The 72,089-nt window shown below is 45.2% G+C and overlaps 1 protein-coding gene across 1 annotated transcript; it reads right to left on the bottom strand.

Moving 5' to 3' along the window:
• Window positions 1-26,749: 26,749 nt before the first annotated feature.
• On the bottom strand, window positions 26,750-48,452 carry LOC148509487 (uncharacterized; the record flags this gene model as incomplete). The annotated part of the gene is made up of 18 exons (XM_088443037.1): window positions 26,750-26,832; window positions 32,583-32,653; window positions 33,292-33,349; window positions 34,319-34,402; window positions 35,555-35,791; window positions 35,984-36,248; window positions 36,505-36,574; window positions 36,885-36,972; window positions 37,705-37,788; window positions 38,661-38,851; window positions 39,942-40,029; window positions 40,383-40,505; window positions 42,236-42,379; window positions 43,000-43,164; window positions 43,567-43,626; window positions 47,151-47,287; window positions 47,729-47,816; window positions 48,342-48,452. Coding segments are annotated over 16 exons (1,986 nt in total), but the record flags the coding sequence as incomplete, so codon positions are not given.
• Between the last annotated feature and the right edge of the window lie 23,637 nt (window positions 48,453-72,089).

Below are 72,089 nucleotides of genomic sequence, written 5' to 3'. Positions count from 1 at the left end.
TGGCATATTAGGGAACTGTGACTTTGATAGAATGGAGTACTATTATATACTGGGCTATCTGTGGCTCGGTCTTGATTAATATATTCAATCTACACCTCTACATATTTCAATATGGCAGAATTACCAGCTCGTGATTTTTTATTTAATCCATCATTATTCCCAGTAGGGGACATATTTGGATACTCTGATATAGAAGCTGAAGTCATTCTACGCAAAGACTGTTTAAATGATGCTCCAGAACTTGCTTCCTATGATATCTTATACCGTGATCTCCTGAGATTAAAGAAAAAGGAGGTATATTTCCAAAACCATGCAATCTCCTATCTTTCCAAAAAAATACCGCGGGGCTTCAGGGTGAAGAACTGCCCGACTATTGGCAGGAATGACCCGAGCTTTTGCAAGAAATGGATCGCCATTTTAAACAAATGCTCATATGATTTAATTCTGCTAGTGATCGAACAGTCCAACAAAGAATTGGTGTTAATCAAAGATAAAATCACCTCTTTTTGAAACAGTGCATTTACCGAATTTGTTAGCTGATGCAGAAACTGATTGGATCGCCAAGCTTAATAATCAGATTGCTGTTTACAGATGTGACCTTGTTAAATTTAAGAAGGAAAAGTTACATAAGGTGGAACTTGATTACGAGTATCACAAGGTTTACCAATGTCTGTCTGGGAATAGAACTAATGAGAGGAGATTACCATTTTTCAGGAGGAATCGGTACCCTAAGACCATTGTTGATACAGAATCATCACAAGAAATGGTCAGCACTGCCAGTGATTCAGAAGTGATACCCACCAGTACACAACAAATTACTCGTGCCCCTTTAGGGGTTACCACCAGAAAACAAGGCCCCGCCGCAGGGGTACAACTAGAAGAGGTGGGCAGAATAAAAGGGAAGGGACTTGGAAGAAAGCCACCACTACCATGAAGGAGATAATTTTCAATCTCTCGTCCTATGAATTAACTGCGGCTGAACAGAATCTTTTGGAAAAAGGTTTATCCTTTATTCCAACTACCTCCTTTATTGATTTTACCTGACAGATTGAAAAACACAATCTCCAGAGAAAATTTAAACTTAAAGAGTTTTTTTACAAGCAGGAGAAAACCAAAGAAAAATTACCAGATACGGGCACTAAAGAAATCCCTGTACAACTAAGGAAATTACAGAAGAAATCAACATTTTAACCTGTATCTTCTAATGCGGCTATCAAGACGTATATGAGATTGGTGGACAAAGAGGTTTTTGAACTAGCCTCTAAAACTACCCCTGTACATCCGAACTTGACCTTACTAGAACGGAATGCATTGAGATCTTTATCTTCTAATGGTAACCTTATCATTCGTCCTGCTGACAAAGGGGGAGGTGATGTATCAGTGTATAAAGAAGAAATCTATCGCCAATTAGATGACACTATGGTGTATAAGGAATTACAAGGTGACCCCACTATAACATTTAGAAAGGAACTGTCTGAATGCCTTATTATGGCTCAGGATATGGGACTAATTGACGATAAGCTCAAAGCGATATTGCTTCCAAAATTTCCTGTTACCCCTTTAATTTACACATTGCCGAAGATGCATAAAGGAATTATTCCACCTCCTGGTCGACCGATTATTTCGGCCCGTGGATCGTTATCACAGCCTATTGCAATATTTTTGGATACAGTCCTGAAACCGCTAGTACAAGGTCATAACAATTTTCTATTGGACACTACAATGTTACTGAATAAACTGGCTAAAGTGGAGACATTACCATCCGATATTTGGCTTATATGTGCCGACATAACCAGCTTATATACGGTGATACCTCACCTATCTGGGATGGCAGCTGTGAGAAAACTTCTATCAGCTGATGGTTCATTTGATTCAGCATTCATTAACTTCTTATTGCAACTTCTGGAATTCATTTTAACAAAGAATTATTTTTTGTTCGATGGGAGGCATTATCTTCAACTGATGGGATGCGCTATGGGGTCCTCAGTGGCCCCCGCCTATGCCAATACATTCATGTTTGGCATTGAACAGGAATTATTTTTTGATTGTCCTGTCATTAATTCTATGATACTATTCTATACTCGTTTCATAGATGATATATTTTTAATTTGGAATGGTCCTAAAGAGATATATCAAAAACTCATCGAACAACATAATTTGTCATCTAATCCTGTTAAGATTACCTATAATATGCACCAGAAATGCATTCATTTTCTTGATGTATGTATCACTCATAATGATGGCGGTATTAGTACATCGGTTTTCTCAAAGGAGACTGATCGTAACACGTTATTACATATGAGTAGTTGCCATCCTTACAGTCTTAAAGCTGGTTTGCCTTACTCTCAATTGATTCGGGTAAGGCGGATAACAGCATGTCTGCAGATGGATGCTCTTATTGAAAAATTTGTTGCTAGGGGATACTCCTTACAAATGTTACTAGAAACTAAAGAAAAAGTTCTGTCTATGGATAGAAATCAATTATTGATCCCCAAGAGCAAGAGTCAGGATAATAAGAAATTCCCGTGGGTTAATAACTTTAACCCTTTATCAACCCAAATTAATAAAATTTCTAAAAAATTATGGCCCATCATTCAAACGGATGAGTCATTGGGTTTAACAGAAACATCTATTATGCCTTGTTATACCAGGGGCAAAAATCTGAGGGATTCCCTAGTTAAAACTGATGTTACTGGTATGGGGGTTTCTGCACCTAAACATGTTTTGTCCATTAAGCATTGGGGCTGTTTTAGGTGTTCATGTGTTACTTGTCATCATCTTATTATTGGTGACACCTTTTCTCATCCCCACTCTGGCAAGGAATTCCGTATCAGACACCATCTGACATGCAACAGTTCCTTTGTGGTTTACCAAATCATATGTCCTTGCGGATTGTCATATTTTGGAAAGACACAGAGGAAATTTAAGGAACGGATGGGAGCGCACCGTTTGGCCATTCGGGCTGCTATTGCTAATGGCACGAGTGAACAGCCGGTTGCCCGACACTATGCCAATGCAGGACATAATTTAGCCAGTCTTAAGTATCGTATGATCGATCACATTCCTCTTTCTAATAGAGGTGGTGATCGAATCTGGCATTATTAAAGTGCAAATCCCGATGGATCCACAGGTTGGATGTTGTTAGTCCACGGGGGCTTAATGAATGTCTACCTCTTTCATGTTTCTTGTAGAGTGTTCAGTACCTATTATTATTATCATTATTTTTATGATGTGTTTTGATATATAGTCATGTTTGTCCAGTTTGATAAGTACTGTGGCATAGCGTTTTTTAGTGATTTAAATTGAGAGCAATGTAATCGTGATTGCACTGTTGATTGCACTGTCTCCATAGCAACCATATGCCTGGTGATGGGTTTCACATGCGTCACGCGCTATGCGCGATGATGTCACTAGCCGGCGTCTGCTGATCGGGTGCTGGGTCCCGTTTTTGGCTGCACGGCGTTCATTTGGGTGGTGTTTATAAAGGTAAGATATTTGTACTTTCATGTTCTGAAGAAGGTGATAAACCGAAACGTTACATACTGATGGCCTGATGTGTATGAGAGTGGCGCACCTTGGACTTTGTATATATTTATATATATATATATATATATATATATATATAAATATAAAAAAATCATATATCAGACTGATGATGGGGCCTATTGAGCATTGAAACGTTGCTTATTTCTGTCCACATTAAATTATCTCAAACACAGCTGCTGGTTTAAAATAGATTTGTTTTTTACTCAAATTAAATCAATATTAAAAACACATAAGTAACATCGGTCCACAGGTGTCATATATTCAATCAACAAATGTGAATAATAACAGTATTACACATACAGTATCCAACTCTAAAATAAAATCAACACAAGTAAATAATGGTAAGTCAGCAAGCAATCAGTCATTTTAGCAGCAAAGCACAGGTACACCAGCTAACTGTAGCCTGTAATTCCGTGCAATTACCAACCATACATTTATTTATTTATTACCAGTTATTTATATAGCGCACACATATTCCGCGGCGCTTTACAAAGCATATCTTACCATTCACATCAGTCCCTGCCCCAGTGGAGCTTACAATCTATATTCCCTACCACATGCTCACACACATATACACTATGGTAAATTTTGAGGGAAGCCAATTAACCTACAAATATATTTTTGGAGTGTGGGAGGAAACCGGAGTACCCGGAGGAAACCCACGCAAGCACAGAGAGAATATACAAACTCCACACAGTTAGGGCCATGGTGGGAATCGAAACCATGACCTTAGTGCTGTGAGGCAGTAACGCTAACCATTACACCATCTGTGCTGCCCAATTTACAACGTTTGTTATTGGCCACCGGTCATTGTTAAATCTATATTGGCAACCCAGGTCTGCTGACATTAACACTTCTTTTACACCAAAGTTCCGGGTCTGACCCGGGGGTTGGAAAAGGGGGTCTGATTCAGAGGCGCTCGCAAAAAGCGAGCGCTCGCTCTGAATCAGGGCGGGTGCTTGTTTTTTTAGATGCAGTCTCTTGGCCACTCGCATAGCTGTGGGTTACCACCCACAGCTATTGCGAGCGGCTATGATGATGGCCTGCAATAACCCAGGTTATAGCTCTGGTGTAAAAGGGGTATTAATGATGAAATAAAAGGATTAAATTAAACCATGTTTAAATTGTTCCCATAAAAAATACGATATCATTGTAAAGGGGTGAAAGAAAGTCCCTATAGATGTACAGCATTGATTATAAATGATTGTAACGTGAATGTATCCGCACTGATTGCAGATGGACCGATGTAATGAGCGATGTATCGGTCACCAATAAGAAAAGCATTTTTGGGTCTAGCACTATCTGTGATCGGGCACAGCAACAAGCCCTTATAATGACCAGTAATTGCTATTGATTGCTCAGGAAGCAAGGCATGATGTGTGCAATAGGGATCAGCTAGCCCCTGCCCCCTCCCGTGTCCTTTGCCCCCTCCCTCCCTTGTGTCCTCTTCCCTCCCTGGATGGGACCTTTCGCGCTGCACTTGCAGAGTCTGCAGACAGTGTTCCCGGCACAATGCACCATGTACCCGCCCTGTGGTATCCAGTCAGATCGCCCCCCCCCTAAATCGCCCGGCCGATCCTTATCTCCCAGCACACTGTCCGCACAGCAGGTGAGTTGTGTAGTAACCCCTGCAGTGCCAGGCTACAGCAGCCTGATGTGTGCCTAGTGTTACTGTGCATACATGGGCTCCGATGTCACACATAAATCATCACCTGACAATCTATAGGGATGGGGGTCTCCCACATGTCCTATCAGTTCCCCTGCTCCCACCCTTGGCTATAGGAAGGGCGGCAAACAAACACTAGACAGTCAGGAGCTGCAGGAGAGGGAGATGAATGGTGGGGAGAGGGCTGCCACAAAGGGTACAAAAGTCACTTTTACATTCCCCCTTGGCCAAAACATCTGCACGGGCTGCAGCGGGAGATTTAAGGCTGATTTTACACGAAATGGGATTTGTGTGACCACCTGCCACAGATCCTAGTGCTAGACATTCGGGGGGGGGGGGGGGGGGGTCGGGGGTCTTGCACTAACTGTTTGTATCATGTATGTTAAAAACAGCATAGTGCATACTTTGTAAATAAATATGCAAGTATATATATATATATATATATATATATATTATAATTAATAATATTATTATTATATAGAGTTGCCAGCTGTCATTGATTTTTCCTGGAAATGTCTCTATCTGTATGTACAATGTGTCCTAAATCTGTAATGTGTACAGACAGTATTATTTATATAGGATGTGGTTAGATTCACAAGCTCTGCAACATATCTCTGGAAATCTCCTATTTTAAATTGCTGGCCCCTATAATGTGAATATAGTTATTTTGGGCTGAAGGAAAAGGCAATACGCCTCCCTCTTTATAAATCCTGCGCTCATCTCTGCATAATTATTTTCTGGGGGTTTTTTCTGGCAAAAAAAAAAATGTTTTTAGGTCAGAGATGCTGTTTTCCTTTATATAAATGTTACGGGAAACAGTCGAGAAGCCGGCGGACGCAATGCCGACTGCTGAATCCCGGCAAGGGTTAAATGACAGGCGTCATCTTATGTATGTCGGGAGACCGGCGCCCGGCATCCCGATCGAAGGGATGTCGGGCGCCTGGCGCGGACAGCCGAGCGGGGGAGGGGTGGTGGATTAGTTTTAGGGCTCCAAGGGGGGAGGTTAGGGTTAGGCACCCCCCCCAGGCGACTTAGATTTAGGCGGCAGGGAAGGGAGGTTAGGTTTAGGCGGCGGGGAAGGGGGGGATTAGGATTAGGCACTTGGGGGGGAGGTTAGGGTTAGGCACCCCTAAGGGAGGGTTAGGATTAGGGGGTAGAATAGGTTAGTTTATACTTACCTTCCGACGTTCGGGATTTCCACCTGTGTCGGGCTGCTGCTGCCGGTGGTAAATCATACTGATTCCAAATGTGACATAGCCACTAACCAATTATTATCATTATACACTATTCAATGACTTTATGACCGGCTCGGCCCCTCAAAAAACAGTTTCACTTTATGTCTGGATGGCATTGATTTAATCTAAAATAAGTTGCCAAACGAGACTATTTATTAGTTATATAGGGACAATAGGCAAAGTTAGTAAAAAATACACTTTCTGAAAGTTCCTCTTTTTGAAACATTTACACAGTTATGCAGGGCAGACACTTGTCGATATATCGTTCGTTCAATCAGCAAACAATATATCACGAGTACATCAGCGGGTGTACACCCGATATGTCTGTGAACGTCGTCGCTCACAGACATATCAGGTCAGCCCTGCAGCACAGAGCAGTGCATCTGCATGTGGGAAAGGGCGACCCTCCGACTCCCCGTCCACTGGTCGCAGGGAACGCCGGACTGGGAAATGGGCAGTTGTGATGTCAGACCAGACATATCAGGGGGCCGATTGGAAAGTGTGTATAGCGGATCGGGCTTCTGACCAGTCCGTTGTCTCAGTGTATACCAAGCATTAGAGCAAGGCCATTTCTTTAGTCCATATATAACCATTAAGCTCTCCTGAGTATAACAGTTCCTGATTTGTGAAGTTTATTTTCAATTTGAAGGAATAATAAGGCTGTGTGATGAATTGAAGGAAGGGAGGGCTGTGTTATTAATAAAAGGTAGGAGCACTGGGTACCACTCTATTAGTGAGACCAGTTGTGCAGTGGCCAGTTGTATGTATTATTATTATGAATTATTATAGTTGTATGTATTATTTATTATAGTTGTATGTATTATTATTATGTATTATTATAGTTGTATGTATTATTATTATGTATTATTATAGTTGTATGTATTATTAGCCATCTCTATTGTTTGTTATTATGTGGGAGATTTATCAAACCTTCTAAACAGGACAAGTAGAGATGTTGCCAATAAAAACCAATCAGAATAGATCATGCAATGCACTAGATAAATAGTAGCTAGGATCTGATTTGCTGCTATGGGCAACACTATTACTTGTCCTCTTTAAAAAGTTTGATAAATCTCCCCCCAAGTGTAAATGAAAAATATGTTTTTACATAAATCTCCCACAAATTTATTCCATCAAGATAGTTCATTGTACAGGGGGACCACCACCCCAGTCATAGCTAGAGATCCCATCTGGATGATTATCCTTTGGGGATACTGAGTAAGCTCAATCACCTACTGCACTAATGGATCGTGCACGCCAACTTGCTGAGGGCAGTTATTTGGAGTGTGCCCGGAAAAATCTGGTAGGCTCCAGCAGGGGGAAGTCATGGTAAAACTTTGTAAGGGCTGTCATTACATGATGTGGGTGTATCTATCACCCAAAACCACCCTGCTCATGTGACCCAAAACACCCCCCTAGAGAGAGCATTACAGGGGCTCCCTAGTTGGTTCACTGACAAATATTTATGGTTTGAGGAGGGGGTCTGTTTGACACTGTTGACCCTTGAAGTACACAGTACTGGTCCTCGACAGAACGATCCCCACCCTGTTATAATCCCAGGCTGTAAGTAAGATTTTTTTTTCATTCATATTTCATACTTTTTTTTGTTACTTTCTTTTACCCTGGAGCAATGCTGCTTGTTTGAGGGGAGAGTCCCATTACTGGCTCTGCTAGAGTTACTGCAGTGATGTCACAGGATTTCCTGTCCAGACGAGAAAGCCGCACCTAGCGACAGCATTCACTATGATTGTTATGTGCTTTGATCTGCGTGCCAGAAACCAAATGAATGGCTCCTGCCACCTTCTAGGGATTATTATTACTATTAGTGTTATTACCAGTTATTTATATAGCGCACATATTCCGCAGCGCTTTACAGAGATTATCATACCATTCACATCAGTCCCTGCCCCAGTGGAGCTTACAATCTATATTCCTTACCACATGCTCACACACACATACACACTAGGGTTCATTTTGAGTGGGGGACAATTAACCTACCAGAATATTTTTGGAGTGTGGGAGGAAACCAGAGTACCCGACGGAAATCCCACGCAAGCACAGGGAGAATAGGTATACGCTGTAAGGCTAGCTGCTCTTATAGCAGAGTGGGCACACCGTTTTATGTCTCCTATTTTCAAACAATAATGCTAGGGTAACCGTTGTACTATGACTATCAGCAAGTGGCTTATAGTAATAACAATAGTAATATTAATAATAATAACTATGTCATGAACAATGTCTTGTACCTCAGTTATTCATAATGATTCTGAAGTCTGCAGATAATGTTGTAATGGCGCAAAACAAATGCTTGCTAGGAAGTGCCCATTACCTTACATGTCTTTTTCACTGTTCAACTGTCAGAGGAAGTGACCGGATGCTGTGAAACGCGTCACAATATAAGTGAGATTTTTATCCTTTTCTTATGCTTTTTTTAGGTTTATTTAAATGACTATGTCCTATTTTATCATGTAATACTGTTTTCAATTTATTTGGTTTTAAATTTTATGTCAAATCATTTTTGTAAGTTTTTTTCATCAATTATTATCTGCACTAGAGAAAAACCTCATGCGATTCGTTTATCCAGGACAGTAGGTGTATGTTTTTTTTATTCCATTAATAAATAAAAATGTGCTAATTATTTACATTTATACGTGGTCTTTCTCTTTTGGTCATTCATAGCTCACTGTGGGTCATATTTATAATCACTTAATTTCTACAAATTTAGGTGAAAATGTTAATTTTCACCCACTTAAGTAGAAATTAAGGATTGGGGCCATTCATTATAAAGGTTACGCAGGAAATAGAACTGATATATTCTGCTTACATTTCACTCCCGGCCTTGCCCTCTGTCCCCATACACTGGTATGGGGAACCAAAATTTATCAAGCTCCGAAAATACAATATTTCCAGGACTTGACTTTGGGAACATTCACCATCTTCAGGTGGCGTTTGCTCCAGCACCCTGCTCTTTGCCTATAGGAAGTAGTCCCAGATTGCAAAGAGGTATCCTTTCGGATCCCTCTGCCCCTGTCCGCCTCCTTCTGCCGGGGTTTTATGCCCCTGTATAAACCCTAGTGCACACAGGAGTGCTAGCATTGCAGGGTCAGACTTAGCAGTGCTAATTTTCGTGGAAACGTTTGATTTTCGGATCAGCTGTCTTCTCACCGGAGCAATCATGAATTGTTCCGGTGCCTGCGACGAGTCATAATGTTAATTATTGTGGTCTGCCCGGCCCTCGATAATTAACATAATTAATATGTCACTGTGTGAGTAAAAGGCTGATCATTATATTGGTTGAAGCTGAGACAATTAGTGCCTGCTAAGCAATTGGGTCTGGCCCATTAACTGGCCTGAATGGAATGACACTCAGTGAGTTTTATAATGGCAACAGGGCACTGTAATGTGGCATAATCTGAACTGGGCACTGTAGTGTAATATGTATGTAATATGAACTGAAAGCACTGTGTAATGTTGCACTACAGTGTGGCACAATATTAGCTGGGTCCACTACAATGTAGTATATTATGAATTAATGCCACTACAATATGGCATATAATGAGTGGGGGGTATTACAATATGGCATATAATGAGTTGGGGCCACTACAATATGGCATATAATGAGTGGGGGGCACTACAATGTGGTATATTGTGAACTGGGGCCACTGCAATGCGGCATATTATGAAGTGGGGCACTTTGTGGTAAAATATATTCTGGGGACTCTGTATGGCATAATGTGTGCTGGCAGCACTAACATGTGGCATACAATGAACTGGGAGCACTACAATGTGGCACACAATGAACTGGGAGCACTGCAATGTGGCATAATAGGAACTAAGGGCACCACAATGTAGCTTAATATGAACTGGAAGTGCTACAATATGGCATGCAATGAACTGGGGGCACTACAGTGTGGCATAATAGGAACTTGGGGCACTACAATGTGGCATAATAGGAACTTGGGGCACTACAATGTGGCATAATAGGAACTTGGGGCACTACAATGTGACATATTATGAACTGGGGTAACATTAATGTGGCATATTATGAACTGGGGTCACTATAATGTGGCATATTATGAGTCAGGGCACTTCAGTGGCATAATATAATCTGGGGACAGTGTATGGCATAATGTGAATTGGGGGCACTGTGTGGTATAATGTGTACTGGCAGCACTACTGTATGTAGCTTATTGTGAACTACGATACTACTATGGGGCATAAAATGAACAACTGATGCAGAGAAACGTGTCTCTCTGGAAGTATTAGAGTGGGAGCCCCTTTAAAATGTTGCTATGGGGACAATGAAATTCTGGCCACACTCCTGTTAGTGCCACATAAAACACATTATTTTATGGTATACATCCCTACTTTTCTGGGATACTTCTGAATTTCGGAGAGCACTCCCTGACACCCCAGGAAAGTAGACCAGCCTCCTGGATCCCACTAACATCCTCAGTAAAGTTGGCAGGCCAGAGGCTTAATGACTGCACAATACCGTAAATCGTGGCACTGTACAGCAGCCGCCGGGACTGCGATAACGCGATTCGTGGCACCGGGCACCCCAGCATCTCAATCTTTGACATTACCCTCTGGGATCTCTTTGAGGGAACATGAAAAGAGTCAGCAATAGTTTTGTGGTAAAGCAGTTCACCCCCGGTGTCATTACCTAGCTCTTCTACTCAGGACAACTTGTAATAAAGAATATTTAAGGTGTGAAAGTAACTATTATTATTATCATTTTGCAATAAGCGAATGCAGGATTGGCTAGGGGTGTATGTTGGGGGGCTAACTAGAACAGACTACATTTTGATGTACGGCTTCAAATGGCCAGTGATGTTTAGATGGATTTCAATCGGCTCCGTGCATAGATGTAGTCCCCAGGCTAAAACAAGGCCAGTGAACAATCAGTAAACAGCCAGAACCACAGGAGGGAATAGTATGAATGGACAGTCAGAGGCACAAAGGAAATAAAGGTTTTATAGCTCTAACTGACCAAAACATCTGTACTGGCCGAGGCGGGAGATTTAAATCAGATTTTTTGCCCACTGAAAGAGAGAGGATTGTAACCAGCTGCCCCCGTATAGTTAGGGTTGTGATTTATCATTATATTGGAGACATTCTATTAGAATGATTTATTAATTACTTGTTACAATGTAAGTGTTAAAAACCGCTTTCTACAAATATATCACAACTTAAGTCTAACAGCTGTATTTAAGGACTGTAAATGATAATTACTTGTTAGGTGTAGACAGTATTTGCCTGAAGGTCTGTAACTTCTTGTCAGTTATTATTCCACCGTCTTATTATATCTGTACAATACAGATGAGCGCGCTGACGTCTCACAAACATCCCGCTCGGCTGTATTGTTTCTACGTAATGCTTATACTAATAATACTTTATTATAGTCATACTAAAGCAGAGCAGTTAATTATAAGGTGATTGTTATCATTATTACTATTATAAAAACTGACATCTCCCACAATGCACCTTTGTAACAGTTATGTGGTGACACAATATTTTTATTATAATTATCCTTTATTTATATGACGCCAATAGGATTCTGCAGCGCCTTACAAAGTAAATCGTACAGTGTGAATGGTAATGGTGGTACTGTGGTTAGTATTGTTGCCTTACAGTGCTTGGGCCCAGGGGTCAGATCAACACCGGGCCCCATGAGTGTGGAGTTTGTATGTTTTCCAGTGTTTGCATGGGTGTCCTGTGGGATGCTCTGGTTTCATCCTACAGTTTATAACCGTACGGATAGTTTAATTGTGCCCTGAGGATATTAATTGGATCTGTGTGGTAGGCATACTTACCGACTTTTAGCTGCCTCCTCCGGGTCAGCTCTCTACTTACAGCAGGTGGGCGGTGTGGGGGAGTGGCAGTTCAATCTCGTCATTGTGGCCCCACCCCCCGCTGCAGAGAGACGATAATACAGGCACTTTAAAGCGGGGGGCGGAGCTATGATGATGTGATTTAGCGCGAATCGCATCATCGCCCCCTGGGCTGCCCACTTATGCACAGTGAGCGGGTGGTCACGGGGGGGGGGAGTGTGGGCGGCAACGGGGGGCTGCGGCCCGGCAGAGGCTGCTTCCGGGAGAATTGCTTAGTCTACCAGGTGGTCGGGAACGCCACCCGATTTCCGAGGGGCTCCCAACCATTTCGGGAGAGTAGGTAAGTATGGTGGTAGGGAATATAGATTGTAAGCTCCACTGCGGCAGGGACTGAATGGTGAATCATTCTCTGCACTGTGCTACATAAAATGTTGGAGTTATATTGATAAAAGGTTAATAGCTTCTCATTGTAACATGCTAATCTGAGCCGGCCTGGGGTGTTTACAACTGTTAGGTTTAAGCAAATAAGTTGTACAGTACTTGTGTTCCTAAGTTACAACTTTACACACAGCCAACAAGTTTGTTTGCAAAGTAGACACATTTTATCCTGAAGGATATTACTATGTAATCAGTGAGTTATATGTTCCCAATAAATAGTGTAGACTCTACAGCTTACACTGGCCCTTCACTAACATGCACATTGCCATACATCCTTGTGTGTCTTCTACCGTGTCCCTTGGGGAGATGTATCAAACCTTCCAGTGACATAAAGTAGAGAATTGTCTCATAGCAGCCAATCAGCTCCTAACTGTCACGTTCTAACTATGCTATTCAAATGGCAGAAACTGATTGGCTGCTTCTCCACTTTATCTCTCTCAAAGGATTGATACATCTATGCATGTCTTATTGATACAGGATGACATATTTAGAAACAATCAATACTTTTACCGTCCGTCAGTTAATGTAAATAAGTGAAGTTGTTGCATATAAGTAACAAAATGAAAATGAACCCGTATTCCCTACACGGTCCCATATATAGTAGTATGGCGCCGATTGTCGTGGCGGGATCGGTATGATTTACCGCTGGCCACATGGCCGGCGGTTCAAATCCCGACAGCGACAGCCCAACAGAGGTGGAAATCCCGATCGTCCATTAAGGTAAGTATGCTAACCTAATTCCTCCAGTAACCCTAACCCTCCCTTAGGGGTGCCTAACCCTAACCTTCCCCCCAAGTGCCTAAACCTAACCCCCCCTTCCCCACCGCCTAAACCTAAGTCCCCCGGGGGGGTGCCTAACTCTAACCCCCCCTTCCCCTAGCCTAACCCTAACCGCCCGGGGGGGTGCCTAACCCTAAGTCCCCCCCGGGAGCCCTAAACCTAACCCCCCCCCCCACGGCTGTCCGCGCCCGGCACACAGTCGACCGGTAAGCCGGGTGTCGGGCACCCGGCATAGGTTTAATGACAGGCATTAGACACTTGCCGGGATTAGACAGTCGGGAAGCTGGTGTTCAGGATTCCGTCTGTTGGCTTCCCGACTGCTTCCCGTCGTGGCACGGTGGTCTGCTGATGGTTGAGGCAGACTGGGAGCTAAGCTTTAATGTTAAGGCCACATAGCCACTGGCATTTGATTTGCATTAAAAAAATGCGTTTGACATGATCGTGTTCATGGGCTCATTGGAAGTCACTCCACTAATTTCAGTTTAATACTTTGATTAGAGCAAGAAGAATTGGGAAAACAGTGACACAACCTAACACTATTTCAATGCACCCGCAAGTAAAAGTGCAACTAGTTATGTCAACATTGGAAAACAATGGGTTGTATATGTATTATAAGACCTAATTCCAGGCATTGTACTAGTAAATGCAAGCCATTTCATGCCAGTGGGTATTGGGCCTTGCAATAGCTTAGTAAAGTTTGTCATTATTTGTCATCTGTACTATGCTATGGTCATAATCATACTCAGAAATCACTGACCTTGTCCTCATTCAGCTGCTTATTGGGGCTCAGAAACGGCAGTTTTTGTCTTCTTTATATAGTCTTTTTTTATGGCATTTGGTACTAATGTTCCAATATCTGCATGTGTGTGGGATCATGGTACTGACTGGGCACCACATGATTCAGTTTTGCAGGCTGATCAGGAAATGTAGAGTACAAGCAATCTGGCCAAGAAGATGAATGTGGACAGATTCAACACAGATTATCTAGCAGTCAGCATGAACAACTGGATCTGCCCATCTGTCCACAGTTAGGGTCAATTACTATCGGTTATGTATTTTTACTCCTAAAAAGCATTGTGTAAATGTTCTTAGGTGTTTGGGGAGGATTAACAATGCTTCTATATATTTTGTGGTTAGCAAATGATCTTTTGAGAATGTCAAAAATAAAGCTGCAGAACCACTTATGAGCACCAGGTGGCGATGCAGAACACACTGTTCATACAGCATTATTTATTGTACAATGTAGTTTGTAGACTATACTACACCAGGGTTCAGAGAGAGAGAGAGAAAGAGATCCAACATCACCAAAGGTCCAGAGTAGGTCCACGTTTCGGCCCCGTAGGGTCTTTATCAAGACAGGTCACAAAAGGACAACCATTCAGCTAAAAACTTTTAACTTGCATGCAGAATGGGTGTCCTTTTGTGACCTGTCTTGATAAAAGACCCTACGGGGCCGAAACGTCGACCTACTCTGGATCTTTGGTGATGTTGGATTATTAAAATTAGGTGACTTTCTCTAAAAAATAGTGGTGAGTGACCTCTGTTTGGCTTGATTAGCCATATCTGTATTATTTTGGAATGCCTATAGTTTTTCATATAGTGGAGCACCCTGCTTGATTGTACACATATGCGATGTGAGTGAAGACTTCCTACATGAATTATATTTATATACTGTATATATATATATATATATATATATATATATATATATAATATATATTCTACTATGCGTATAAAATGTGATGTGGCATTTGTCAAAAAGTAAGAGCAGAAGACGGCCTGGGAACTGGGAGATATATCATGGCTCATCTTCTCTTCGCACCATTGAAGCTTGTAGGATTGATGGAGCTGTATGGTCACTAGACAAAGTGACATGACAAAGCCGGCTCCGTCGTGCACATGCGCGAGACCCAGATAGTGACGGGCAAGCCGTCGCTCCGGGTCTCGTACCAAAGGGGGCGTGCTGTCGATGTTGAGTGACAGCACGCCCCCTTTGGTGGGTGGGCCGGGGGCGTGGCTGGCCAGACAGAGGCGTTCCCATGGGAACGCCTACCGTCTGGGGCCGGCCCCACTGACATCACAAGTGATGTCAGTGGGAGTGCTTTCGGCTCTGTTAGAGCCGAAAGCACTCTAGGGCTTGCGGCAATGAGACCCTACCACAAGGGTCTCGTCGCAAGCCCGATGGTCTAGATGGTCTTGACCATCGCGACCATCTTCCTGGCCGCTCACTATAGCTGTGGGTGGTTACCCACAGCAATGCGAGCGGCCAGCAGGCCGCTCTAAAAAAACAGAAGGCCAGCCCTGATTCAGGGCGAGCTCTCTGCCCTGAGTCATTCAACTCTATGAGCTGTGATGCAAAAAAAACAGGGCCCGGGGTGGTGGGATCTGTCACTACAGCAGAGGTTCCCAAATGTGGTCCTCAAGGCACCCAACAGTTCAGGTTTAAAGCTGGCCGTTCACCAGACCAAATTTTCTCCAACCATCCAACTAGTCGGTTGGTTGGAATGAAAATCCGGTAATGTATGGGAGCAAATGACAATCTGTTTGATTTAAAAAACTTGTCTGAACAACAGTTGTTTTCCGGTGTTTGGGTGCAAATGGCTGATTGTCATTTGCTCCCATACATTACCGGATTTTCATTCTAACCAACCGACTCATTTTATAGTTAGAAGAAAGTTGGTCTGGTGTATGGCCAGCTTTAGAGCTATTCATGGTTGACCACAGGTGGTTAAATCAAATTAACTGAGGTACTAATTAAGCCACCTGTGGTCAAACATGGATATCCTTAAAACATGGACTGTTAGGGTGCCTTGAGGACTTAGTTTGGGAACCCCTGCACTACAGTGCCACAAAAGTAAAGAAAAAGCAAGCACAAAGGTCCTAGCTGCTGTAAAACTAAAAGTTCCAGCGTGACCTGCCGATCATAACATATTCTGAGTACTACTATATCTCTGCTAGTCCAGCGCAGTCAGTTACAGAAGAAAAACTACACAGTGGTATTACAGGTCTATCACAGTACACAACACACTAAAAATCAAAGTATATTCACACATGCTTAGTGCATACTGCTGCTTTGCTCTATGCCGTGCAGATACCATGGCCCCAAACTTGCAAGAGCAAATGCTATGGGGCTAGATTACTAAAACCAACACAAAAGAGACATAGGTGAGGCAGACATTACTATAACTGAAATCAGCTCCGCTATTTCCGTTCTTCATGCTCACAATGTCTGTACCTGGTCTCTGGCAAATACTGTAAGTTATTACAAAACAATTTATCACATACATTATTTGAACGGTTTAATGAAACACATAGGCAAACATCCAATTCCACTTAACCCTCCTTCAACAAAGCTTATACCACATTACTTCCCAAGCCAGAGAAAGATCCACAGTTAGTCACCTCATAACATTCTATTACATTACTTAACTTGGACTTTAAATTCCTAGACACCAATCCCTCCTCCAAACCTTAGGGTGTGTACACATGTGCAACACATTGGCCCGATTTGGGCAATTGGGAAAAATCGGAATGACGAAATGTGCATATAGTGCAGTGTGTATGCCCAACTGAGCGCTTCCGCTGGTCGCATGCGAGGTTGTGTGATTGGCCGTACTGCACGGCCAATCACACGATATCGCAATGCGAGGCTGTACATATTAATGAAGGACGGAACAGAGATCATTCCGCCGTTCATTACATTTTTTATGTGTGTACCAGCAATCTCCTTTGGAGCGGGGCGAAGGGTAATCGCCCCCTCCATCGGCATAATTGGCAGTCGTATAAGTGTGTAGCTGGCCTTACTCACTGTTCACCAAGCGGGCTTTGTGGGGGAAGGGGGGGTTTGAGACTTCCACTTCGCTGTCTTGAATAGAGATGAGCGGGTTCGGTTCTCAGAGAACCAAACCCACCCGAATTTAGAGATCCAGGGCGAGAACTGAACATTGCGCCTCTGTGGCAAAACCTCAGAGATAAAATCTCGCGACTCGCTAGCTTTCGTCTCTGCTATATGAGGAGTCCCCCCGGCGCCATTTCACTCCGGTTGTGGAGAGTGAACAGGGAGGGTGGGTAGTGTAGGGCTGGGCTGGTGCTGACTGCTGTGCCCATCTGGGCTGGTGCTGTCTGCTGTGTCCATCTGGGCTGGTGCTGTTTGCTGTGTCCATTTGGGCTGGTGCTGTGTGCTGTGTCCATCTGGGCTGGTGTGCTGTGTCCATCTGGGCTGCTGTACTGTGTCCATCTTGGCTGGTACTGTGCTGTGTCCATCTGGGCTGGTGCTGTCTGCTGTGTCCATCTGGGCTGGTGCTGTCTGCTGTGTCCATCTGGGCTGGTGCTGTCTGCTGTGTCCATCTGGGCTGCTGTGCTGTGTCCATCTGGGCTGGTAGCGTGCTGCCTGTGTCGTCAATCGCTGCTGCCTCGGTCAGGGCTCCAGGCCCCAAGTTCTGGACCAAAAAAATAAAAGTGTACTTTTTTTTCTATGTGTGCGTGTGCGTTAGCCGCACTTATTATCAGACAGCAGCAACCAAGTGCTGCCTGTGTCATCAATCACTGCTGCCTTGGTCAGGGGTGCTCCGGTCCCCAAGTTATGGACCAAAAAATAAATAAATAATAAACGCGTATTTTTTTTTCTGTGTGTGCGTGTGTGTTAGCCGCAACTTGGCAACACTATTGCTGCTTGCTTGGTGACTCTGCTGCAAGACCTCAGTGAATATGGGGGGCAGTCACATGACAGGAGAGCAAGAACCACATTTTGTAGCTGCCGGCAGCAGTCATGATGATGCATGGCCGTCAACGTCCTCGTCCTCTATGAAGGCCGATGCCCCAGGGCTTTAGTCAGGCCATGGACATGGAAAAGCAAATTCTTTTACTTTATTAAAGAAAAAAAAATCTAAAGCCAAGTTCACTTTAGATAAACAAAAAAATTCAATATGCCATTCACTACACGAAGTGGCAAGGAAAGGATAAGACCTTGGCCTTGATTTATGACTGGTGGTTCTAGATTGTTGTAGTAGCGGTGATACTATAAAAAAAATTTAAGTTGTTAAGAAAAGACGAGTAAGACAGCTTCGGAAAAACCATCTGTGTGCTCCAAGAAATCAAAATCACAAATCCCAGAGGAGAGTTCAAGTGTGTCCGCGGTTGCCATGTGTGAGCCAGACCTTTCAAATAGTGTACTTGAGGATCCTCCTTCCAACATTTGTGTGCCCTCTGTAAATGTGGGGAAGGGCAGTCAACATATTGCTGATGTAGTCATCGAGGATGCTTCTGTGGAATTGCACATGGAGGATGAGGAGGATATTTCGGTAGTTGCCACTAAGGATGATGAGGATGTTGATGATGAAGATGTTGATGATGAGGATGTTGTTTGTGTAAGTTAGGCAACAGTTGTTGTCCATGGTATGAAAAATCCCATTGATGTTGTCATGCCGGGGCAAAAGACAAGAAAATCCACTTCTCACGTCTGGAATTATTTCCACCCAAGTTGTCAAGCCATCTGTAACCGATGCCAAGCAAGGGTGACTTGGAGCACATTCATCAAATTCCAAAGTGTATGTTGCCAAGTTCCAAAACACAAAACATAACAAGTCCAGTGTTACCTACCTGCTCCCTCTCTGTGGGATCCAAGCGCCTTCGATCTCCACCACCAACAGCTGCATCATCAACATCCTCATTCGTCTTCGGAAGTAGTCCTGCTGCATCAAATGTTATAAGCATGATTGACTCCTCTCCTATCCGTGATTCCTCAGAAGGATCCTTGATGACTACGCCTGTTGTTGCTGCTGCTGTTGCTGTGAGTGGATCTTCATCCCAGAAGGGGACCAGGAGGAAGACTACTTGTAGTACTGTAACCAAACAATTAACTGTCAAACAATCCTTTGCAAGGGCGAACAAGTATGACAGGAGTCACCCAGTTGCACAGCGGATTACTGACGCCATAACAGCTATGCTGGTATTAGATGTACGTCCAGTATTCTCCATTAATGCAGTGGGTTTTAGAGAGTTAAGTGAGGTCCTGTGTCCCCGCTACCAGATCCCTTCTAGATTCCACTTCGCTAGAACAGTCTGTACAAGGACATTAAAAAAACCTTATTAATGTCCTCCAAATGCCGTTGTACCCACTGTCCACTTGACCACTGATATGTGGACAAGTGGGACAGGGCATACTAAAGATTGCTTGACTGTGACAGCCCACTTGGTAGGTGTATTGCCTACAACAGCAGCAGCATCTACCAAATGCCAGCTGCTACAGAGGCAGGCTACTCTTTGTATAACTGGTTTCACTAAGAGGCATACCGCTGAGAACCTCTTAGAAAAACTCAGGGAAATCATTGCTAAATGGCTTACCCCACTTAGACTCTCCTCGAGGTTTGTGATTTCTGACAATGCCAGCAATATTGTGAGAGCATTACATATGGGCGAATTCCAACACGTCCCATGTTTTGATCACACAATTAATTTGGTGGTGCAACATTTTTTTTAAAATGACAGGGGCATGCCGGTGATGCTCTATGTGGCCCGGAAAATTTAGGGACATTTTAGACATTCAGCAACTGCTTGTCGAAGATTGCATGACCAGCAGATACTGTTAAATTTGCCCTGCCATCAGTTGAAGCAAGAGGTAGTAGCTAGGTGGAATTCTACCCTCTATATCAGTGGTTCCCAAACTGTGCGCCGTAGCACTCTGGGGTGCCTCAGGATACTTGCAGGGGTGCCTCAGGTTGGTGGTCCAGCACTAAATCATATTATTTATGGTCAATGTAATGTAAATATGAGGACAAACAGAAGCTTAAACCTGTCCAACACCACATAACTGAACCTAAGGATGACAGGTAAGCACAGTTTACTTCACTTTACGACATTTTTTTAAAGAATTTCTCAATGCTGTTACGCTAGGGCGCCGCGATTCAATAAAGTTTGGGAACTTCTGTTCTATATGCTTCAGCGGATGGAGGAGCAGCAAAAGGCCATCCAGGGCTACACAATGGCCTATGACATAGGCCGTGGAGTGGGAATGCACCTTACTCAAGCACAGTTGAGAATAATTTCCGTGATGTGCAAGGTTCTCAAACCCTTTGAACTTGCCACATGTAAAGTTAGTTCAGACACTGCCAGCTTGAATCAGGTCATTCCCCTCATCAGACTTTTGCAAAAACAGCTGGAGAAACTGAAGGAGGAGCTGAAACAGAGCGATTCCGCTAAGTATGTCAGACTGGTGGGTCAAGTCCTATATTCACTTTGCAAGGATCAAAGGGTCGTCAATATCTTGAAATCAGATCAATATATTTTGGCGACCATACTTGATTCTAGGTTTAAGTCATACCTTGTGTCTTTTTTTCCAATGGACATAAATCTGAAAAGATGCAAAGAGCTGTTGGTAAAAAAACTGACACACTATCATCTCCTCCTTCAGTTTCTGCGGCTGCCAGGAAAAAACTAAATTTTCCCTACAGAATCCCTGCTGGTCATGCAGATAAGTCACCAAAAAAAATGACATCTGGTCGGGCTTGAGAGAACTGCCTACTAATAGTGACATGTCTACCGTGACTGTGTGATATGGTGACCATTCAGAAAATTGTGGATGACTATTTTAGGAATAACATCCAAATAGGCATGTCAGACAGTCCCTTTCAGTACTGGCAGGAAAAAATTTGGAGGCCCATACACAAACTGGCTTTGCATTACTTAAGTTGCCCACCCTACAGTGTGTACTCTGAAAGAGTTTTCAGTGCAGCCGGGAACCTTGTCAGTGATCAGTGTAGGAGGTTACTTCTCAAAATGTGGAAAAGATGAAGTTCATTAAAATGAATCACAAATTCCACGAGGAAGACCTCTACCAACAATTACATCAAAAAAATACAGAGGCGCCTATGGTGGATTCCAACGGGGACACGTTGATATTGTGTGGAGAAGAGGATGTACACACTGATGGGGATGATGAGGACGACGATGACGATGACATCTGATGATGTAATGTAAAGCCAGTTTGTGTATGGGATCATTTCCATGTCCAATGCACATTGGCAGCTTGTTTTAGGGGGGTCCAAACAAACCAATAATTTCAGCCACAATTGGCCGTCCCTGTCACTGAAATGATTGGTTTGTTAAACTGTGACTGTCCTGTTTCATATACAACATAAGGGTGGGAGGACCCAAGGACTATTCCATCTTGCACCTCTTTCTCTGCATTATGTGCTGTTTGGGGCATTGCTGTCTGACATTTTGAATTTGATTATTTATAAATGTCCAGAAATTGTTATGGTCATACTCAGCATCTCCTGTATGCCCCTTTCATTTTTTAAAAATGGCCACATGTTAGTGCCGCCCACTGCCGTCGCTTAGTTTAGTCAGCCAGCTAGCTGGATGCAACATTTTGGCCCTAGGCCTAACCTAGATGAAAAAATGAATATTGTGAGCTTTGAGGTGGTCAAAATTGACTGCAAATGACTGGGAATAAATATTATTAAGGTTAATAATACTGTACAAAAACAGGCCCAAATTATGTGGTTTTTACCTGTTTTTATATCCAAACCAAAACTTGCAAGGGTGGTTTTGCAAAACCAGATCCAGATCCAAAACACGAAGGAGATACAGATCCAAAACCGAAAACAAAACACACGTGGGTCGGTGCACATCCCTGGTACCAACAATAACACCACACGCACTTAGGAATTGTAGGAAATCTCAGAGCATTAATATAATTTGGGGTGTATTGTATTATCCTAATAAATATCTTATACATAGATTATTTATTAGGATAATACAATACACCCCGAATTATATGAAAGCTCTGGGATTTGCTACAATTCCTAAATGACTGTGGTGTTATTGCAGGTACATCATAACCAATATTGCTGGGTTATATCTATGTCCTGACCAATTTATCGAATCTGGATAACGATTTTGGTCACCTAAGACATAAGGCACCTATTTAGATCAATACAGTATAATTGTTGGGTTGAAACATATCTCAGATTTACTATACAATCTTAATTTGGATATATAAAATGGGAGTGATGATTAAGGGATAAGACCCCTGGATATTATCTTTATCTTACATTTATTCAATATTAGAAATATGACTTGTCCTCAGCTCTACGGACACCCGAAAAATACATGTACCATCATTAATGGAATATTACTATACATATTACAAGAAATTATTATACAGGAGATATATAGTGGTTTCATTTCTTTATTTTTTTACATATTTTTTGGATCATATTCTAGATCCTTATATGAATTCATACTGTTATATTTCGCGGACAACTTTTTATTTTTTGCTATAATAATAAAGTTATACTGTATTTTAATTTTTGTCATTATCTTCATTGCTAAATTCATCTAATAGTAGAAATTATTGGTCCGTGTGTGCCCCATTAAGAAATATCTCTTTATATTGCTTTATATAGCCTACACTATACAATAAGTAGGAAGTAATTATAAGAAAATATTTCTGGATCTGCAGGGCTTACAATATATTCTTGGTACAGGCAAAGGCATAAGACAAAATCCCGTCCTACAATGCGTATGTGTATGGTAGTATAACAAGAGAAACACATATTAGCAAAAAGGACGGACGGTTCTGTCCTTCTGGTCTTACGTGTTAAATAGATGACAGATAAATAAATTATTATTTTGTAATACTAATGGAAAATAGGGCTTGGTTAATAGAGCTAGAGCCAAGGATATGGTTACAAATAAAGGAAACTGGTGAGTGCGCTTTAATGAGTTGGGAATTGAACCAACTTTGTTCTGATGGCAACAAAAGACGCTGCTGATCTCCTAGAGAAGGAGAGAAAAGTCCATTCCCAGTCTCTGCTGTTTTCAATCCAGACCTGGCATGCAGAAAATATAATGCATCACCATTGATGATAGATCCCATGGCAACTGGAGGAAGCAGCACTGCACCTAGAACATGGGATCTCTGAGGGCAAAAAGACATGAGCTGGTCTTGAAGAGCAGTGAATGAAGCATTAGGGCAGCAGACTGTCATTGGGGCCTCAGACTGTCATTAGGGCATCAGACTGTCATTAGGGCCTCAGACTGTCATTGGGGCCTCAGACTGTCATTAGGACATCAGACTGTCATTAGGGCCTCAGACTGTCATTTCTGGAGCTCCCATTAGCAGCACTCACTTTGCACGACACTGAAAGGAACACGCCTGCCGTAAAAACGTGACACGTGTAATTTTCACTAACGTATACAATACAGTAATATTCGCTGTGCCAGATGGGTAAAGAATGATCTTTGGGATGTAGGTAACAGAGGCACAATTGGTTCATGTTTCTGTATGTATCTCCGATATCTGTTGCCGATATCCCTCTATTTCTGACAGTAGCCGCAATCCCCAAAGGTGCAATGCTGCCAGATTTACCAAGATCTGGAATGTGAAGCATTACGGAGATTGGCCTCCACCGCTAACACCATCATTAGATGGCGTTGTGCTGCTGTAACCTATGAGCTACACATCACAAGAATTACCGGGAATCCCTACCCACCCCCTGTAATCGCCACCACACGTGTGGTCTGTAGATTGTATTTTATATATGCACAGAAGTCCTGGCACAGGAATGGCCCCTGACTTGGTCACTTCACTCTGAGCCCCTGTCCCTGCGGGTGCTCTTTAATACACTTGGCCGGTATGATCGCTTACTGCAATGCGATCATGAGCACTAATATCGCGCCCAGATCACACTGAACATGTGATCATTGATAAATGGGCCCCTTAGAAACATCTAATGACGAGTTTCTCCAGAGGTCTCCTTTTTTTTCTTTTTCTTTCCTCCTCCGATTGTTAACTTAAGGGAAGTAAAAAGCAAAAATGTTCATAGGGTAATAACGTAGCACAGTGGTTCCCAAACTCCTCCATTACAGTACAGGTTTTAAGGATATCCATGTTTGAACCCAGATGGTTAAATCAAATTGACTGCTGTACTAATTAAGTCACCTGTGATTAAGCATAGATATCCTTACAACCTGGACTGTAATGGCGGAGTTTGGGAACCTCTGACTTAAGCGGATTTAAGAGTTCACCCTGTGTTCCACACTCACACCCAGGGAGAGGCCCCTCTGTAAGTAATAGTGCTGGAAAGAGGTGCATCAGCTCCCATATCTGTGTAAGATAATTATTAGAGTAGATGCACCTTTAATATGAAAGAAATAGCACCGTATGGTAATGCCCTTACATTGGATTCTTGGTTTCAAGCGTATCGCAAATGATTTTCACACTTTTCTCCATAACAGCATTCCATATGGGATGTGTGCGATAACATAAACACGTATATAGCATGATACTGGTTTTTAAAAGGAAAAATATATCTTTAATAGATGCACTCACATAAAAACAAACCAGTATATATATATATATCAGTGACAGCCACCTACCAGGGAGAGCATATCATGTCACATAACATGTCACACTCCACAGGGTATTTAGGGCCTGATTCAGAGTTGTACACTAAGCCGATGTTTTCGCAGTTGAGCGATTATCAGTAAACCGCGCACGCTTCTGATTCACACTGCGCATGCATCAAGGACCATCACTGTAGTGTGACTGACAATCGGTAGCACCCCCCTCAATCAACAAAGATTGACAGACAGCGACACCCCCTTTCCGGCGCGGCTGCAGAGCAGCCATTAACCTCCATGGAAGCAGGAGCCACTGCTCCTTGAAGCAAGCCATGGCTACTGTGGTGTCCAGCCGACGGCACCCCACCTCCTTCTTCTGGCTGTTGCTGTGTCCCGATCACTGTGGCCAGTATGGAAGGGATACCTGACATACTATAACAGTGTGGGGGCAGTGCCATGGCAGGATGACTTTAATAAGTAAACAAATAATGCCAATGTTACTGTTGAAGAGTCTGCATGGTGCGTGTCTTGTGTTTCCACTTACCAAATCAATGCTGCAACTTTCTCCCACATCTTCCTCCTCATCTTTGTGTGGTTCCCCCAGGTGCCTTGTTTCCTCCCACAGGTTGGGTATGCGATCCCAGCACATGCAATGCCGACATTCAGAATCCCTGTGCTGTAATCCTGACAGTGGAAATCCTGACCCATGCAGGTAAGTATCCTAACCCTAACCCACCTTTCCTGTAGCTTAACCCTCCCACCACCACAGCCTAACCCCAACCCACTCCCCCATAGCCTAACCCTAACTCTACACCCCCCCCCCCGCAGCCTATCCCTTACCATCCCCTTAGTACATAACCCTAACCCCTAAACCTAACCCTGATTCTGACTCCTGTCGGGATTCCGGTGCCAGGATTCTGAGCAGTGGCAATGTGTGCTCCAGGATGTTGACTCCCACAGTCCAAAAACTCGGGGCCGGATTACAGCTTGGGATCCCCAGGGCAACTAAGTTGTGGGGGCCCCTACCAATAAAATTACCCTCAGAGACAGGAAAGGAGAGTGAGGGAAAGCATGAGGGAGAGTGGAAAAGATAGAGAGAAGGAGGAGGAGAGGGAGAGAAGGGGGGAGAGAGACAGAGGGAGAGAACACGAGCACACACAAAGCCACACACAGTGACACTAGTAGTGTCACACTACCTGTTTTTGTTTTAGACCTCAGTTCCAGCATCAACTTTCTCATGGGGACGGGCATGTCACGGCATCAAGCCCAGTCCCCACACATACACTCGTAAATCGCAGCAATGTGCCAGCGAGGGGGCGGGGCTTTGATAGGCAGCCACGGACGGGCCACCTAATGTAGAGGCGGAGACAACGTTTTCTTCGTCAGTCTCAACTCAAGTAACAAGCCAAAATGAACCGGAAAGGTAGTGTATACCGGTCCAGAGTGGCCCGGTTCAGGGTAATGCTTGGTACAGTGCGGGGGCCGGCAATGTGCGGGGAGCCCTGGGTGACCACGCCGTCCGCCCTGCCTATAATCCATCCCTGCAAAAACCTACTATATATTAGTGTGTTTGTGGGGTGGGAAATGTAGACCGTACCATCCCCAGGGCTTAAGCACGTCTTGCTGTAAGGGAAAGGCAGCTTACTAAAGGTGAACTCCTCAAGTTGTAAAGGTCTTATCATCTCCCTACTTCTACTGCTACTGCCCTAACATAAACCTTATGAGATCTAAGAATAATGTTACAAAATCAATACAATAAAATAAGGATATAATAAAATTCAGTTATGAAATATAATGAATTGAAACCACTAAAATCACCAATGATGTTTATTTAATTGGTAAGATGTTAATTTGATAAGTGGCCGATGGTGTTATTGGACAATGCAACAAGGTGATGGCCTCGGCCCAAGCAGATCTTTCATCACCTTCTATGGGCACATTCCGGATGGATGACAGAACGTGCGCTACAACGAGCTGTGGTCTTGATCTAAAGGGAATTAAATGAAAGTTTCACATCATCAATTCATAGGAAGAATTAAACATTTCTGTTTTAACAATAGTGAGAATACTCTAAGTATAACAGCAATGACAGGGAAATTGTAACCAGAATACAATTCCCCAAAGAATTCTAATGAAAAGTGTGTAATGACAAAGTGTAATGGTGCATACACATGTAACGATTTTGTAACCAACGTTTTTCGTTAACGATTTTCGTTTAGATTTTCCCTTGAAAAATATAAAGATTTTTTTGAAGTGTAATGAACAATTTTTTCAACGATGAATGAATAACTCATTTCCCCTTTAATGAAAATCGTCATGTTGGACAGTCAGAAGGGATGATGAACGAAAACTACAAACGGGAGCGCGCAGTTATGATTTTCGTTCATCGTTATAACTCAGAAACGGAACAATTTTTTTAATGACTTAACGATAACGACATAATTAACGACAAATCGTTCAAAAAATCATTATGTGTGTATGCACTTTAAGCAATCATAGTGTTTCAGTCATGTAAAAAAAGTAATTTTTATCCCTTTTAATTTGTAATCCAATGGGATTGTGTTATACAGTATATGGAATCCATAAGAAAATATTTTAATTTGTAATGTAATGGGATCTTCTTAATTTTTAAGGCAAATACATTTTAAATATTTTTATCTACAGGAAAATCTTTTTAATTGGTAGTCACATTATTTTTTTCTTCTGGTAATGTATTGGTACTCTTCCTAATGTGTATAATGTGTATAACAATGAAGACACAAATAGTTCCGCTCAGAGTTTCTCTGCAGAATGACTATGAGCTGGCTGCTCAGCCAATTAGAAATGCTTTCCTACACTAGCTATTGCGATTGTTAGGCTGTGAGGGGAGTCATGGGGATTCTTTGCTATAACCAAACATCAGTACAGATTAAATGAATCTCTGCTAACATGGGGAAAAAAATAATAATTAGCAATGCTATGAGACTCTGGGGGCCGATGCGCTCCATCCGTGTCGATGGCCCCCCACAGAGCATGCGCACGACGGCGGCGGCGCCGTCGTGCGCAAGCGTGAGACCCGCTACGACCGACAGCGCTGGTCTCGGTCCAAAGGGGGTGAGCTGTCGATGTTGATTGACAGCTCGCCCCGTTTGGAAGGCGGGCCGGGGGGGAACGCCTACCGTTTGGGGGCGGCCCCACTGACATCACTAGTGATGTCAGTGGAGAGCTTCCGGCTCTGACAGAGCCTGAAGCTCTCCGGGGCTTACGGCAAGGGAGACCCTACCCTAGGGACTCGTCGTAAGCCCCGTTGGTCGCGATGGTCTCTGACCATCGCGACCATCACCGGAGCGGTCGTTAGAGCTGTGGGTGTTAACCCACAGGCTAATGACCGCAACAGAGGCGGGTGGTCAGGATGCAAGTGGCCGCCCAGTTTCTGAGAGACCGCTTGCATCCTCCGACCGTCTCTGAATGAGGCCCTCTATTCCTGTCAATTCATTTAAATTTCCTATTGATTTCAATAGAGTTTCTATGTGTAGCACACAACTCCATTGCAATAAATGGGCCACTGGAATGTCCACTGACAGGAATGGGAAAATACAGCACAATGTATGGCATATACAGATGCGGGGTCAAAGGATATCTACAAAGCCACTTGTCTTACTGTCCCACCCCCACTGATGAACCTGAATAAAGTGTAGATGATAAATTAATTACCCATCTTTGAAGCCTGTTTAATGCACAAACTATTAAATTGGATTTCTACCATACACTAGCTATCAGATTATGGGACTGACCACCAGATTGGGGTCTGCTTAATATACTGACCACCAGATTGGGGTCTGCTTAGTATAATGGCCACCAGATTGGGTTCTGCTTAGTATACTGGCCACCAGATTGGGGTCTGCTTAGTATACTGGCCACCAGATTGGGGTCTGCTTAGTATCCTGGCCACCAGATTGGGTTCTGCTTAGTATACTGCCCACCAGATTGGGGTCTGCTTAGTATACTGGCCACCAGATTGGGATCTTCTTAATATACTGACCACCAGATTGGGTTCTGTTTAGTATACTGCTACCAGATTGGGGTCTGCTTAGTATACTGGCCACCGTATTGCGGTCTACTTAGTATACTGGTCACCAGATTGGGTTCTGCTTAGTATACTGGCCACCAGATTGGGGTCTGCTTAGTATACTGGCCACCAGATTGGGGTCTGCTTAGTATCCTGGCCACCAGATTGGGGTCTGCTTAGTATCCTGGCCACCAGATTGGGGTCTGCTTAGTATACTGGCCACCGGACTGCGGTCTACTTAGTATACTGGTCACCAGATTGGGTTCTGCTCAGTATACTGGCCACCAGATTGGGGTCTGCTTAGTATACTGCCACCAGATTGGGTTCTGTTTAGTATCCTGGCCACCAGATTGGGGTCTGCTTCATATACTGGTCACCAGATTAGGGTCTGCTTAGTATCCTTGCCACCAGATTGGGGTCTGCTTAGTATACTGGGCACCAGATTGGGTTCTGCTTAGTATATTGACCACCAGATTGGGTTCTGCTTAGTATACTGCCATCAGATTGGGTTCTGCTTAGTATACTGCCACCAGATTGGGGTCTGCTTAGTATCCTGGCCACCAGATTGGGGTCTGCTTAGTATACTGGCCACCGGACTGCAGTCTACTTAGTATACTGGTCACCAGATTGGGTTCTGCTTAGTATACTGGCCACCAGATTGGGGTCTGCTTAGTATACTGCCACCAGATTGGGTTCTGTTTAGTATCCTGGCCACCAGATTGGGGTCTGCTTAGTATACATGCCACCAGATTGGGGTCTGCTTCATATACTGGTCACCAGATTAGGGTCTGCTTAGTATCCTGGCCACCAGATTGGGGTCTGCTTAGTATACTGGGCACCAGATTGGGTTCTGCTTAGTATACTGACCACCAGATTGGGTTCTGCTTAGTATACTGCCATCAGATTGGGTTCTGCTTAGTATACTGCCACCAGATTGGGGTCTGCTTAGTATCCTGGCCACCAGATTGGGGTCTGCTTAGTATACTGGCCACCGGACTGCAGTCTACTTAGTATACTGGTCACCAGATTGGGTTCTGCTTAGTATACTGGCCACCAGATTGGGGTCTGCTTAGTATACTGGCACCAGATTGGGTTCTGCTTAGTATACTGACCACCAGATTGGGTTCTGCTTAGTATACTGCCATCAGATTGGGTTCTGCTTAGTATCCTGGCCACCAGATTGGGTTCTGCTTAGTATCCTGGCCACCAGATAGGGGTCTGTTTAGTATACATGTCACCAGATTGGGGTCTGCTTAGTATACTGGCCAGCAGATTGGGGTCTGCTTAGTATCCTGGCCACCAGATTTGGTTCTGCTTAGTATACTGGCCACCAGATTGGGATCTTCTTAATATACTGACCACCAGATTGGGTTCTGCTTAGTATACTGCCACCAGATTGGGGTCTGCTTAGTATACTGGCCACCGGCTTGCAGTCTACTTAGTATACTGGCCACCAGATTGGGGTCTGCTTAGTATACTGGCCACCAGATTGGGGTCTGCTTAGTATCCTGGCCACCAGATTGGGGTCTGCTTAGTATCCTGGCCACCAGATTGGGGTCTGCTTAGTATACTGGCCACCGGACTGCGGTCTACTTAGTATACTGGTCACCAGATTGGGTTCTGCTCAGTATACTGGCCACCAGATTGGGGTCTGCTTAGTATACTGGCACCAGATTGGGGTCTGCTTAGTATCCTGGCCACCAGATTGGGGTCTGCTTAGTATCCTGGCCACCAGATTGGGGTCTGCTTAGTATACTGGCCACCGGACTGCGGTCTACTTAGTATACTGGTCACCAGATTGGGTTCTGCTCAGTATACTGGCCACCAGATTGGGGTCTGCTTAGTATAATGGCCACCAGATTGGGTTGTGCTTAGTATACTGGCCACCAGATTGGGGTCTGCTTAGTATACTGGCCACCAGATTGCTGTCTGCTTATTATACAGGCCACCAAATTGGGGTCTGTTTAGTATACTGGCCACCAGATTGGGGTCTGCTTAGTACACTGTAATTGCAACGCACATGCTAATATAGTTACAGTTATGGAGAAATTAATATCAGCATTATATATGTGACTGAGAATTTTTAAATGAAGGGGTCCTGCATAGTACTGACCAAAATGCACTCTTCTTAGTATAATATCCAAAAGGAAGGAGGTTCCTGCTAGTGAGAGCTTATTTGGGGAGGAGGTGGGGAGGGCAACTATTCTCAAATCCTCAAGGGCAGTATTAATTAAATTGAAATAAATTAGCATATTTTAATACAAGGATAGCTTCATTCTAAAACATTATAATGAATGACTAGATATATTATATATTATTGGATTATATTAGTTTTTCCAGTTTTATCTGGAGGTTTTCCATGCTTATGTTCACATTTCTTAGTTTTATATATGTAGCTTATCTAATGGATCTGTGTCCTGCTGGACACAATATATGTAAAACTGACAGTTATTTTTATTTCATTTACAACTATAATGGACTATGGCCCTCATTCAGAGCCGTTCGCTATTTGCGGTCGTTCGTTCAAAAACAAGGGGTGGCTATGCAAATGATCCGTTCGCAAATTGCAGTCTGTTCACACCTCTAAGTCTGAACGAGCGAGCAAAACATACGCTCGTTTATTTGTTAAAAACGCCCCCTGGCCGCTCGCACCATACGTCATGTCCGCTATTTATTAGATTAATCGAGTACATCGACCAGCGTATGAACTGCTCGCTATTCTTGTGGTTGGTGTTTGCTACCACAAATTTGCGAGCAGTTCTGGCTATAAAATAACCAAGTGACGTGGTCAATGACGCTGCTGTATTAATTATGCACACCCATAATACGCCCGTTTTGACCTTTAAGCACGCCTGCGTTCGGATCTCCACTCCCCATTTTCAAGCACCTTCCCCTGTTACCACCCACATACGCCTCATTCTGCCACTCAAAATAGCAGGCACTCGCTATATAGCGTACAAACGATTTTTGGCCGCACTGACTGGTTCGCGCATGCATACTAAAAACCGTACGCATGCGCAGATGTGCAAACATCGCTCGGAACGAGCGTACTGCCGCTAACGAGCGGCTCTGAATGAGGGCCTATGTTTCTACCAGGTCACTTCCATTACAAGAAACGTATTTTTCCTTACACCAAATTGTGTATAAATTATGATACACAAGGAGTAATACGAGATGGAAATGTCAGTGTAATAAGAAATATATTGGTATGACAAAGAGATGTATAAATGGGATGTAGTTTAAATCCTGGCAGTCGGGATGCCAGGGCTCAGAATCCTGGTGCCAGCATACCTATGGTAAGTAGTGGGGTTAGGGTTAGGCACTAGGGGGAGGGTTAGGGTTAGGCACTAGGGGGGGTTAGAGATTAGGGAGGGTTAGGGTTAAGCACTTGGGGAGGGTTAGGGTTAGACACTAGGGGGGAGGGTTAGTGATAGGCACTTGGGGGAGGGTTAGGGTTAGGCACTGGGGGGGAAGGCTAGGTTTAGGCAATGGGGGGAGTTTAGGTTTAAGGTGCAGGGAGGAAGGGTTAGGGGTAGGGTTAGGATACTTATCGACAGGTGTCAGTATCCTAACCCTGCCCAGATCTCGGTGTCGGGATACTGACCACCAGATCCAGATTGCCAGCTTGTATATTGTTTGTATAAATGCTAGGTCATAAGGAAAGTGAAAGTAGGCACAATAACACTTACGGTATTGCCAGATGTTTCCTTGGCATTGCCAGATGTTTCCTTGGCATAGAGATCACGGGGGCCGCAAACCCCTAAAAGAGAAAACAGACACCATAGTACCTAAATGACTCCATGAGAACATTATACAACATAATGAGGCTGATTCACTTCATTGGGACATTGTCCTCCTCATTTTATACTCATTAGTTATTCTATATTATAATTATACATTGTAAGTAAACTGTAATGTGCTCTATGATAGTTACTGAGAGGCAAAGATTAGTATATGAATGGGATTCATAACTAGATATTATGGCAGAGCTGTAAATAGACATTGTGGTGTCCTGTGTGAGAAGGAGCATCGGTGCTCCCCCCCCACCATGTCATCATTTCATATTACTGTTAGTTTGCAGCACTGGAGGGGCCATGGCAATGATACTGTACCAGTCTGGTCCTGGGGCTCTTGGCTGTTATTATTGTTTGTCCCCATTTGTGTGTGTAATAGCTGGAAGGTATGTACATAGGGCCTGATTCAGCTTGGATCACAGTTTCTAATACACCTGCAATTGGCCGATTGTTGCGTTCTGCACATTTAACTATATCTAGCTAAAAATATTTCATAATAATCTATTCTTATCTATAAATTACACTATTTTTCATTATGTGAAATTTTTAGCCATAATTCCCATTGTTACATGTTGTTCATGCGATATCAGCACAAAGTACTTACGTGCATCTCATAGGAACAATGTCCCTGGAACTGAGCTGCTTGTCCTTCTAGTACGGTCCTATGGAAAAGAATACAGAAATAATACAGTTACTATTGTGTCTGGTATATGATTTGCATTAGTTAGTCGATGGATTATAGGAGCTCATTCAGACCTGCTCGCTAAGCTGCAAACGCTCGCTGCTGCCGATGGTATGCAGTGTGTATGCAGTGTGCGCAAACCTTAGCGAAAGTTCACAATGCATTCGCTCGCTGCGCATAGACAGCCCAGCAGAGTGAGTGACAGAGGAAGCCATTTGTAGGTGGTAACAGGGGCTGGCCATTAAAAACGGGGGAGTGGAGGTGCAAACACAGGCGTGCCTGAGCATCTCAATGGCGTGTTAGAGGTTTGCATAATGATAAGACAGCGTCATAGTACACGTCAGCTGGCTTGTTTTTACACTGAATTGCTCGCAGTGCTTGCGGCAGGGTATGATCAACCTCAAGTGCTGCGATCGCATCCGATGTTACCCGATGTACCAATGGTTGCATACACTTCCTGGACATGACGTGCACAAGTGGGCGTCTTAAGACAGGCTGGTGGGTGTCTGCATACACTATGTGATCGCTCTCTAAGAAATACTGGGTGTGCTAATGTATTTCAATCTGCATACACATCATGCAAGCGATCGCATATAGCAAGCGACTCTGAATCAGTTCCATAGTTTATAAGTGTAAACTTCTATTTGTTCCTATTGTTCCTAGGTCAGTCACTTCCTTTGCCTATTCTGCATTTCAGTCCTGTGCCATATATGCCATATCCACCACTCCATAACAGCATACCCCAAGGCAGCCTTTTTTATTTTGATATTTTAAAAATATTGCACAGCTGTAAAGACCAGCATATGTACACTCGTCCCAACTGTCCCAGCATGGTAACTTGTGGGGTAACTACAATTTGTATTGCTGCGATAAGCTGTGATGCAGATTGTTAGTCCACAACTATGATAAACAGACCCCTTAAACTTTTAATTACATGGTAAAAGAATACCTGGAGGACAAGTCTCAGCTGAACATTGATTGCTCTGGCGCCTTCAGGGATCTTGTGGGCCAGACTCAGATGGTGCGCCTTCACCTGCAGGAGGAAGGGTGACAGCAGAGAGTTAGTTACTGGGCACCGGCACACTCAGAGGCCCTGATTCAGAGACGGATGCTCTGAAAGAGCGCTCACTCTGAATCTGGGCATTTTGGGGGTTTTTTTGTGCGGCCTCCTGGCCACTCGCATAGCTGTGGGTGACCACCCACAGCTATTGCGAGCGGCCAGGATGATGGTCAAGACCATCGCAACCATTGGGGCTTGCAACGAGACCCAGAGAGCTTCTGGCTCTAATAGAGCCGGAAGCTCTCCCACTGACATCACTGTCAGTGGTGTTTGTGAAGCCACCCCCCGCCACGCCTACAAAACGGGGCGAGCTGTCGATCAACATCGACAGCCTCCCTTTTGTAGTGAACCACAGAGCGAGAGAATTTCTCTCTCGTTCCGGGGCTTGCGCATGCACAGTGCGGCCGCTGCGCGTGTGCAGAGAACACCATCGACCCGCTCGCGAGCGGGTCTGAATCAGGCCCAGAGTACTCAGGGAGAAAGGAGCATATGGATAAGTAATGTACGTTTCCTCACACAGACATGTAATACCACAGGTGTAGCCAGGGGCATTTATATAGAGGTTATTCATCATTGCTTTGAATTGAATCGCGGCCATGGACTTGTCCACTACCAATTATTTTTATTTAATTTACAATTATGGACTAAGGGCCTGATTCATCATTGGGAATAGAGTGAGAAATAGCACTTAACTGTGAACCTGGACAAACCATGTTGCAATGCATGGGGTGTAAATACATACTTTTTTTGCATGCAGGGTAAATACTGGCTGCTTTTAAATGTAGCCTACAAATACTGCACAGCTTTATTATTACTCTACAATTTACATGTCAATTTGGACACCTCCCTCCCAAATCTAAATATCTCTGTACATTTTAAATTTGCCCCGCCTGCAGTGCAGCATAGTTTCACCAATATGATCAGGCCCCAAGTTTTTGCAAGATCATTTGTATTACAAGAAACCTATTTTTCCTTTCTCATATTGTGTATAAATTTTGACACTTGTGGAGTAATATAAAATGTAAATGTCAGTGTAATAAGCAATACATTGTATGACAAAGAGATATATACATACTAGGACATAAGAAAAAGGTTAGTAACCACAATGACACTGAGAGCACTTACCTCAGGTATTGCTAGGTGTTTATTTGGCCTAGGGACAATGGCCTCAGGTATTGCCAGGTGTCTTCTTGGCATAAGGACCACGGCCTCAGGTACTGCCAGGTGTTTTCTTGGCCTAGGGACAACGGCCTCAGGTATTGCCAGGTGTCTTCTTGGCATAAGGACCACGGCCTCAGGTACTGCCAGGTGTTTTCTTGGCCTAGGGACCATAGCCTCAGGTACTGCCAGGTGTTTTCTTGGCTGAGGAACAACGGCCTCAGGTACTGCCAGGTGTTTTCTTGGCCTAGGGACAACGGCCTCAGGTATTGCCAGGTGTCTTCTTGGCATAAGGACCACGGCCTCAGGTACTGCCAGGTGTTTTCTTGGCCTAGGGACAATGGCCTCAGGTACTGCCTGGTGTTTTCTTGGCCTAGGGAGAATGGCCTCAGGTACAGCCAGGTGTTCTCTTGGCATAGGGACCACAGCCTCAGATACTGCCAGATGATTTCTTGGCATAGGGACCACAGCCTCAGATACTGCCAGATGATTTCTTGGCCTAGGGAGAACGGCCTCAGGTACTGCCAAGTGTTTTCGTGGCCTAGGGAGAATGGCCTCAGGTACTGCCAAGTGTTCTCTTGGCATAGGGACCACGGCCTCAGGTACTACCAGGTGTTTTTTTGGCATAGGGACCACTGGGGGCGGTTTATGCAGCGAAGCCCTAAAAAGAGAAATCAGACACATTTGCACCTAAAGGACTCCATGAGAAGGTAACAATAACTAAGATTAATATAATATAATAATGTACCCAGAGCTACATATTATGGTGTATTATGATTAACATTTATATAGTAATAGCTAAAAAAATACTTCATAACAATCTATTTCTTTCTATAAATGACACTAATTTTCATAATTTCTATCCATAAATCACATTGTTACATATTGTTCATGTGATATCTGCACAAGCTACTTACTCAGAGCGTCTCTTAGGATCAATGTTACTGTAACTGGGGACTTTGTCCTTATGGTCCTTATGGGCTGGCTCTATGGAAAAGAATATAGAAATAGTACAGTTACTACTATGTCTGGTATATGTTTTGTGTCAGCTAGTCAATGGAATATAGTTTGGAAGTGTAAACTCCTATTTGTTCCTATTGTTCCTGGGTCAGTTGCTTCCTTTGCCTAATCTGTAACTGTAATGACCAGCATATGTACATACCTCCCACCTCCCAGCATGGTAACTTGTGGTGCAACTACAATCTGTATTGCTGGGATAAGTGGGTGATGCAGATTGTTAGTGCACAACTATGATAAACCGACCTCTTAATCTTTTCATTATAAGATACAAATATACCTGGAGGACGAGGGTCTTTCAGCTGCACTTTGTCGTCTCTTGTAGCCTCAAGGATTTTGTTGGGGGCACAAACATGGTTCCTCTCCACCTGCAGGAGAAGGGTAATCAGCAGAGAGTTAGTTACTGGGCACGGCACACTCAGAGAACACAGGGAGACAGGGGATTATGGATGGGTAACCTACGTGTCCTCACACAGGGGCCTATTCATGATGTTAATTATTGGGGTCCGAACAACCCTGATAACTAACATTCTAACTCGCTGCCCCTGATAACTAACATTCTAACTCGCTGCGGCTGCTGCAGAAATTCATCATTGCTCCAGCGCGGTGACAGCTAATGCGAAACCTGCTGTCCCCGCGAGTGGCTTCACTGCTCCTTTTCAGAGCAGTGACGGGACTGTGCATGTGTGACCTACAGGACATGCATGTGCACAAGAGCCCCGACGTCCAGGAGAGGGAGCCGACAAGGGCGTAGTGAGTAACAATTTGCCGGGACAGCCTGTTATCGCTTCAGCTGTCCCAGCAGCAAATTTTATATAGTAAAGAAAATGCGATAGAAAGTGAAAAGTATGGAGAGGGAAAATTCAGTTTATTAAATATGCCCCTAAATCCCTTGTTCCACCACAGTTATACCCAGTAACATAGATAAATAAGTACAACTATAAAGTCCAGCATATGTACACACCTCCCAGCCATCCCAGCATGGTAACTTGTGGGGTAACTACAATTTGTATTGCTGCAATAAGCTGTGATGCAGATTGTTAGTCCACAACTATGATAAACAGATCCCTTCAACTTTTAATTACATGGTACAAGAATACCTGGTGGACGAGTCTCAGCTGAACATTGATTGCTCTGGCGCCTTCAGGGATCTTGTGGGCCAGACTCAGATGGTGCGCCTTCACCTGCAGGAGGAAGGGTGACAGCAGAGAGTTAGTTACTGGGCACTGCACACTCAGAGTACACAGGGAGACAGGAGATTATGGATAAGTAACCTACGTGTCCTCACAGAGACATGTAATACCACAGGTGTAGATTTTATGTCTGATTGAGCCTGTAGTAGATATTTCTAACATATTTTAATTGGCAGCTGAATTATCTAATAGAATTTCAGTATTTCATTCTATAATACTACAATGGATGACTAGATGTATTATATATAATTAGAATACATTTGTTTTACTAGTTTTATATGGAGTTTTTTCATGCCTTTGTTCACATTTCTTAGTTTTACATATTTAGATTATCTTATTGGCCGCGAAACAATTCAGCGCATTGTTAATTCAGTAAATGGCGGTTAATTCAGAAACATGGGTGTTTAGTCGCGAGAACCGGCATTCTTCGACCAAAGTTTCGGCTGCGAGGCTGTCAGCGCACTTTGTCGGGTTTCTCCTCCCTCTCCTCCCTCCCCCCCCCAGGAGGATGCGAGAAGAAATCCTTAGTCGGGCCAAACATCAGGCTGAATGGAATAGCTCTGGGAGCTCCCTCCCGCGGCTACTCATCATTGCTTTGAACTGAATCGCGGCCATGGACTTGTCCACTACAAATTACTTTTATTTCATTTACAATTATAATGGAATATGTTTTTGCAAGATCATTTGTATTACAAGAAACCTATTTTTTGCTTTCTCATATTGTGTATAAATTTTGACACTTGTGGAGTAATATAAGATGTAAATGTCAGTGCTATAAGCAATACATTGTATGACAAAGAGATATATAAATACTAGGACATAAGGAAAAGGTTAGTAACCACAATGACACTGAAAGCACTTACCTCAGGTATTGCCAGGTGTCTTCTTGGCATAAGCACCATGGGTTCAGGTACTGCCAGGTGTTTTTTTGGCATAGGAACCACAGCCTCAGATACTGCCAGGTGTTTTCTTGGCATAGTGACCATGGCCTTAGGTACTGCCAGGTGTTTATCTAGCATAGGGACCACGGCCTCAGGTACTGCCAGGTGTTTATCTAGCATAGGGACCACGGCCTCAGGTACTGCCAGGTGTTTATCTGGCATAGGGACCACAGCCTCAGGTACTGCCAGGTATTTATCTGGCATAGGGACTACGGCCTCAGGTACTGCCAGGTGTTTATCTGGCATAGGGACCACGGCCTCAGGTACTGCCAGGTGTTTTCTTGGCATGGGAACCATGGCCTCAGCTACTGCCAGGTGTTTATCTGGCATAGGGACCACAGCCTCAGGTACTGCCAGGTGTTTTCTTGGCATAGGGACCACGGCCTCAGCTACTGCCAGGTGTTTATCTGGCATAGGGACCACAGCCTCAGGTACTGCCAGGTGTTCTCTTGGCATAGGGACCATGGCCTCAGGTACTGCCAGGTCTTTTCTTGGCATAGGGACCACAGCCTCAGGTACTGCCAGGTCTTTTCTTGGCATATGGACCATGGATGACAATTTAGGCAGCAAAGCCCTAAAAAGATAAAACAGACACATTTGCACCTAAAGGACTCCAAGAGAATGTAACAATAGCTAAGGTTAGTATAATATAATAATGTACATATAGCTACATATAATGTGTGAATAACATTTATATAGCAATAGCTAAAAAAATACTTCATAACAATCTATTCTTATCTATAAATTACACTAATTATCATCACTTTACATTTCTATCCATAAATCCCATTGTTACATATTGTTCATGCGATATCTGCACAAGGTACTTACTCAGAGCGTCTCATAGGACCAGTGTTACTGTAACTGGGGACTTTGTCCTTATGGTCCTTATGGGCTGGCTCTGTGGAAAAGAATATAGAAATAGTACAGTTACTACTATGTCTGGTATATGTTTTGCTTTAGTTAGTCAATGGAATATAGTTTGGAAGTGTAAACCCCTATTTGTTCCTATTGTTCCTGGGTCAGTTGCTTCCTAATCTGTAACTGTAATGACCAGCATATGTACATATCTCCCACCTCCCAGCATGGTAACTTGTGATGCAACTACAATCTGTATTGCTGGGATAAGTGGTGATGCAGATTGTTAGTGCACAACTATGATAAACCGACCTCTTAATCTTTTCATTATAAGATACAAAATACCTGGAGGACGAGGGTCTTTTAGCTGCACTTTGTCTTCTCTTGTAGCCTCAGGGATTTTGTGGGGGGCATACACACGGTTCCTCACCACCTGCAGGAGAAGGGTAAACAGCAGAGAGTTAGTTACTGGGCACCGGCACACTCAGAGAAAACAGGGAGACAGGGGATTATGGATGGGTAACCTACATGCCCTCACACAGACATGTAATACCCCAGGTGTAGCTTTTATGACTCATTGAGACTGTAGTAGATATGTTTAACATATTTTAATCGGCAGCTGAATTTCCAATAAAAAGTAAATGATCACATTCCAACCAATCTTCTAATAAAACTGATTTTGAATGTTCATAATATTTGTTTTATTTAATAATAAATCCTTTATTGATCCACAGTTTTATCCAGTAACATAGATGAATATGCCGTTACCCCTTGGGGGCTGCTCACCAGTGTTTTGATGTGCTTGGCCTTGCTCCCGTAGGTGAGTGTGCTGCGAGAGTCTTCATAGGCAGCATCCGCAGGGCTGATGTGTGTGATCATCACCATTCTGCTCCTGCCACTCAGTGCGCCCTGTGATAGAGAAAGCTCTGGTTATAGGAGAGATCACTGTGGAATCCTTGTACATTGTAATGAGCAGTTTATAGATCTACTACTATTGTTTTATACTATGTTTGTGAGAAACAAGTGATTGCACTAAATACTAATATCATGGCTGATTGCAGATATTGGCCCTCATTCAGAGCCGCTCGTTAGCGGCAGTACGCTCGTTCCGAGCGATGTTTGCACATCTGCGCATGCGTACGGTTTTTAGTACGCATGCGCGAACCAGTCAGTGCGGCCAAAAATCGTTTGTATGCTATATAGCGAATGCCTGCTATTTTGAGTGACAGAATGAGGCGTATGTGGGTGGTAACAGGGGAAGGTGTTTGAAAATGGGGAGTGGAGATCCGAACGCAGGCGTGCTTAAAGGTCAAAACGGGCGTATTATGGGTGTGCATAATTAATACAGCAGCGTCATTGACCACGTCACTGGGTTATTTTATAGCCAGAACTGCTCGCAAATTTGTGGTAGCAAACACCAACCACAAGAATAGCGAGCAGTTCATACGCTGGTCGATGTACTCGATTAATCTAATAAATAGCGGACATGACGTAGGATGCGAGCGGCCAGGGGGCGTTTTTAACAAATAAACTTCGTATGTTTTGCTCGCTCGTTCAGACTTAGAGGCGTGAACAGACTACAATTTGCGAACGGATCATTTGAATAGCCACCCCTTGTTTTTGAACGAACGACCGCAAATAGCGAACGGCTCTGAATCAGGCCCATTGTCTGAGATAACACAAAAAGAATTATGTTTTCCGAGCAATATTCCTGATGATTGGGGTTCAGGCATAGATGCTGTGGCCACATTCCCTGTACACAGGACCTCATCATTTACAATAAGCTGTGGCCACAGCCCCATACACTAGACCACATGGCCCTGTTTGATAACTCATATTCATATTCTTTAATGCTTGTATCCCAACAAGATATCTAAGAGGTGATTAATGCTACTTATACATCAGCCATGGGTGTATCCAGGGGCTTATTAAGAGATGTCAGTTCACTGACAGCAGCCGGGGGTAGAGGAGGGGGCACCAGTTGGGGAGTGAGCACGGGCCCCCTCCTCTCTCCCCAGCCCCCTCCTCTCTCCCTGGCTGCCATCAGCGAACTGACAGCAGCAGTAGGCTCCGGACACTAGAGTGTGCCCAGAGTCTACTGCGCATGCGTAAGTCATCGGGAAAATGGCGCGACCGCCATTTTCCTGGTGACTTCCTACTGCACATGCAAAAAACACCAGGACAAAGGCAGCAGCAGTTATTTTCAAGGCGTTTTGTGTAGAGCTACTCCGTGGGAGTGGTAAGTATAAAAAAAAAAGTATGGGTGCAGGGTGTGCGGTGCAGGCCCCCTTGAACTGCACATAAATATGCCCCAGGGTGTATCTATAATGGGTGCAGGGTATACGGTGCACATGTCCGGTGGTCTCACACCGCACACCCTGCACCCATAACCTATACTTAACGCTCTGCCAATGCTGTAATCACCAATGTAGTCACAGAGAGAATGACATTGGTGCCATATTTCCAAAGTCCTGCACATGCCCAGTAGAGAAAGCGCAGTGTCAGAGTATAATTAGTGCATGTGCCTGTAAGAGAAGGGGGAGGCCGGCATGGAGACTGCACACGGGGCCCTTCTCTCTCCTGACATCAGGTACAGTTGTATGGTCATATGTGTAGGAAATATCATAGTGATAACATACCTTTAGCAGCCACGTCAATTTGCTGTCCCGATAATTGATATGGCTGCCTGGTCTCTTGCGTAGCGCCATAATGCAGATCCTTAGGGCCAGAAGGGAGCGGTTTATATAGCCACTTTCTTTCATGGTTTGGCCAGTGTTCTTAGTCTGATATAGAAACAGGAAAGATAATGAAGACACATCTGGCTTCAGTCACAGTGTGGATGTGGTACAAACACATAAACTATTGTATGATAAAGCTAATTACACAATTTACTTCAATTGTGTCCTAAGACAGTGACTCCCTTTCACCTTAGTTTTAGTTAGTGATATTGGCTAAAATGCTTTCTTACTGCATGTAATTTAACCCAAGCTACTAAAAAAATGTAATTCCTTTATTAGTATCATTAATTTAATACTAGTTTATGTTATTAATTAAAAAATTACTTTAGTCAAAATGTAAATAATTTATAAGGTCTCAGTGGGTGGGGGTCACTGACATAAATGTATGTAACCAAGGGGGTGGTGGGTAGTAACAGATTGGGAATCACCGCTCTAAGGGGAGAAAGACCTCTTTTAGGGAGTACTCAGTGGCATCACAAGGGGGGTGCAGGCCGCACCTGGGTGTCATCCGTCGGGGGGTGACACCAAAGTGCAGACTTCCCCTGACGACTAGTGGTGAAGCATGAACACTGCAGAAGGATAGCAAACTCTTACCATATTTACCTCTTTGGCATTGCAGGGGAAATACAAAGAAATGATAATGAGATGTAAAATACAAGTGATACCTGGCATGCTCGCTCTGATCCCGCCAGGTCTACCATGTACAGCCGGCCCGTGCACACTCCATCACTGCTCGTCTGCTTTACGGTGACTTGTACAACAGCATGGGAGCGGGATGAGTTCTTATTGGCAGCTGTGGCTGCCTTAGAGCGGCGCTTATTCCCTTTAGTCAGTAATGCGATGGCCTGAAAAGAAAGTAATATAGATGCACCAACACTCTTGTGGTTACACAAAACAACACATAAAGTTACACTTGCCCATGTGTTATAGATACAGCAGGGTCACTACACCAGCAACCACATAGTCATGGGCTCTGCTTATTCATCACACATTAATAGGATATTTACAGACAGCAAACCTGTTGGTATTAGTCTGTACTTATGTGTATCCCCCTTGTTCAGTGCTGCAGAACCCTTGTGGTGCCTTATAAATAAAAGATGATAATAATAATAATATAGACAGGGATGACTAGTGGTGAAGCATGGACACTGCATAAGGATAGTCACCTCCTCAGGACTGCTGGGGAAGAACTCTGCAATCCCTTCTATCCTGGTGTTACCGTAGGGATCCTCTCTAAGGTTCAGACACCCAGAGGACGGTCTTAGCAGATCCCGAACGGTTTCATTGTAGACCTGAAAATGTAATGAAGGAATAATCACTCTCTGCAATACAAGCACAAGTGTGTAATCCACATTTACTCTCTGGAAAGGGCTTGTGTTACTTGTGGTTCTCCAGATGCTGTATATCATAAAGAAAGTTTTTGTAGGGAATGTACATATAGGGCAGGGGCCCATCTTAGCTTTCAGTTCTGCACCAATCCCCATGAATTTTCAAAAATAGAGGGTCTCAGTTGCCCCCTCAAACTTTGTTATGGGCCTGGTGATTGCTAGTTATGCCCAATTACACATTTTGGGGGATCATTTATAGTTGGTCGCATATGTGCGCAGAATGTACATAAAGATTACATATAAAAAGCTTATTTCAAGCATTTGTTGTATCAGAATTATCTCAAGATGCTTCCAGCTGATATACAGCATTAGCTGCAGTTGTATGTCAGGTGTGTGTATAGCGCACAATAACGGTATACAATCGGGAAGCCGGCTGCCTTAATACCGGCAGCCGGCTTCCCGACTGTCATATCCCGGCGAGGGTGAAATGCCGGGCATCTAGATGTAGACGCCTGACATTTCCCTGACGCCGGGAGACCGGCGCCCAGCATCCCGATCGAAGGGATGCCGGGCGCCGCGAGCAGACAGCCGCAGGGGGGGAGTTAGGTTTAGGGCACCTGGGGGGACTTCGGGTTAGGCACCCCCCCGGGAGGGTTAGGGTTAGGCTAGGGGGAGGGAGGGTTAGGGTTAGGCACCCCCGGGGGGGACTTAGGGTTAGGCACCCCCCGGGGGACTTAGGTTTAGGCAGCGGGGAGGGGGGGTTAGGCACTTATAGGGGGGATTTGGGATAGGCACTTGGGGGAGGAGGTTAGGGTTAGGCACCCCTAAGGAGGGTTAGGGGGTTAGGTTAGGTTAGTCAATACTTACCTATCGATGATTGGGATTTCCAGCGCTGTCGGGCTTCCGCTGCCGGGAACTCTGCTTTGGTCGGCCAGGCACTGCCGGCGGTATTTCATACCGATTCCCACAATAACACAGAGATGGTGTAGAGAAGTGGATTGATAGTGTTGTTAGTATATTATTAACCTCCTCCTATCTGGCCTCCCTAACTCCAATCTCTCTCCTCTGCAATCTGTCCTCAATGCTGCCGCTCGGCTCATCTTCCTCTCCAAATATACTACATCTGCCTCCCCTCTTCTGCAAGCCCTTTCCTTTCCTACTACATCTGCCTCCCCTCTCCTGCAAGCCCTTTCCTTTCCTACTACATCTGCCTCCCCTCTCCTGCAAGCCCTTTCCTTTCCTACTACATCTGCCTCCCCTCTCCTGCAAGCCCTTTCCTTTCCTACCACATCTGCCTCCCCTCTCCTGCAAGCCCTTTCCTTTCCTACCACATCTGCCTCCCCTCTCCTGCAAGCCCTTTCCTTTCCTACCACATCTGCCTCCCCTCTCCTGCAAGCCCTTTCCTTTCCTACCACATCTGCCTCCCCTCTCCTGCAAGCCCTTTCCTTTCCTACCACATCTGCCTCCCCTCTCCTGCAAGCCCTTTCCTTTCCTACCACATCTGCCTCCCCTCTCCTGCAAGCCCTTTCCTTTCCTACCACATCTGCCTCCCCTCTCCTGCAAGCCCTTCCCTTTCCTACCACATCTGCCTCCCCTCTCCTGCAAGCCCTTTCCTTTCCTACCACATCTGCCTCCCCTCTCCTGCAAGCCCTTCCCTTTCCTACCACATCTGCCTCCCCTCTCCTGCAAGCCCTTCCCTTTCCTACCACATCTGCCTCCCCTCTCCTGCAAGCCCTTCCCTTTCCTACCACATCTGCCTCCCCTCTCCTGCAAGCCCTTTCCTTTCCTACCACATCTGCCTCCCCTCTCCTGCAAGCCCTTCCCTTTCCTACCACATCTGCCTCCCCTCTCCTGCAAGCCCTTCCCTTTCCTACCACATCTGCCTCCCCTCTTCTGCAAGCCCTTCCCTTTCCTACCACATCTGCCTCCCCTCTCCTGCAAGCCCTTCCCTTTCCTACCATATCTGCCTCCTGCAAGCCCTTCCCTTTCCTACCACATCTGCCTCCCCTCTCCTGCAAGCTCTTTCCTTTCCTACCACATCTGCCTCCCCTCTCCTGCAAGCCCTTTCCTTTCATACCACATCTGCCTCCCCTCTCCTGCAAGCCCTTCCCTTTCATACCACATCTGCCTCCCCTCTCCTGCAAGCCCTTCCCTTTCATACTACATCTGCCTCCCCTCTCCTACAAGCCCTTCCCTTTCATACCACATCTGCCTCCCCTCTCCTACAAGCCCTTCCCTTTCATACTACATTTGCCTCCCCTCTCCTACAAGCCCTTCCCTTTCATACTACATCTGCCTCCCCTCTCCTACAAGCCCTTCCCTTTCATACCACATCTGCCTCCCCTCTCCTACAAGCCCTTCCCTTTCATACCACATCTGCCTCCCCTCTCCTACAAGCCCTTCCCTTTCATATTACATCTGCCTCCCCTCTCCTACAAGCCCTTTCCTTTCAGAACCCAATTCACGCTCCTCACACTCACTTACACAGCCATCACCCAATCCTCTCCCAGTTACATCTCTGACCTCATTTCCCTTCATACTCCCATCTGCCCTCTTGCTGCTTCTCCTGATTGCTTCTTCCCATGACTGCCTCCAAGATTTTGCACATGTTGCTCCCTACCTCTGAAATTCTCTACCTCTCCCTGTCAGACTCTTCACCTCTCTACAAAACTTCAAACAGACTCTCAAGACGCACATCTCCATCAAAGCCTCCTGTCTCTCATCCTAACACTCTGTCCCATGCTCACTGTCTATCCCATCTGTGTCACCCCTGTCTGTCTGCCCCTACCATGTAGAATGTAAGCTTCCACGAGCAGGGCCCTCTTCCCAATGTGCTTTTCCTTCCCTTACTATTATTTACAGCACCTAACCCTGGACTTCTGCAACCGTGCTACTTATTTCAGTGTTATGACCGCTGTTGCAGCAATAGTTATATACAATGTATTTGTCCAGCATTGTCTTGTACTGTAAGTCACTGTTTTCTTGTCTGCTCAGTTGTTAATGTACTTTGTTAATAATAATTTAGGCTAATAATAATAATAATACAAACATCTGTTGTTACCTCAATCAAAACTGAAATGAGATGATTGTGTCCTGCAGTAGTCCTAGTGGTATCAATAAAGTATCAATTAAGTAATGTGAATATATTGCCGCGACTCCATATAACATAGCCGGGATTCTAATGAATCTACTACTATCAGCTGATGGGAAAGATACACAATCAGCCAATCAGAGGATAGCGCTGCTAACAGCTATCATCACTCTGTGTAGTTGCATCCAGCCCTCCAGCTCCGGCAATAGACACATAACCCAAAATCTGCCTATACGTCATGTCTAATTGTGCTGCAGTTTACTTGTCCTATGTATGCTCGCTGCTGCCCGTACATGCTCAGTATGTAAATGCATATCTTATGCAAACCCCCAGAGTTCCATCCACCTCTAAATAAGACACATAGAATATAAACCAAGCACATATTCCTCATACTTACCTCAGCATAGGACACTGACACTGAGAACTTATTCTGCCCTCTCTGCACCTCGATGGTCTTATATAGATCTTTCAGAGAACGAAATATCACTCCGGGCTCATGACCATTGCCCATCATAGTAAAGGTCTTCCCGGTGCCTGTGATAAATATAAAGGTATTAGGCATACACTCACTGACATTACAAGAAAGACTGGCAGATATGTAATTATATACAATGTGTCATGTCAGTAATGAACAGCGACAGACATCATGTGACTAAGCCAATATTCATCAGGATGCTGCTTAAGAACTATGACGTGTCCTTATTGGATGTTTTCAGCTCAATATTCATCTATTATCCTGTATCTGTCATCACTATACTGAGGATTCAGTGCTCAGACCCGGATTGTGCCATGTACCTAACGCCTCACTTTCTGGAACCACCTGGATAACTGCACAGTCTGTAAGGAAACTACTAGCTCACAATTACTAACAGTACAGATGGTCACATGTTTTACCACCACTCATTTCACCAGCTCACTACTTTTACACATACAATATAAACAAGTAGACTTATGTATTAATAACATTAATATTACCTGTTGGGCCGTATGCAAATATAGCAGCACTGTACCCCGAGATGATATCATCCACTAGGTTCTTCATTGTGGACTGATAGACATGCTCCTGAAATGAGACACATTTATTGATGCTACATAAGCAATCATGAAAATAATGTAACAATATGCCCTATAGTGAATAAGGAGAAATGACAGCTGTACAAGCATTACTGGCTGATGCTATAGTCACATAGGATGATAAATTGCTCTCATGCCCTATTTTACTCCCTTACAAGATGCAGCATGAGCAGCGCTGCCATATGTATAATGTATGTGTAGGGTGTGTGGTGCAAATGGGCACCTGAATCCAGGGGGGCCCACACCGCACTTCATACACCCATTGTATGTACTTACCATGCAGCTGCCTCAATAGAAATCTACCTTGTGGCACCATTTTCCCAGAGATATACAGATTGCCTGCACAATAGGCTCTGGCACAGTACCAGAGACTGCACCTCCTGTATAATGGTTTGGGGGGGACCCGTTCAGAGACTGAACACAGGAACCCTCCTCTCATAAGATGTCCCTGAGTACTGTATTATATATACTATTAACTTATTATTTATTGTAAATAGCTCAGGATTACAATCACCTGGGTAGCTGCCTGGTCAAACACCTCATGAAAGGTGAACGTCCTCTCCCTGGTCCTGCAGCAACGCAGGACATCATCAGGATCCTCGCCAGGGTCCTGCAGTAGTACTGTCTGTAAGGAAAGAGAAGACACATGGTCAGTATATGTCACCAGGCTCTACAAGCACCTCTGCAGCTGGAGCCAAAGAACTTCAGTCCAGTTTATATTAATGGGAAAAAGCAAAATCACACATATTATAATAACTTATTGGATTGTGTCTCAAATGGTTTGCTACCTATTGTGGAACTACAAGTCTCAGCATAACCTCCTTATTGGAGGGAATTGCCATATGTTACTGTCAATAAAATATGTGCATGACATCTTTTTTCCCTACTGAACCGAGAGCCCTGGATTGGGCAGATTGGGCAGATAGGGTGAGATGGAAGATGTTATCCGGCCTCTCTGCAGTATAAACATAGATACATCTTCTCACACTATCTTCAGAGGATATAGCAATAGCTGGTGCAGCCTAGGGGGGTGTGACCACACTGACCAATAAGAAGCTACAAGCAGAGAGCTCACCACTTCCTACTGGTCTGAGGGGTTACACCCCTGTCTGACAAATATAATCAGCTGGTTACTAATAGGGAGGAGCAGTTTAGGAGCCCTGCAATGGTGATTTACAGCAGGCCCAGCATTTGCATAATCCAGCAATGGTCCATGATTTCCCCATTTCTTGTGCACAGAGAGGTAACACCTGGCACTATCTGTGCAGCAGGTCATAACTCTGATTTACTTATGGGTATATGGGGACTGTGATAGCGTTCTACCTCTGATACATGAAGCAAAACATTTTCTTATTATCATATTTCTAAACACAGATATAAATATATATATATATATATATAATATATTATATATATATATATATATAAATCGTGAAAAATCATATAAAATAAATGAGCTATATAAAGTAAAATTTAAACCACAAATAAATGTAAGAATAATGTATTGGTAAGGAAACAATTGTATAATTAAATGTGTTTAATGTAAAATAATTCAGTTGTTTAAACTAAACTACCGTATATACTCGAGTATAAGCCGAGTTTTTCAGCACTTTTCTTGTGCTGAAAAAGTACCCCCTCGGCTTATACTCGAGTGAAGTGTAGCGCTGACCGGACGGAGTTCGGTCAGCGCTACACAGCACAAACACATAGCCGCCGGAGCCGGCAGCTGTGTGTTTGCTGTAATCAGCAGCCGCTGAGAGTCTGTCAGATTCTCATCGGCTGCTGCTGCTCCCACTGTGGGAGCCATCTTCCAGCTCCCGCAGTGGGTAATGGGAGAGACGTCGTCATGAGTAATGACGTCTCTCCCATGCAAAGCGACCGGAGGAGCTGTTAGCGGCGGGACCAGGAGCGGGAGTTTCAGGGAAGTGATTTTTTTTTTTTATTCTTATTACGTCTCTCTCTATTGGGGGGGGGGCTACTGGGGGCACTACCAGGGGGGGATTACTACAGGGGGCACTACCAGGGGGGATTACTACAGGGGGCACTACCAGGGGGCGATTACTACAGGGGGCACTAAAACGGGGGATTACCACTGGGGGCACTACCAGGGGGGATTACTACTGGGGGCACTACCAGGGGGGGATTACTACTGGGGGCACTAAAACTAAAAGGGGGGATTACCACTGGGGGCACTACCAGGGGGGGATTACTACTGGGGGCACTAAAACTAAAAGGGGAGGATTACCACTGGGGGTACTACCAGGGGGGGATTACTACTGGGGGCACTAAAACTAAAATGGGAGGATTACCACTGGGGGTACTACCAGGGGGGGATTACTACTGGGGGCACTAAAACTAAAAGGGGAGGATTACCACTGGGGGTACTACCAGGGGGGGATTACTACTGGGGGCACTAAAACTAAAAGGGGAGGATTACCACTGGGGGTACTACCAGGGGGGGATTACTACTGGGGGCACTAAAAGGGGGGGATTACCACTGGGGGCACTACCAGGGGGGATTACTACTGGGGGCACAACCAGGGGGAATTACTACTGGGGGCACTACCAGCTGCTGCATTTCCCACCCTAGGCTTATACTCAATAAGTTTTCCCAGTTTTTTGTGGTAAAAGTAGGTACCTCGGCTTATATTTGGGTCGATTTATACTCGAGTATATACGGTAATGTTATTAACATTATCTTACCTGCTGCCCGAGCTGGTGTACAATGCATCGGGCGCTACTCTTGGCCTCTGTCCTATTAAATGGACGGATGCGCAGAGCGACCTGTGAAATAATGAAACAGACATAAGAACAATGTAGGATTATTAATGCCCAGGTAATCTCCTTACAGTGGCAAAAACACTAATATGAAGCAAACCAAACAGTGATATAGATGCAATTCCCCTTGTATAACAGCATTTCACTATATTTTTGCTTTTATTTTCAGAACATTAACATAATTATTAGAAAGTCTGGAAAGCTACTAAGCAAAACACATGAATACTCTATACTAAATAATATAAATACAGAGAAAATGGGAGTTTTTAAAACTAATGTATCTAACGCTTCCCTGAACTGATTTTAAATCATATAACAGTGACCTATTACCATTACCCATCAGTAATAAAGTGAGTCCATGGCTCTATAAGAGATACTTACAGTCACTTGATGGTTCTTAGGATGGTTATTTCCCGCCTTCTTCATCGGAAAATCATTTTATCCACTCAGAAATGAGAAGAGAAATATCTGTACTGTCACTAGTCCAGCAATATCAGATATAACACAGGAAGCATCCAGCTGCCTTGTTATACCCATCCCACCTCCAATAGTGACATCATCAGCTGCCATTATGACATCACTAGGTGCCCTGGCAGGGGGCACTGCTATGTATCTCAGGCAGGGCATTGGGGGTTAATAGTAAATACAATGTGATGACAACATGTCAGTAAATCTAAACATAATTGGGATGAGCAGAAATGTAATCATTACACACAACAGTGATGTGTATTATCTGTGCGCTGTGTGTGTCTGTGATACATTCAGGCCCATACTATGCATCTGTGGAAACATACAGAGTGAGGCTCATGTAGTGCTGGATGTACAGCTATTGTGTTGAGTCAGATATGCATTTTCATACTGCATCTACATACAGGTTGAGTCTCCCATATCCAAAATGCTTGGGACCAGGGGTATTTTGGATAACGGAATATTCCGTATTTTGGAATAATTGCATACCATAATGAAATATCTTGAGAATGGGACCCCAATATACACACAGAATGCATATATGTGTTATATGCACCTTATACACATAGCCTGCAGCTCATTTTATACAATATTTTCAATAATTTTGTGGCTCAAGCAAAGTTTGTGTACATACATTAAATAAATTTATGTTTCATTTACACCCTATACACACAGCCTGAAGGTAATTTTATACCATATTTTTAATAATTTGTGCCTTAGACAAAGTTTGTGTACATTGAACCATCAAAAATCAAAGGTTTTATTATCTCAGTCATGCCAAAATTATTCCGTAATTCGGAATATTCCGTATTTCGGAATATTTGGATATGGGAGACTCAACCTGTACTATAAAATGTGCATATACGTCCGTATTCAGATTTTGGCACCTGTTAAGCATACTTGCCTGCTTTTGAAAAAGCATTTCAGGGAGATTACGAAAGTAGCGCCTATAAGCACATGGTAAAGTGGGCATGTACTGCTACATCTGAGAGGTGTGTCATAAAATTGATTTACATCCAAATGTAAATGAGCCCAAAAGCAGTTAGTAAGATCTACTTGTTGATGAAAACACTGATACTTTTCAGAAAGTGTACGGGGATCATTGTACCTTTTTAACCACGGCCGGATTAACAATGGAGTGGGTGGAGCTACAGCTCCAGGCCTCCCATTGAAAATAGGCCCACAGGATACACCATGGTGTAGACAGGAAAAATAATGTTTTTCCTGTCACCACCACCAACAGCCCAGTTCACTCACCTCCCGGCCGCCCGTTACCACCTAACAGCTCACCCTCTCCTTTTGGCTGGTCAGTTGGCCCAAAGCTCCACCCACTTCCATCCCACCGAAGCCCCACCCCCAAGTAATCTGAAGCTCTGCCCCCTATACCATCCTAGTCCTACTCTAAAGCTGTGTACGGCAGGCTGAGGCTCCTAACTACAGAAGGGAAACAGCCAAGCATGTCATGATCACACAGCACATACCTCCCAACATGACCCTCTCCAGGAGGGACACAATGCTCTGCTCCTGGACTTCCCTGGTAATTTATGATTGGTGGCGGCTCCAGAGGTTGGGCTGCAGCACAGTCCAAAATTCAAATAGGGGAGTCACACCAACTGCCAGTGAGTCCCAGCCAGTGATGTTGGGCAGTGTGTGGAATGGCAGTTGGTGTGACTCCCCTACTTGAATTTTGAACTGCGCTGCAGCCCCACCTCTTACCAGGGAAGTCCAGGACCAGAGCATTGTGTCCCTCCTGGAGAGGGTCATGTTGGTATGTCCCCTATGCTGGGTAATATCAGTGTAATATCTGGCCCCTGAGTATATGTGTATACATATATTTATATTTTTCTAAACAGATTATCTATCTAACAGGTATTAAGGTGGGAACAGGAGCATATATATATATATATATATATACATATACACACAGTATATATATGTAATATGTGTGTATGTATAAATATATACACATATATGTAAGTGTGTGTTTATATATATATATATATATATATATATATATATATATATATATACACAATGTATGTGCACACACTTACACACACAGTGGTAAATAGGGACAGGAGCTTGAGGCACACTTAAGGGGACTAAAGCGGGTGTGGTGTGATATATCAACATAATGAACATATCACTCCTGTTGGCCCAGCAGTCTAACCTGCTCTTGACAGCTGCAGCTGTCTTCCCCCTGCAGTCTAATGCTGGGTACACACTAGACGATATGTCGTCCTATCTGACGGATTGGACCGACATATTAGGCACATCATCTAGTGTGTACCCACTATGATGCTGACGATGCTCGCTCTGGCACATCGTCAGTGACATCCTCTGTTGGCCCTACATGCGGGGCCAACGGGGGATGTCATTAGCGAGGGCCATGCTGCCGAATGCAGCATAGTTCTCGCCGTTACTGCCCGCATCGACAAGTGTGTATGCACTAACCGATGCCGGCTCCCCCAATCGGGCTGGGTACACATTGTCTAGGCTGTACCCAGACTAACTTTAACCTCCCCCTAGTACAACCCCTCCCTGCAGTGCCTACACTATACTCCTCCACCCCCCACAGCCTAATCCCAACCTTCACCTAGTGCCTAACCCTCCCACACAGCCAAACCCTATACTCCTCCACCCCCCACAGCCTAACCCTATTCCTTCCCCTAGTGCCTAACCCTCCCACGCAGCCAAACCCTATACTCCTCCACCCCCCACAGCCTAACCTTCCCCTAGTGCCTAACCCTCCCACGCTGCCTAACCCTATACTCCTCCACCCCCCACAGCCTAACCCTAACCTTCCCCTAGTGCCTAACCCTATACTCCTCCACCCCCCACAGCCTAACCCTAACCTTCCCCTAGTGCCTAACCCTCCCACGCTGCCTAACACTATACTCCTCCACCCCCCACAGCCTAACCCTAACCTTCCCCTAGTGCCTAACCCTATACTCCTCCACCCCCCACAGCCTAACCCTAACCTTCCCCTAGTGCCTAACCCTATACTCCTCCACCCCCCACAGCCTAACCCTAACCTTCCCCTAGTGCCTAACCCTCCCACGCATCCAGGGCCAGCCCAAGCCTAAATTTTTTAGTAAGCGAATATAAATTTTGGCGCCCCTTGCATGTATGACAATTGTGCAATTTAAATTTAGCTTAAATATTTGTTCCGTACTCCAGGCACACCTGATATTAAGAATTGTATAGTTTGTAATAATCTAGTTCTATATGGAATAGAGATAAATATATTTTTTTTGTTTTAAGAAGATTTCCAATAAGGTCAGATGTAGCCATTTTACTTCATGTAAATGAGGTGAGGATAAATGATGTGGGGTCTGGCATTACATTCAGCTCTGTAACACATAGCTACAAAAGATGCGAGTAGTGGATAAATGTGACCCAGTTCTGCCTAAACATAACCTCCTCCCCTAATGCCTAAACCTAACCTCCCCCGCCCTAGTGCCTAAACCTAACCCCCTCCCCTTCCCCGCACCCTAACACACCCTCCCCGGTGCCTAAACCTAACCTCCTCCCTTAGTGCCTAACCTTCCCTCCCCCTCCTCGCACACCCTAATCCTAACCCTCCCACTAGTGCCTAACCCCGCTAGCTAACGCTAACCTACCACTGCACCCCGAAATTTACCTTTGGGATGCAGACGGTCGGGATACTGGTGCCGGGATCCCAACCTGTCGGGATTTCGGCGCCAGCATTAAGACCATCGGCATCCCGCACGCCGGTATGCCAACTACATCTATATATTCATGGACCACGCAACCGACTCGATGTTGGTCCACAGGGCATGCGCATAACGGAGATGGCCCCGGCGTGCGCATGCGCGAGCCCCCGCTAATGACGGGTGATCCATCGTTAGCGGGCTCGAAGCAGATAGAGCGAGCTGTCAATGTTGATTGACAGCTCGCTCCGTTTGCTGGGCGGGCAGGGAACGCTAGCCGTTTGGGGGTGGCCCCACTGACATCACCAGTGAAGTCAGTGGGGAGCTTCCTGCTGAAACACAGCAGGAAGCTCCCTGTGGCTTAAGGTTGACGAGACCCTACCCTAGGGTCTCGTCGTAAGCCCCGATGGTCGCGATGGTCTTGACCATCGCGACCATCTCCTTAGCGGTCATTAGAGCTGTGGGTGTTAACCCACAGCCTAACGACCGACATGGAGGCGGCCGTTCAGGATGCAAGCGGCCGCCCTGTTTCTGAGCGACCGCTTGCATCGTACGACCGCCTCTGAATGAGGCCCCAAGTCTTTTTCAAATGGTCTTTTATTAGGTTTCCAACGTTTTGAGAGTCACCCTGTCATTAGGGACAAGCAATGCGTACACATACACACACACATACTAATATATATATATATATATATATATATACACACACATACACGAATGTTGGATGGCACTCTGGGTCTTTGCTATTCTGGAAAATACACTGGAGTACTGTAGGTCAACGTTTCAGGGCACAAACCCCTTTTTTTTTTGTGTCTTGATAAAAGGGTTTTCGCCCTGAAACGTTGACCTACAGTACTCCAGGTATGTTATATATCCTCACCAAAAAGAATATGCCTCTAGGCTATCATATAGTTTTATCTATATATAGGGCTTAAACATGCTAATGGTGTGGTTTTATAGATATAGCTAGCCTATATCTCTATAGCTATACTGTATCTATAAAACCACACCATTACCATGTTTAAGCCCTATAGATATAGCTTTATGCTATGATAGCCTAGGGGTCACATCATTTTTGGAGATATGCATCTATAAATCAATACCATATGCAGGTTTATGCCCTGCTCCAGGGCCAGGCCATCACCTCATCACTTGATGTGAGTATTTGAGTGCGACAAACCTTGTGTCGGTCAGTATGTCACAGACAGTGTTATTCAAACTTACCAGCCAGGCAGCCCTGGGCCAGGACTGGTTCCAAAAACCCGGTGACGGCGTCTGGTCTGGAGTCCCGGGTGGGCGGGCGGTTCAGCCGCTCCAGACCGCAAAACAATACTGCTTACAGAAACCTGGGCGCTGGCGCTGCGGCGCCAATATAAGTACTCCGTCGGACTCCCAGTCCTTTCCAAGCGCAGGCCGCAGCTCCCGTCCCAGCCTTTGCCAATGCGCTCCCTCCCTAGTGCGATGTCCCTGTGATCCTGCGACCTTGCGGCGTGACGTCATGACGTCACGCCGCACACAAGGCATCCGACGGCCACCCACTAGAACCGCGGTGCAGCTGTGTCAGTGACACAGTCTGCCCGCGGTCAGCTTATCCACTGCTGGCAAAGTAGGTAAATTAATAAATATGCTGGTCGCGGCTGCGGCGCCCTTCAACATGTGGCGCCTTACGCGGCTGCGTACCATGCGTAATCATAGAACCGGCCCTGCACGCATCCTAACCCTATACTCCTCCACCCCCCACAGCCTAACCTTCCCCTAGTGCCTAACCCTCCCATGCAGCCTAACATGATGAATGGTGACATTATGTGTCGTATTCAATTAGAGCGGACCCGCGATACTTTTTCCGCCTCCCAGACTTACGCCTACATCGCGTGTTTTGTAGGCAGAAAAGTATCGCGCGCGTGCCCGCTTTACCCCTTATTCAATTTGATAGTACGCAAAAACGGGTCCCAGCGAAACTTGAACAAGCGAAAAGTACTGTCAGATTTGGGGAAATCAGCCTGACACCCACCAAAGATGCTCTGACATGGGGGTTAGCTATGGTACCCCCCGATTTGGCTTGCTGAATGTATTTGGTGTTTTGAAAGGGGCTCAATAGCTGCTAAATAGCGTTTTTCTATACGTGGTGCAGAATAGTATTCAGGATGTTTTTTTGCATAAAATAACTTATCCCAGCAAATATGGGGTACTTTAAAATGGGGGTCAGCATATTTAAAAGTTGCTAAAGTTAATTTGAAAAATCGTGAAAAATCCACCTTCTGCAAGCACCTGCAATAAAAAAAAACACTTTGGGCATACTTGGGGACCCCCCAGAGTCAAGTTCGCTAGTTTTTAACTTTGTCCCCCAACATTTTTTTTTACGCCCCCAAAGTCAATGTAATTTTTTGGGTTGTTCCTAAGTGTTTTTTTACATTTTTTTACACAGTTTACCTTTGGGGGACTGTCTGAAGGCTTCACGGGGGTTCCCGCAATGTTGCACCCCAAAACCCCAATTCTGCACTTTTTTCCTCCTCCTATTCATAGGCGAAACTTTTCTACCTATTACATTGCATTGACTTTCCGCCTAGGCGGAAAGTCTTTCAAATGGAATACGGAGTAAAGTCAAAACAGGCGAAAATGACGTCATCGCCGAAAAGTTTCCACCAAAAACACGCGAAAACGGCTTTTCGCCTCAAATTGAATATGGGCCTATGGCTGAAAACAAATACCACCATACCTGCCCTGGTCCCTTTAAGTGTGGCTCAAGCTCCTGTACTCTCCCAATTTACCACTGTATGTGTGTAATATATATATATATATATATATATATATATAATGTTCTGAATTGTTGATAACCTAAATGGATTTTAGTGTGATTTATAGAAGCCGTCCAGAGTGCCGCCCATTCGACTGCTACATGGTCCTCTCCCTTCACAGGTAATTAGGAGGGCACCAGCCACCATAGCACCCAGGGGCATTTCTAGTGAGGAGACACAAACACGGGCCCCTTCCTCTCTGCCCGGCGGCCGGCAGCGCACTGAGCTGTGCTACGGCCAGCGCCGCAGTTATATACTCTGGGCACTATAGTGCGCCCAGAGTCTATAGAGGATGCGCTGGTCACCGGGAAACTGGCTGCGGCAGCCATTTTCCCTGACCTGCGCATGCGCAAACGACGGGAAAATGGCCACGGCGGCCATTTTAGTCGTTTTTACAGCGCCGGACCCCCGCGCCGACGTGGGACTCCGGAGAGGTAAGTAATTCTATGGGTGCAGGGTGTGTGGTGCGGGGCACCCCTGGACCTAGGGGCCCGTGTTCCCCGCACACCCTGCAGCCATTATAGATACGCCCCTGATAGCACCATACTTTGCACATGAGTGCCACACACTCCTGCATTGATAGGCAGCACTGCGCAGATTGAAAGAAGCTTATTCACATGCAAGTTTGAGTGTGAGTAAGCTTTAATTCTGTGGAGTGCCGCCTATCTATGCAGGAGTATATTACACACAGTCATCGGCATAGCAGGGCTAGCTCAGGAACGCCCTGTGCCATCCACTATGTAAATCACACCTACATCACTATGGTCACGACCCCACATCACTAGTCACACTGCTGCAGCACTTGTCACACCCACTGCAGGGCCACACAATAGGCCCATCATAAATTTCAGCTCCAGGCCCATGCGGACACTGGCACTGCTTATAACCAATGCAGGGAAATTATACTAATCATCCCATTTGAATGTATATATCTGTTTTATAATGGGGGTAAGGTAGATTGCTGGGCAGGGATTTAGGAGACTGGTACTATTTCAGGGAGTCTACCTGACAATCAGGGAGAGTTGGCAAATATGCTCTTAAGCTGGGTACACACTTAGCAATGTGTACCCAGACGATAAGTCGGCCCGATGAGCTGACACATCATAACGTGGGTGCACACTTAGCAATGTGTACCCGGATGATAAGTCGGCCCGATGAGCTGACACATCATAACGTGGGTGCACACAGCAATGTAATGAACTACGGAACGATCCCTTGTTCTGTCCTTCATTACCTGCAACAGCACTGCATGCATTATGGTGCGGATGGCCGTGCAGCATGGCTGGCCGGATTAAATTGCATGTGACCATGGGGGAGGGTTATGGTTAGGCAATAAGAGGGGAGGGATAGGTTTAGGGTGCAGGGAGGGGGAGGTTAGGATTAGGCACTAGGGGGGAGTTAATGTCAGGCACCAGGGAGGGTAGGTTAGGGTAGGGAGAGGAGAGGAGGAGGGTTAGCAGCTGACCAACAAGTATCAGTATGCTAACCCTGTTATGATGCTGGTGATGGGATTTGACCACCGGGATCCCGAAGTGCCGGCATCCTGTACCCAACCCCTCACACACACTGGAGAATAGACTGAAATGGTCATTAAAGCAAATTGGTTAAACTAAACGAAGTTAAACAATTTGAACAAATATTTTTGCCCATTTTCCAGTGTGTAAGACCATATGGGTGATTGTCATTTGATTCTCTGATAGGCATCCGCATAGCAATACCACCGCTGGCTAAATTATTGGCTGTGATACATTTATGCATTTCATATCTGGTATTATAATGTAGTTTGGCCATACTTACCTACTTTGCTGGGCAGCTTTCCGGGAGCAGCAGCAGGGGACCTGCTGCTCTCCTCTTCGGGGGGCGGGGCCAGACGATAGACGGCATTAGGCCCCGCCCCCTTTACAGAAACCCCCTTGATTCGCGGGTCCGTGAGGAGGGGGCGGGGCTAAATGACGCGATTTGCCTAATTTAGCCCCGCCCCTTCCCGACGGACCCGATAATTTCAGGTAAAATCTCCCCATCCTGCCCACTTCACTAGGAAGTGGGCGGGATGCGGGAGATATGCCTACTCTTCCGGGATCGCGGGGGGTTACCCGAAAAATCGGGAGCCTCCCGCGATTCCCGGGAGAGTAGGCATGTATGAGTTTGGCTGGTGCAGCATGCGGTATAGGGGATTGCAATCCTCAGTACTTAGGATCCTGTTTTAGTTTTTGGCCTCCAAACTGCAGGATAGTAAATATTATGGTTTAAATCTTAAAACCTCATCGAGTTTATTGTAATTGTCAAACCACACAATAAACTGCAGCTTAGTAAATGAATCCCTTGGACTACTAAAATGCCATTTTCAGTGCCGTGACCAGCATGGAGGAGCCTCATGTACAGTATGGGCCGAAAGCTTAGATGTCATTGCTCTGTGATGACATCGGCATGTGTACAGGGGCGTAGCCAAAACTTTGAGGTCCCCATAGCAACAATTTGAATGTGCCCCCACCCCAATACTCCAAGAGAGACACCTCATTCTACATCAGTTGTTAATTTTATGCCCCATAGTAATGCCAAGTTCATTATATGGCTCATAGTAGTGCCCAATTTTATTTTATGCCTCATAATGCCCTACTGTAGATAACTTATTATTATATTATTACATTTTTATTCCATCATAGTGCCTAGTAACGTTAATACAATAGTAGTGTCCTAGGGCCTGATTCACTACAGAACGCAACTGCGAATGCAATAGTGATTACGCACTCGGTTCAACTGCGATAGTATGCTAATCAATTGCAATCACAATGCCATACTCAGCACTAAATAAGGACGCCCACCTTATCTTACACATTCGGAATGTTTAGCAAGACTGTAAAGCCATAGCTACAATTGAGTACCATCGCAGTCTCACGCACACTTGTAGAAGCACTGACCTTACTCAGTAATTGCTAACTTCTGCGCACTCTATCAGTAGGCCATCGCAGTGGATAATTTATGCATGCCCCTGCAACCGGCGTTGAAACTACAGATGAGCGGGTTTGGATCTCAGAGATCCGAACCCACCCAAACTTAGAGATCCGGGGCGAGAACCGAATGTGCGTTCGGTTCCCCCACCGGCCCTGGATCTCAAACCGAGGCAAAACCCCAGAGACGAAATCTCGCGGCTCACAAGCTTTCGTCTCTGCTATATAAGGAGTCCCCGCAGCAGCACCATTTCACTTCGGCTGTGGAGAGTGAACAGGGAGGGTGGGTAGTGTAGGGCTGGGCTGGTGCTGACTGCTGTGTCCATCTGGGCTGGTGCTGTCTTCTGTATCCATCTGGGCTGGTGCTGTCTGCTGTGTCCATCTGGGCTGGTGCTGTCTGTTGTATCCATCTGAGCTGGTGTTGTCTGCTGTGTCCATCTGGGCTGGTGTTGTCTGCTGTGTCCATCTGGGCTGGTGCTGTCTGTTGTATCCATCTGGGCTGGTGCTGTCTGCTGTGTCCATCCGGGCTGGTGCTGTCTTCTGTGTCCATCTGAGCTGGTGCTGTCTGCTGTGTCCATCCGGGCTGGTGCTGTCTGCTGTGTCCATCTGGGCTGGTGCTGTCTGTTGCATCCATCTGAGCTGGTGTTGTCTGCTGTGTCCATCTGGGCTGGTGCTGTCTGCTGTGTCCATCTGGGCTGGTGCTATCTGTTGTATCCATCTGAGCTGGTGTTGTCTGCTGTGTCCATCTGGGCTGGTGCTGTCTGCTGTGTCCATCTGGGCTGGTGCTGTCTGTTGTATCCATCTGGGCTGGTGCTTGCTGCTGTGTCCATCCGGGCTGGTGCTGTCTGCCGTGTCCATCTGAGCTGGTGCTGTCTTCTGTGTCCATCTGAGCTGGTGCTGTCTGCTGTGTCCATCCGGGCTGGTGCTGTCTGTTGTATCCATCTGAGCTGGTGCTTGCTGCTGTGTCCATCCGGGCTGGTGCTGTCTGCCGTGTCCATCTGGGCTGGTGCTGTCTTCTGTGTCCATCTGGGCTGATGTACTGTGTCCAACTGGGCTGGTAGCATGCTGCCTGTGTCGCCAATCGCTGCTGCCTTGGTCAGGGCTCCAGGCCCAAATTCTGGACAAAAAAAGGAGTATTTTTTTTGTGTGTGCGTTAGCCGCACTTATCAGACAGCAGCAACCAAGTGCTGCCTGTGTCGTCAATCGCTGCTGGAGGCCCATACACAAACTGGCTTTGCATTACTTTAGTTGCCCACCCTCCAGTGTGTACTCTGAAAGAGTTTTCAGTGCAGCTGGGAACCTTGTCAATGATCGGCTTAGAGGTTACTTCCTCAAAATGTGGAAAAGATGAAGTTCATTAAAATGAATTACAAATTCCACGTGGAAGACCTCTACCAACAATTACATCAAAAAAATACAGAGGCGCCTATGGTAGATTCCAACGGGGACGAATTAATATTGTGTGAAGAAGAGGATGTACACACTGATGGGGATGACGAGGATGATGATGACATCTGATGTTGTAATGTAAAGGCAGTTTGTGTATGGGATCATTTCCATGTCCAGTGCACATTGGCAGCTTGTTTTATGGGGTCCAAACAAACCAATCATTTCAGCCACAATTGGCAGTCTATGTCACTGAAATGATTGGCTTGTTTCATATACAACATAAGGGTGGGAGGATCCAAGGACTATTCCATCTTGCACCTCTTTTCTCTGCATTATGTGCTGTTTGGGACATTGCTGTCTGACATTTTGAATTTGATTATTTATAAATGTCCAGAAATTGTAATGGCCACACTCAGCATCTCCTGTATGCCCCTTTCATTTTTTAAAAATGGCCACATGTTAGTGCCGCCCACTGCCGTTGCTTAGTTTAGTCAGCCAGCTAGCTGGATGCAACATTTTGGCCCTTGGCCTAACCTAGATGAAAAAATGAATATTGTGAGCTGTGAGGTGGTCACAATTGACTGCAAATGACTGGGAATAAATGTTATTAAGGTTAATAATACTGTAGGAACAAAAACAGGCCCAAATTATGTGGTTTTACCTGTTTTTATCATTTTTTGAAAAAAGATCCAGATCCAAAACCAAAACACGCAAGGGTGGTTTTGCAAAACCAGATCCAGATCCAAAACACGAAGGAGATACAGATCCAAAATAGAAAACAAAAACAAAACACGTGGGTAGGCGCACATCCCTAGTATTGAATGGTAGAGCTTGTGACTCCAGCTTTCTAACAATTCAATATTTTAGCACAAGGAAAAAAATGCTTTAATTCAAGTTAACAAGTATATATAGAAGTGCATTCAAATGCAGAGCCCGCAAAACTATTTAAATCGTAGATTTATTGATACCCATTGGCGTCCCTTCCCACGTTGACACCTGGTGCAGGGAGGGATGCCATGCGTACGGCACTGAAAAGGGGATGTGGCCTTGGAAAGTGGACGTGGTCTCAAGGAAGTGGCATGGCCTCAATGCCCAAACCCCAGCCAGTGATTATCAATAGGGTGGTGAGGGGTGCCGGAGGTGCGGGCGACAGTGCCGGCTCCCTCACTGTGACAGGAGCCGAGTGCTGCACTTAATGTTACAGTGCAGCACCCGGCTGCTGTCACTGAGGGGGAGCCTGCACCTTCCTTGTGACGCCACTGCTGACACCAATAGTGCATCACAAAGCACAGTTTAAAAACCAACATATATTTAAAGAAAAAAATTCACACAAATTAGCAAATAATTAGAAAATATAACTAGTCTACATATATATAACCATGAAGAGTGATAAAAAATAATGTAATCACTTTTGAATTTAGGGGGATATGTATCAAGCTTTGGAGAGAGATAAAGTGGCGAGAGATAAAGTACCAACCAATCAGCATCTAACTGCCATTTTACAGGCTGTGTTTGAAAAATAACAGGAGCTGATTGGTTGGTAATATATCTTTGTCCATGTTATCTCTATCAAAGGTTTGATACATCTCTCCTCAGTGACAGTTGCTATGGCACCTTCCCCACTGGTCCTCTACTCTTTCCACTACTTGATACATCAGCCGTTTGGTCAGAATTCCTCATTATGTTCCTATGTAAACTGCATATCACCACATCATGGGGCTGCATGGTTACACCTCCATGACACTCCGGCCTCCTATAGAGGCCCCAGTAATTTGTAACTGCTCCCCCAACCACTCGGAGCCCCTGTGTTCATCACATACCACCTCATGATGAAAACAAAGACACTATTGAAAATCAACCAATGATGATATCACAATATTAACCACAACAAAAAGTATATAACAGTATAGAAGGAAAGGAAAAAAGGGATGGACAGGCCACAAATCGAAACAAAGAGGAGAAAAATGGAAGATGTCTCAAAAAGTGTAGTTGTAAATATGAAAAGAAAAATGCTAAAGGTAATTTATATCATAACATCAACTGCTAAGAAGAGAAATAGAGAGGTGAAGAGAGAGAGAGAGAGAGAGAGAGAAATGGGTGGAGTAAGAGGGGTAGAGAGAGAGATGGAGTATAAGGGGGAGAGAGAGGGAGTAAGAGGTCGAGAGAGGGTGTAAGAGGGGGTGGATGTAAGAGAGGGGGGGAGAAAGAGAGAGAGAGGGAGTAAAAGGGGGAGAGAGAGGGAGTAAGATGGGGAGAGGGAGTAAGATGGGGAGAGGGAGTAAGAGAGAGAGAGAGGGAGTTAGATGACGAGAGGGAGTGAGAGAGAGAGAGAGAAAGATGGAGAGAGGGAGTAAGAGAGAGAGAGGGAGTAAGATGGAGAGAGGGAGTAAGAGAGAGAGAGAGAGAGGGAGTATAAGGGGGAGAGAGAGGGAGTAAGAGGTCAAGAGAGGGTGTAAGAGGGGGGTGGACGTAAGAGAGGGGGGGGAGAAAGAGAGAGAGGGAGTAAAAAGGGGAGAGAGAGGGAGTAAGATGGGGAGAGGGAGTAAGAGAGAGAGAGGGAGTAAAAGGGGGAGAGAGAGGGAGTAAGATGGGGAGAGGGAGTAAGAGAGAGAGAGGGAGTATGAGGGGGAGAGAGAGGGAGTAAGAGGTCGAGAGAGGGTGTAAGAGGGGGGTGGACATAAGAGAGGGGGGGAGAAAGAGAGAGAGGGAGTAAAAGGCAGAGAGAGGGAGTAAGATGGGGAGAGGGAGTAAGAGAGAGAGAGGTAGTAAAAGGGGGAGAGAGAAGATGGGGAGAGGGAGTAAGATGGGGAGAGGGAGTAAGATGGGGAGAGGGAGTAAGAGAGAGAGAGAGTAAGATGGGGAGAGGGAGTAAGAGAGAGAGAGAGGGAGTAAGATGGGGAGAAGGAGTAAGAGAGAGATAGAGAGAGGGAGTAAAAGGGGGAGAGAGAGGGAGTACGAAGGGGTGGACGTAAGAGAGGGGGGAGAAAGAGAGAGAGGGAGTAAAAGGGGGGGAGAGAGGGAGTAAGAGGGGGAGAGAGAGAGGGAAGGAGTAAGAGGGGGAACGAGAGGGAATGAGAGAGGGAGAGGGGGAGAAGGAGGGAGAGAGACATCTAGTAAGAGGGGAAGAGAGAGGAGGAGCAAGCTCTCAATGCTGTTTAGTATTTTTTTTTATTATTACAAATGGATTGAAAGCTGGAATTAATTGGGCCTGGATGCCAGGTCATGCTGGAACTTGTAGTTCTATAAGAGCCAGCATACTAAAACAGCTTATGGCTGCCAAGGCTTAAGGTGCATTCACACTGGACGATTTTTATGACCGATAGGGACAATAACGATATCTTTCATTGATATATCGTTCATTGTGTTTGCAATGAACGACCAACGATGCGCGCTTCCGCTGGGCAATAACCATGTATTTTGTCGTCTGTACATGTAGGCCAATCTGACAAGATCATCAAGAATTGCCTGTTCAGAGAAGTGACAGAATGACTTCACCGAAAGTCATCTTTAAAACATATCTTTGAGTGTGTATACCCAATATCGTCTGTCCTGCACTACAGAAAGTTCAAGGGAAAACTTTTGCCAATATCGCTCATACAGCACATTGTCCCGTATGTATGCACCTTTACTGAGGCAATTAGTACCAAAGGGAAAAAATGCTGATTTTACTGTATTGACTGTATATTAACCCAACACCCACTGTCGGAGTATTATGACTTTGGGGATCCCACACAGTGGGGGTCATTCAGACCCGGTCGTTAGCGCCGATGCGCTCGGACCGGGTCGATGGCCCCCCACAGACGGCGCCGTCGTGCGCATGCATGAGACCCGCTACGACCGACAGCGCCGGTCGTAGCGGGTCTCGATCCAAAGGGGGCGAGCTGTCGATGTTGATTGACAGCTCGCCCCGTTTGGAAGGCGGGCCGGGGGGGTGGCAGCCCAAACTGAGGCGTTCCCATGGGAACGCCTACCGTTTGGGGGAGGCCCCACTGACATCACTAGTGATGTCAGTGGAGAGCTTCCGGCTCTGTCTGAGCCGGAAGCTCTCCACTGACATCACTAGTGATGTAGTGGGGCCTCCCCCAAACGGAGGCGTTCCCATGGGAACGCCTACCGTTTGGGGGAGGCCCCACTGACATCACTAGTGATGTCAGTGGAGAGCTTCCGGCTCAGACAGAGCCAGAAGCTCTCCGGGGCTTACGACAAGGGAGACCCTACCCTAGGGTCTCATCGTAAGCCCCGATGGTTGTGATGGTCTCTGGCCATCGCGACCATCACCGGAGCGGTCGTTAGAGCTGTGGGTGTAAACCCACAGCCTAACGACCGCAACAGAGGCGGGCGGTCAGGATGCAAGCGGCCGCCCAGTTTCTGAGCGACCACTTGCATCCTCCGACCGCCTCTGAATGAGGCCCCGTGTTTTCCATATTATAGTGTCACCAGCTCAGTCTCTTATAGCATAGTGCTGGCAGCAGCTTTTTCACTGGGACCCCATAATGTCTGTCAGTATTTACATGTACATACACATGATATGAATTTATTGGGGTAAGGCAAAGTTTAAATCCCCCCCTCCCCCGAATGGGATTCACGTTAAAGGACTAAGGGAAAATGTATTAAACCTAAGTAGTGGAGCAGTGGAGAAGTTGCCCATAACCAATCAGCTTCTACCTATCATTTTACAGAGTGTAGTTAATAAATGCTAGCTACAGTAGAAGCTGATCGGTTGCTATGGGAAACGTCTCCACTTTTCCACTCTTTAGAGGTTTAGATACATTTCCCCATAAAATTCTTTACCAGAAAAAGAGGTTTCAGCAATGTTTTAAGCTGAAAATAGGGCATAATAATACTGCAGAGACTGGCAATTACTGTATCATGTTGGTATGTTTGGGGAACTGAAGTTCTATTGTGGTAATGAGTTGAGAGAGTTTAGTGCCTCACAGAATGAGTTCCCCATACTTACTAGTCAATGACAACTATTAATAACCTCTGGTTATTATTCGACTTCAGATGTAAAATTGTTAAGCCTGAGGTATGATTTGTAGGATATTGTCCCGCAAGCGCCTTGAGGGCTGGTATCACCTTGGCTAGATGCGGCCGTGTAACAGCTTGAACAGCTGATTTGGAGAGTGGTTGTGGCCTGTGGGCCAGTAGATGAGATGCGGCCTTTGGGCCAGTAGCAGCCTTGAGGGCTGGAAATGACTTGGCTGGCTGTAGCCTGTGGGCCAGTAGATGAGATGCGGCCTTTGGGCCGGTAGCAGCCTTGAGGGCTGGAAATGACTTGGCTGGCTGTAGCCTGTGGGCCAGTAGATGAGATGCGGCCTTTGGGCCGGTAGCAGCCTGTGGGCTGGGTAGCAGCCTCTGGGCAGTGTAGCAGCCTTGAGGGCTGGAGTAACTTGGCAGGTTGTGGCAGATGAAGATCAGTGCAATAATAAAGTCACTGGCACCGGATGGCGCACTGAATAAGCTGGTGTGTTGCCTGTATCGCCGGGTTGACTCAAGCAGTTGACACAGTTGTGCGGTCTGTGCTGCCGGGTTGACACAAGCAGCTGATGCTGTACTGCGTACTCTGAATGCAGAGTACTGTCCGTGCCGCCTGGATGACATGAACGGCAGAGGACAGGTATGCGAACTGTGCCGTCAAGATAACACGAACGGCAGGTAGATGATAAGTGAACCATGCCGCCTGGATGACACAAACGGCAGAATAACCCAAAACAAAGGCCAGGGGAACTGGAGCTCGACTGGGTGACAGGAGACTAAGCCAGAACCGGAAACATGAATACTCTATCACCGGCATGGAGTGAAGGACTGGCTGTAATTTAACATATACAGGGTCCAATCAGAGCAATCCTGCAAGCCTCCCTAATGATAGACTACTGTGCACACAGACAAGACATTAATTAGTGTGCAGCTGATACTGCACACAGACAGACAGTGATTAATGAACACATGAGATCAGCACACAGACAGACAGGAATGACAGGCTAAGAACTAAACACAGACAAGACACGATTACATGCAGATCCTAACAAAAATAAGAGTAATGTGCAAACACGAGCCCACTCCCCTACTTACTGCCAATAGCAGCAAAGGTGCTGCCGTGACACAGATTTACAGCCAGGAATGAGAGAGAGAATGAGCCTGATGTGGAAAGCACAGACAGAGAAAGGGTAACTAATGTGGAATGGGCCAGATTAACAGTTGGGCGGATGGGACTATGGCTACAGGCCCCCTCATAAAAAATAAGCCCATCATCATGACAGCATGATGATGACCAGCTGACTACATGGTTAGCCAGGAATCAAGTGTAAAAATTGTATTTGTAATTTCCCCACAAAATTCTAAAATTTTTCTACTATTAAGTATTTAGGGAGACATTGAGGCTGACAATGTGGGGGGTGTACACCCCCACATGGCACTGGCCACACTCACACAGCATTGATCATACCCCTTTGGTACTGGCCACACCCACAAATCACTGGTCACAGCTCCTCTGCTTCTCAAAATAGGCCCTTGATCATTTTCAGCCCCGGGCCCATGTGGCCCTTACTCCAGTCCTGAATGTGAAGACACAAATAGGGACAGAACAGAGAGCATTAGGAAAGAGAAGAATGGGTGGAAGGGAAACAGACTCATCAGTGAAGGGATACTATGGAGGAGTGATGAGAAACAGTAAGGCAGCATCATACAGGGCTGAGAAGAAACTCGAGAGAGCTACAGGGGAAGTAACTTAGAAGAGACAGATGGAGAAGCCAGTTCATGCAGCGTATCTTGTAGGGGAAGGTAGAGTGGACATAGTACAGTAGAGTAGAGTAGGGGAAGGTAGAGTAGAGAGAGTACAGTAGAGTAGGGGAAGGTAGAGTGAAGAGAGTACAGTAGAGTAGAGTAAGGGAAGGTAGAATGGAGAGAGAGTAGAGTAGACAAAGGTAGATTATAGAGAGTAGAGTAGGGAAAGGTAGAGTATGAGAAGGTAGTGTGGAGAGAGTAGAGTATGAGAAGGTAGTGTGGAGAGAGTAGAGTAGGGAAAGGTAGAGTGGAGAGAGTAGAGTATGAGAAGGTAGTGTGGAGAGAGTAGAGTAGGGAAAGGTAGAGTGGAGAGAGTAGAGTATGAGAAGGTAGTGTGGAGAGAGTAGAGTAGGGAAAGGTAGAGTGGAGAGAGTAGAGTATGAGAAGGTAGTGTGGACAGAGTGGAGTATGAGAAGGTAGTGTAGAGAGAGTAGAGTAAAGTAGAGTAGAGTATGAGAAGATAGTGTGGAGAGATTAGAGTAGAGTAGGTAAAGGTAGAGTAGAGAGCGTAGTGTAGGAGAAGGTAGTGTGGAGAGAGTAGAGTATGAGAAGGTAGTGTGGAGAGAGTAGAGTAGGGAAAGGTAGAGTAGAGAGCGTAGTGTAGGAGAAGGTAGTGTGGAGAGAGTAGAGTATGATAAGGTAGTATGGAGAGAGTACAGTAAGGAAAGGTAGAGTGGAGAGAGTACAGTATAAGAAGGTAGTGTGGAGAGAGTAGAGTAGAGTATGAGAAGGTAGTGTGGAGAGAGTAGAGTAGAAGATAGAGTGGAGAGAGTAGGGAAGAATAGAGATGGGGAGAGTACAGTAAGGGAAGGTAGAGTGGTGAAATATGATAAGGGGATGATAGAGTGGAGAGAGTACAGTAGGGAAAGGTAGAGTGGACATTACAGTAGAGTAGGGAAAGGTAGAGTGGACAGAGGGCCTGATTCAGAGCCGGACACTCTGACAAGAGCGCTCGCTCTGAATCAGGGCCGTCCTACCTATTATTGGAGCGGCCTCCTGGCCGCTCGCATAGCTGTGGGTGACCACCCACAGCTTATGTGAGTGGCCAAAAAGATGGTCGCGATGGTCAAGACCATCGCGACCATCGGGCTTGCGTCGAGACCCTTGCGGTAGGGTCTTGTCTGCCGCAAGCCCGGAGTGCTTTTGGCTCTATCAGAGCCAAAAGCACTCCCACTGACATCACTACTGATGTCAGTGGGGCCGGCCCCAGATGGTAGGCGTTCCTATGGGAACGCCTCCGTCTGGGTAGCAATGCCCCAGCATGCCCACCAAAGGGGGCATGCTGTCACTCACCATCGACAGCACGCCCCATTTGGTGCGAGACCCATAATGACGGCTTGGCCATCGCTATTCAGGTCTTGCGCATACGCACGACGGAGCTCCCTCCGTCGTGCGCATGCGCACTAGGGCATCATCAACCCGCTTGCGAGCGCTCAGCAGAGCGTAGGTAAAGGTAGAGAGAGCAGAATAGGGGATGGTAGAGTGGAGAGAGTAGGGATAGGTAAAGTGGGAGAGAGTAGGGCAAGGAAGAGTGGAGAGAGTAGGGGAAGGTAGAGTGGAGAGAGTAGGGAAAGGAAGAGTGGAGAGAGTAGGGGAAGGTAGAGTGGAGAGAGTAGGGAAATGTAGGGTAGAGATTAGTGGAAGATAGCGTGGAGAGAGTAGGGGAAGGTAGAGTGGAGACAGTAGGGAAAGGAAGAGTGGAGAAAGTAGGGGAAGGTAGAGTGGAGAGAGTAGGGGAAGGTAGAGTGGAGATAGTAGGGGAAGGAAGAGTGGAGAGAGTAGGGGGAGGTAGATAGAGTAGAATAGGGGATGGTAGAGTGGAGAGAGTAGGGCAAGGAAGAGTGGAGAGAGTAGGGAAAGGAAGAGTGGAGAGAGTAGAGCAGGGAGAGAGCAGCAGAGAAAACTATGAGAGTGGCCATCATAGGAGAGATGCACCTGTGACTGTTGAATCCTCACAGAAGAGTCTACAGTCCTGAATCCCAGTCTTTAGAGATCCTGTATCTGGATAGGAGGGTTCACATCACCAAATGTGAGACCACTAAGCCTAGGTCTGGTCATAGCAGATAAGCAATATCACTCACTACACTCTTAACCAGGTACATATACCAACATTAATCTCCAGCAATGATTTCACAAAACAGTAGCAAAGGAGCATTGAAAGAAACTGACTAAACACTGGATTTAGGGGCATATTTATTTACATTATTTTTACTAAAATAATGTGAAAAGGGTTGTTTTCACACCCTTTTCACATTATTTTAGTATTACGGGAACATATTAAAGGGCAATTGGAGTAGCTTTCTTGAAAAACTACCCCAAGCCCTTTATGTCACATATTTTTAGTAAGCAGATCGAATTTCCTTCTCTTGTGATGGGAAATGTGATCTGCTCAGATTTACTAAAACTATATTGTGAAATACCAGGGGAAGCCCTGTGATAATAACACCACCGGTTCCCCGACTCCTGCTCTGCTCTGACAGGCAGAGCGAAGCCGGGAGCCGACCCCCTGTGATCATTGCGACTAAGGCCCCTATTTACTACAATCCATATTTAAGATGCGGTTGTAGTGTGATATTTTCAACTAAGTTCGTCTTGCAAATTTAGGAAATAACACATGAATGTAGTAACATCTGCATGCAGGGACAGAGCTTGCGATAAAGCTCTGTCCCTATGAACCCCGTCTGCACACTTCTCTCTGTATTATTCGAATAAAATACAGGAAGAATGTGTCTGTACATGAGCGGGCGCCCGCTACCCCCCCCCCCCGAATAGGGTCAAGTTAAAATCCATTTGCAAGAGGACCGGCACAGTTGCTGTTATCTGTTTCTGTTTTCAAGACTGTGTATCTGTGTCATAGGGCTGGAGCATGGATGAGAATGGCAAAGTAAGGAGCAGGTACATTTGCCATAGGATAATGCGTGGACTTGGTTTCATCATAAGCTCTTCCTTGCTGTAGGACAGGCGCAATAATGCGGACACCTAGGGGCAAAAGCCACGAAAACAAGATTTTGTTTTGCAGAACAGCATGTTTAAAAATCAGCGGTGAGTGGCCAATATTGTGCATGTACAAAGGTATTTTTGATTTTACATGGTGATTAGGTATTACCCCACCGGAGATGGCAAGAATTAGTTCTCTATAAATATATCTAGTCCCTAGCTTCGTACAGGTACAAGTACGTGGTAAATAAGGCACAACCGATATAGATATACAGAGGGAAGACAGTGTATTTAAGCCTAGCAAAGTCAAATATTTTCAATGTTATATACAAGCTGTTACAAAGTCTCATTAATGTCAGGGGTTTTATCACACAAGAATGAGACAGCAGTCCGTATACTAAAAATTTACTAAAGTGAGAGTTTTTAGAAGTGAGTTTCAAAAGTGATGTTGCCCATAGCAACCAATCAGATTCTATTTAACATTTAACTA

The sequence above is a fragment of the Taudactylus pleione genome, unplaced genomic scaffold (genome assembly GCF_031769625.1).
Source record: "Taudactylus pleione unplaced genomic scaffold, aTauple2 ptg000324l, whole genome shotgun sequence".
Classification (NCBI taxonomy): domain Eukaryota; kingdom Metazoa; phylum Chordata; class Amphibia; order Anura; family Myobatrachidae; genus Taudactylus; species Taudactylus pleione.
Note: the sequence above shows the minus strand (reverse complement) of the source record. Positions and strands in the feature narration are given on the sequence as shown.